Below are 72,089 nucleotides of genomic sequence, written 5' to 3'. Positions count from 1 at the left end.
CACTATTATTTATTTTTATTCCATATGCTCTACTCATCTGTTGATAAGGTAGATAAAAGGAGCATCAGACCACAAGGTTTTCACAATCACACAGTAACATTGTGAAAACTGTGTCATTATACAATCATCTCCAAGAGACATGGCTACTGGAACACAGCTCCACATTTTCAGGCAGTTCCCTCCAGCCTCTCCATTACATCTTGACTAACAAGGTGATATCTATTTAATGCGTAAGAATAGCCTATAGGATAACCTCTCAACTCTGTTTGGAATCTCTCAGCCATTGACACTTTATTTTGTCTCGTTTCTCTCTTACCCCTAATCCCTTGATGCTGAATCTCAGCTCATTCTAGGATTTCTGTCCCAAGTTGCCAGGAAGGTCCACACCCCTGGGAGTCATGTCCCATGTAGACAGAGGAAGGGTGGTGAGTTTGCTTGTTGTGTTGGCTGGAGAGAGAGGCCACATCTGAGCAACAAAAGAGGTTCTCTTGGGGGTAACTCTTAGGCCTAATTTTAAGAGGTTCTCGTGGGGTTAAGTTTCATATGAACAACCCCCAAGTTGGGGGCTCAGCCCATTGCTTTGGTTGTCCACACTGCTTGTGAGAATATCAAGAATTCAACTTGGGGAAGTTCAATTTTCCCCCTTTCTCACCATTCCCCAAAGGGGACTTTGCAAATACTTTTTAATTCACTTTTCAAATCACTCTGGGATTTATCAGCGCATCACTCTGGAGAAACCAACAAAATCTCATGCCCTACTCAATGTTCCATGTACTTATGGTGTTCAATTAAGCTATCTACATAAGTTATATTAGGAAATGCACTAGTCAAAATATAAACTTTGTACCAAATAAGCAGTTTTTGCTATAGTCTTCCACATAAGTTAAAATTTTTAAATAGAATTACCATTGATTGTCAACACCCTGCAGTAATGACATTCCTTTGTTCTTCCTTATGCAAAAACATTTTAAAAATTTGTACATTCAGTCACTATCATTATACACTTTAAGCATTCCTAGATTATACCATCTCAGTCTTTATCATCTATCTTTCTTTCTGATTTCATTTGTGCCCCCTGCCCTCCTCCCTCTATCATTCACACATTCAGTGTTTTAATATAATTGTATTACAGTTAGGTAATATTGTGGTAACCATTTCTGAGTTTTTATACAAACACAATCTATATCCCTTCAGCCCCAAGTACCCAATATCTTACCCTATTTCAATCTCCTGAGGGTCTCTTTTACCAACGAATTCTCCAAGTTTATTCACTAATGTCAGTTCATATCAGTGAGACCATACAGTATTTGTCCTTTTGTTTCTGGCTAATCTCACTCAGCATAGTGTCTTTAAGGTCCATCCATGTTGTTGCATACTTCATGGCTTTATTCTGTCTTACAGCTGCATAATATTCCATCGTATGTATATACCACAGTTTGTTTAGCCACTCGTCTGTTGATGGACATTTTGTCTGTTTCTATCTCTTCACAATTGTAAGTAATACTGCTATAAAATTTGTGTGCAAATGTCCATTTGTGTCCTTTCCCTCATGTCCTCTGAATAGATACCTAGCAATGGTATTGCCGGGTCATATGGGAATTCTATGTTTAGCTTTTTGATGAACCTCCAAACTGCCTTCCATAGCATTTGTACCATTTGACATTCCCACCAACAGCAGATAGGTGTGCCTCTTTCTCCACATCCTCTCCAGCACTTGTCATTTTCGGTTTTATTGATAATGGCCATTCTGGTGGGTGTGAAATGATATCTCATTGTGGTTTTGATTGAAAAGGCAGTAACTTTTAACTGAGATTCTTTCTTACATGGGATGGTACAGGGTGATCTCTGCTGGCCTTCTCTCCAGGTTCTGGGTTCCAGCACTTTCCCTGGGGTGATTACTTTCTGCATCTCCAAAGGCCTGGGCTGAGCTGTGAGTGCTGAGATAAGGTATGCTGAGCTGCTTGGGCTGTGCTACGTTGAGCTCTCTCATTTAAGCACCAGCCAATTAAATCAATCATCATTCATTAGAGCAGGCATGCCTCTTAGCTGAGTGTAGATGTAATGAGCAACAGATGACGTTCATATTGGCTCATGTCCACAGCAACAGAACTAGGTAACTTCACCTGGCCAAGTTAAGAACTGAATCTAACTACCACACTTCTGCTTTAATGTCATTATTTCTTTCCTTTTGCTTGCTTTGGGGTTAGTTTGCTGTTCTTTCTCTAGTTCTTCCAAGTGGACAGTTAATTCCTCGATTTTTGCTCTTTACTCATTTTTTGATATAGGCATTTAGGACAATAAAATTCCCTCTGAGCACTGCCTTTGCTGCATCCCGTAAATTTTGATATGTCATTTTCATTTTCATTTGCCTCGAGATATTTCCTGATTTCTCTTGTAATTTCTTCCTTGACCCACTGATTGTTTAAGAGTGTGTCATTGAGCCTCTAAATATTTGTGAATTTTCTGGCACTCTGCCTATTATTGATTTCCAACTTCATTCCTTTATGATCTGAGAAAGTGTTTTGCAGGATTTCAGTCTTTTTAAATTTATTAAGACTTGCTTTGTGACCACCATATGGTCTATCTTTGAGAATGATCCATGAGCACTTGAGAAAAAGCTGTATCCTGCTGTTGTCAGGTGTAAAATTCTATAAATGTCTGTTAACTCTAGCTCATTTATTGTATTATTCAAATTGTTTCTTTATTGATGTCTGTCTACATGTTCTGTCCATTGATGAGAGTGGGAAATTGAAGTCTCAAACTATTATGGTTGATTTCTCTTTTTAGTGTTTGCCTCGTATTTTGGAGCATTCTGGCTTGGTGCATAAATATTTATAATTATTTGTCTTCTTGTTGAATTGTTCCTTTTATTAATACATAGTTGTCCTTTGTTTTCTCTTTTAACTGTTTTACATTTGAAGCCTAATTTGTTGGATATTAGTATAGCTACTCCTGATCTTTTCTGATTGTTATTTGCATGAAATATTTTTTCCCAACCTTTCACTTTCAACTTACATTTATCCTTGGGTCTAAGATGCGTTTCCTGTAGACAGCATATAGGTGGGTCCTATTTCTTAATCCATTTTGCCAGTCTATGTCTTTTGATTGGGGAGTTTAATCCATTAACATTTAGTGTTATTACTGCATGAAAGTACTTTCTTCTACCCCTTTGCCTTTTGGATTTTTTTTTTTTTTTTTTTGGTTTCCAAGATGCTTTTCTCTTTTTAAATAGTTCCTCTTTTTCTTTAAGGATTTTTTTTTATTAATTAAAAAAAATTAACTAACACAACATTTAGAAATCATTCTATTGTACATATGCAATCAATAATTCTTAATATCATCACATAGATGTGTGATCATCATTCCTTAGTACATTTGCATCAATTTAGGAAAAGAACTAGCAAAACAACAGAAAAAGATATAGAATGATAATATAGAGAAAAAAATAAAAATAAAAATAAAAAATAAAAAAATATATTAAAAAAAGGAAAAAACAAAAAACACAAACAAAAAAAACTATAGCTCAGATGCAGCTTCATTCAGTGTTTTAACATAATTACATTACAATTACAGAGTATTGTGCTGTCCATTTTTGAGTTTTTGTATCTAGTTCTGTTGCACAGTCTATAATCCTTCAACTCCAGTTACCCATTGTCTTACCCTGTTTCTAACTCCTGATGGTCTCTGTTACCAATGACATATTCCAAGTTTATTCTCTAATGTCGGTTTACATCAGTGGAACTATACAGTATTTGTCCTTTAGTTTTTGGCTAGTCTCTCTCAGCATAATATTCTCTAGGTCCATCCATGTTATTACATGCTTCATAAGTTTATCTTGTCTTAAAGCTGCATAATATTCCATCGTATGTATATACCACAGTTTGTTTAGCCATTCTTCTGTTGCTGGACATTTTGGCTGTTTCCATCTCTTTGCAATTGTAAATAACGCTGCTGTAAACATTGGTGTGCAAATGTCCATTTGTGTCTTTGCCCTTAAGTCCTCTGAGTAGATATCTAGCAATGGTATTGCTGGGTCATATGGCAATTCTATATTCAGGTTTTTGAGAAACCGCCAAACTGCCTTCCACAGTGGTTGCACCATTTGACATTCCCACCAACAGTGGATAAGTGTGCCTCTTTCTCCGCATCCTCTCCGGCACTTGTCATTTTTTGTTTTGTTGATAATGGCCATTCTGGTGGGTGTGAGATGATATCTCATTGTGGTTTTGATTTGTATTTCTCTAATGGCCAGGGACATTGAGCATCTCTTCATGTGTCTTTTGGGCATTTGTATTTCCTCTTCTGAGAGATGTCTGTTCAAATCTTTTTCCCATTTTGTAATTGGGTTGGCTGCCTTTTTGTTGTTGAGTTGAACAATCTCTTTATAAATTCTGGATACTAGACCTTTATCTGATATGTCATTTCCAAATATTGTCTCCCATTGTGTAGGCTGTCTTTCTACTTTCTTGATGAAGTTCTTTGATGCACAAAAGTGTTTAATTTTGAGGAGCTCCCATTTATTTATTTCTTTCTTCAGTACTCTTGCTTTAGGTTTAAGGTCCATAAAACCGCCTGCAATTGTAAGTTTCATAAGATATCTCCCTACATTTTCCTCTAACTGTTTTATGGTCTTAGACCTAATGTTTAGATCTTTGATCCATTTTGAGTTAACTTTTGTATAGGGTGTAAGATACGGGTCCTCTTTCATTCTTTTGCATATGGATATCCAGTTCTCTAGGCACCATTTATTGAAGAGACTGTTCTGTCCCAGGTGAGTTGGCTTGACTGCCTTATCAAAGATGAAATGTCCATAGATGAGAGGGTCTATATCTGAGCACTCTATTCGATTCCATTGGTCGATATATCTATCTTTATGCCAATACCATGCTGTTTTGACCACTGTGGCTTCATAATATGCCTTAAAGTCCGGCAGTGCAAGACCTCCAGCTTCGTTTTTTTCCCTCAAGATACTTTTAGCAATTCGGGGCACCCTGCCCTTCCAGATAAATTTGCTTATTGGTTTTTCTATTTCCGAAAAATAAGTTGTTGGGATTTTGATTGGTATTGCATTGAATCTGTAAATCAATTTAGGTAGGATTGACATCTTAACCATATTTAGTCTTCCAATCCATGAACACAGTATGCCCTTCCATCTATTTAGGTCTTCTGTGATTTCTTTTAACAGTTTTTTGTAGTTTTCTTTATATAGGTTTTTTGTCTCTTTAGTTAAATTTATTCCTAGGTATCTTATTCTTTTAGTTGCAATTGTAAATGGAATTCGTTTCTTGATTTCCCCCTCAGGTTGTTCATTGCGAGTGTATAGAAATGCTACAGTTTTTTGAATGTTGATCTTGTAACCTGCTACATTGCTGTACTCATTTATTAGCTCTAGTAGTTTTGTTGTGGATTTTTTCGGGTTTTCGACGTATAGTATCGTATTGTCTGCAAACAGTGATAGTTTTACTTCTTCCTTTCCAATTTTGATGCCTTGTATTTCTTTTTCTTGTCTAATTGCTCTGGCTAGAACCTCCAACACGATGTTGAATAATAGTGGTGATAATGGACATCCTTGTCTTGTTCCTGATCTTAGGGGGAAAGTTTTCAATTTTTCCCCATTGAGGATGATATTAGCTGTGGGTTTTTCATATATTCCCTCTATCATTTTAAGGAAGTTCCCTTGTATTCCTATCCTTTGAAGTGTTTTCAACAGGAAAGGATGTTGAATCTTGTCAAATGCCTTCTCTGCATCAATTGAGATGATCATGTGATTTTTCTGCTTTGATTTGTTTATATGGTGTATTACATTAATTGATTTTCTTATGTTGAACCATCCTTGCAGACCTGGGATGAATCCTACTTGATCATGATATATAATTCTTTTAATGTATTGCTGGATTCGATTTGCTAGAATTTTGTTGAGGATTTTTGCATCTATATTCATTAGAGAGATTGGTCTTTAGTTTTCTTTTTTTATAATATCTTTGCCTGGTTTTGCTATGAGGGTGATGTTGGCTTCATAGAATGAATTATGTAGCTTTCCTTCCACTTCAATTTTTTTGAAGAGTTTGAGGAGAGTTGGTACTAATTCTTTCTGGAATGTTTGGTAGAAGTCACATGTGAAGCCGTCTGGTCCTGGACTTTTCTTTTTGGGAAGCTTTTGAATGACTGATTCATTTTCTTTACTTGTGATTGGTTTGTTGAGGTCATGTATTTCTTCTTGAGTCAAAGTTGGTTGTTCATGCCTTTCCAGGAACCCGTCCATTTCATCTAAATTGTTGTATTTATTAGCGTAAAGTTGTTCATAGTATCCTGTTATTAACTCCTTTATTTCTGTGAGGTCAGTGGTTATGTCTCCTCTTTCATTTCTGATCTTATTGATTTGCGTCCTCTCTCTTCTTCTTTTTGTCAATCTTGCTAAGGGCCCATCAATCTTGTTGATTTTCTCATAGAACCAACTTCTGGTCTTATTGATTTTCTCTATTGTTTTCACGTTCTGAATTTCATTTATTTCTGCTCTAATCTTTGTTATTTCTTTCCTTTTGCTTGCTTTGGGGTTAGTTTGCTGTTCTTTCTCCAGTTCTTCCAAGTGGACAGTTAATTCCTGAATTTTTGCCTTTTCTTCTTTTCTGATATAGGCATTTAGGGCAATAAATTTCTCTCTTAGCACTGCGTTTGCTGCGTCCCATAGGTTTTGATATGTTGTGTTTTCATTTTCATTTGCCTCGAGATATTTACTAATTTCTCTTGCAATTTCTTCCTTGACCCACTCGTTGTTTAAGAGTGTGTTGTTGAGCCTCCACGTATTTGCGAATTTTCTGGCACTCCGCCTTTTATTGATTTCCAAATCATTCCTTTATGATCCGAGAAAGTGTTGTGTATGATTTTAATCTTTTTAAATTTGTTAAGACTAGCTTTATGACCCAGCATATGGCCTATCTTTGAGAATGATCCATGAGAACTTGAGAAAAAGGTGTATCCTGCTGTTGTGGGGTGTAATGGCCTATAAATATCTGTTAAGTCTAGCTCATTTATTGTAATATTCAAATTCTGTATTTCTTTGCTGATCCTCTGTCTAGATGTTCTGTCCATTGATGAGAGTGGCAAATTGAAGTCTCCAACTATTATGGTATATGTGTCTATTTCCCTTTTCAGTGTTTGCAGTGTATTCCTCACATATTTTGGGGCATTCTGGTTCGGTGCATAAATATTTATGATTGTTATGTGTTCTTGTTTAATTGTTCCTTTTATTAGTAGATAGTATCCTTCTTTGTCTCTTTTAACTGTTTTACATTTGAAGTCTAATTTGTTGGATATTAGTATAGCTACTCCTGCTCTTTTCTGGTTGTTATTTGCATGAAATATCTTTTCCCAACCTTTCACTTTCAACCTATGTTTATCTTTGGGTCTAAGATGTGTTTCCTGTAGACAGCATATAGAAGGATCCTGTTTTTTAATCCATTCTGCCAGTCTATGTCTTTTGATTGGGGAATTCAGTTCATTAACATTTAGTGTTATTACTGTTTGGATAATATTTTCCTCTACCATTTTGCCTTTTGTATTATGTAAATCATATCTGATTTTCCTTCTTTCTACACTGTTCTCCATACCTCTCTCTTCTGTCTTTTCGTATCTGACTCTAGTGCTCCCTTTAGTATTTCTTGCAGAGCTGGTGTCTTGGTCACAAATTCTCTCAGTACACTTTTTGTCTGAAAATGTTTTAATTTCTCCCTCATTTTTGAAGGAAAATTTTGCTGGATATAGAAGTCTTGGTTGGCAGTTTTTCTCTTTTAGTAATTTAAATATATCATCCCACTGTCTTCTAGCTTCCATGGTTTCTGCTGAGAAATCTACACATTGTCTTTTGGGTTTCCCTTGTATGTGATGGATTGTTTTTCTCTTGCTGCTTTCAAGATCCTCTCTTTCTCTTTGACCTCTGACATTCTAACTAGTATGTGTCTTGGAGAACGCCTCTTTGGGTCTATTCTCTTTGGGGTGCACTGCACTTCTTGGATCTGTAATTTTAGGTCTTTCATAAGAGTTGGGAAACTTTCGGTGATAATTTCTTCCATTAGTTTTTCTCCTCCTTTTCCCTTCTCTTCTCCTTCTGGGATACCCACAACACGTATATTTGTGCACTTCATATTATCATTCAATCCCTGATCCCCTGCTCAAATTTTTCCATTCTTTTCCCTATAGTTTCTGTTTCTTTTTGGAATTCAGATGTTCCATCCTCCAGTTCACCAATTCTAGCCTCTGTCTCTTTAAATCTACCATTGTAGGTTTCCATTGTTTTTTCCATGTTTTCTACTTTGTCCTTCAATCCCATAAGTTGTGTGATTTGTTTTTTCAGACTTTCCATTTCTTCTTTTTGTTCAGCCCATGCCTTCTTCATGTCCTCACTCAATTTATTGATTTGGTTTTTGAAGAGGTTTTCCATTTCTGTTCGTATATTCAGAATTAGTTGTCTCAGCTCCTGTATCTCATTTGAGCTATTGGTTTGTTCCTTTGACTGGGCCATATCTTCAATTTTCCTGGTGTGATTTGTTATTTTTTGCTGGCATCTGGGCATTTAATCAGATTTCCCTGGGTGCGGGACCCAGCAGGTTGAAAGGCTTTCCTGTGAAGTCTCTGGGCTCTGTTTTTCTTATCCTGCCCAGTATGTGGTGCTCATCTGTCTGTGGGTCCCACCAGTAAAAGATGCTGTGGCTCCTTTAACTTTGGAAGACTCTCGCTGTGGGGGAGGGTCGCCAACCGATGCGGCTTGGCGGATTGCCGATTCAAATCTCCCAGCCGGCCCGGAAAGCCATGTGTGGCGGGGGGCGTCGGCTGCCATGGCTTGGGGGAGTGCCGATCCAAATCTCCCAGCTGGCCTGGGAAGCTGCTTGTGGCAGGAGGCGCCGGCCGCCGCGGCTTGGGGGAGTCCCGATCCAAATCTCCTAGCCGGCCCGGGAAGCTGCGTGAGGGGTGGCGCCGGCCGCCACGGCTTTGGGGGGGTGCTGATCCAAAGTTCCCAGCTGGCCCGGGAAGCCACGTGTGTGGAAGGGGCTCCGGTCGCCGGTCTCCGCGGCTTGGGGGACCTCCAATCCAAATCTCCCAGCTGGCCTGGGAAGTCGTGCGTGGATGGGGGTCGCCGGCCGCCGCAGCTTGTGGGGGTGCCAATCCAAAGCTCCCAGCTGGCCCGGGAAGCCGCGCATGACAAGGGGGGCGCCGGCCGCCGCAGCTTGAGGCACCGCCGATCCAAATCTCCCAGCCGGCCCGGCAAGGAGGGAGGGAGGGGCTCCGGCCTCCAGCCGCCATGGCCCGGGGAAGCGCGTGCCTCTCGGGGACCTCACTGCAGCAGATTCTCTTAGCCGGTTTAGCCGTTCCAGAATGGGGTACCCTGTGTTTCTGTTCTCTGTCGTGGCTCTAGGAGCTGTTCTGTACTGTTTCTGTTTCTTTAGTAGCTGTTCTGGAGAAGGAACTAAGACCCGCGCATCTTACTAAGCCGCCATCTTCCTGCCTTTTGGATTTTATATGTCATACCTAAATTTCCTTCTTTTACCTTTACTGATAGTCTTCATTTCTACACTCTTCTCCACACCTCTCTCTCCTGTCTTTTCATATGTTCCTCTAGTGCTCCCTTTAGTATTTCTTGCAGAGCTGGTCTCTTGGTCATAAATTCTCTCAGTGATTTTTTGTCTGAAAATGTTTTAATTTCTCCCTCATTTTTGAAGGAAAATTTTGCTGGGTATAGAATTCTTGGTTGGCAGTTTTTCTCTTTTAGTAATTTAGATGTATCACCCACTGTCTTCTCACCTCCATGATTTCTGCTGAGAAATCTAAGCATAGTCTTATTGGGTTTTCCTTGTATGTGATGGATTACTTTTCTCTTGCTGCTTTCAAGATCCTCTCTTTCTCTTTGACCTCTGACATTCTGATTAGTAAATGTCTTGGAGTATGTCCATTTGGATCTGTTCTCTTTGGGGTATGCTGCACTTCTTGGATCTGCAATTTTAAGTCTTTCATAAGAGTTGGGAAATTTTCAGTGATAATTTCCTCCATTAGTTTTTCTCCTCCTTTTACCTTCTTTTCTTCTTCTGGGATACCCACAACACATATTAGTGTGCTTCATGTTGTCATTCAATTCCCTGAGTCCCTGCTCATATTTTTCCATTTTTTCCCCTATATTTTCATTTTCTTGTCAGATTTCAGATGTTCCATCCTTTGGTTCACTAATCCTATCTTCTTCCTCTTGAAACCTGACAATTTTGGTTTCCATTGTTTTTTTCATCTCTTTTACCTTGCCTTTCATTTCCATAAGTTCTGTGATTTGTTTTTTCAGACTTTCCATTTCTTATTTTTGTTCATTCCTTATTCCTTGCCTTCTTTATAGCCTCCCTCAGTTCATTGATTTGTTTTTTGATGAGGTTTTCCATGTCTGTTTGAAAATTCTGAATTGTTTCAACTCCTGTATCTCATTTGAATTGCTGGTTTGTTCCTCTGACTGGGTCATATAGCTTCAGTTTTCCTAGTGTGATTTGCTATTGTTTGCTGGCATCTAGACATTTAAGTACCTTAATTAGTTTATTCTGGAGCTTGTTTTCAGTTTTTTACCTAGGATTTTCTTGCTGGATGACTTTGTTGTCTATTTGTTCTTAGACATTCAGTTCAGCTTATTCTGTACCTCTAGCTTAGGTTTTAACAGATCAGAAATGTTCAGTTCTTGTTTTCTTGTTTCTTGCCTTGCTGTATGGTACCTTTTTTCTCCTCCTTAGGTGTCTACTTAGGTATTATAGATCCTAGCTAGATTTTCCCAGACCAAACTGGCCTCCTGTTGGGAGGAAAGTCACCTGTGTTAGTTTTCCCTGAGTGTGAGACCCAGCAGATTTTCTATGAAGCCTCTGGACTCCCCGTTTTACCTGTATTGCCCAGTATGTGGCACTTGTCAGCCTGCAGGTCCCACCAGCATAAGGTGATGCGGTACCTTTAACTTCAGCAAACTCTCCCTGCTGGGGGCGTGGTGGAGAGAGGAGAGGTTGTAGTCTGGTTTTAATTGCTTCACTTTTCCAGACTGTGGGGTCTGAACTACTTGAGGGAGGGATTCCACTAGAGCTCGGCTCCACCCCTCTCCTGAGGAAGGCACAGGCTCCAGACAAACAGTCAAACAAGTTTAATTCTGCCAATGCCTGGGGCATTGGAGCCCAAGAAGCCTTGCAGCTGCATCCAAAGAGCAGTCAAGCTATAGAAACACAGCCAACAAAAGAAAAGAGAAAAATCCTTTTCAGAGCAGGACCCCTGTTCCTTGGGTTTGCCAATTAAGAGCATAAGTTGGTACATTGCTCTGTGTATCTCCAAGTCCTATGTGCTCCCTCCTTTCCTTCAGAGCCCAGACCTTTTCAAATCTAAAAAAAATCTTTTTTTCTTTTTCCGTCAGTCCTGCCTCCTTGGCGCCGGGGCAAAAACCAGTGACCTCCACTTTTACTCAGGGTCAGCTGAGCTGGGGACCTATTTTTAGTATTCAGAATTTGTTAATTCCGCAATTGGAGTTTGGTTGCACTCAGCCCCTGCTGTTGGTAAACTCTTTCCTTTCCCCTCTGGGAAGCAGCCTGTTGGGGCAAGGCGCTGGCTGCCATGGCTTGGGGAATTCACAGTTCTGGTGGGCTTGCAGCCAGTCCAGCTGGTCCAGACTGGGGTACGCTGTGTGTCCGTTCACTGATATGGTCCCAGCAGTTGTTCTGTACTGTTCCTCGTTATTTATTAGCTGCTCTGGAGGACGAACTAAATCCCACACCTCACTAGACTGCCATCTTGGCCCCTCCCTCTCATTTCCCTTTAATGGTTGAATACTATTTAAATATGTGCATTCACGTTTTGTTCATCCAACTGTCAATGGACACTTAGGTTGTCACCATCTTTGGGCTATTGTGAACAATGATGATATAAATATTGGTGTACAAATATCCGAGTCACTGTTTTCAGCTCTTTTGGGTATCCTTAGAATTGTCAGGTCATGTGGTAATTCTACATTTAGCTTTTTGATAATACTGTCATTTGAGGCACAAAAGCTAAGTTTTACCAGATGCAGCCTATCAATTTAAAAATTTTATGGACTATGCTTTTGGTGTCTAAAATTTAAGAAATCTTTGCCTAAGGTCGGAAATATTGTCTCCTGTGTTTTCTCTGAAGGTTTGTTTTAGCTCATACTTTAGTGTAGAATCCATTTCAGGTTAATTTTTGTATATGGTGTGAGATAAGTAAGCATCTTAATCTTTTTGCATGGCCTAGCAATCCACTTGTCCTAGCAATATTTGATGAATGGACAGGCCTTCTCTCAAAAACTGCTTTGTCCAGTTTTAAAAGTCTACTGACTATATATAAATACTCAGTTTTATTTCTTGACTCTCAATGCTGTTCTAATGATCTCTATGCCTATTCCTTAAACCTTTAACACAATATCTTAAACTGTATTCTCAAGACAGTTTTTAAATGGGGAAGTGAAAGTACTCCAACTTGTTCCTGTTTATCAAACTTGTTTTGGCTATTTTAGCTGTTTGGCCCACACATTTGTACAGAAATTTCTTTCATAATCATCCACTTTTCTCAAATTCCATTTTAAGAATTTTAAAGTTTTCATCATGATTTCAATTTGGCCTTTGACTTAATCAGTTTTAAAACTTCAGAATATTTTTAAAAATTATATTCCTGCTACTGACTCTGAGTTCAGTGTGCTGTGGTCAGTCAGGTCTTGTGTATCAATTCTGTGAAATTTTCTGAGACTTGCTTTTTAAAAAATGTTGTTTTCTTCTATCCCTAACCTTCACCTACCTTACTCCATATTTTCCTCTCTATTCTTTGAAATTTATGTTATATATGTACTACATATTATACACTTACTATTTCTAACATTATTAAAAGTTAGTCTCTTTTGGAGACCAATTTTAGTTTCTAGATCAAAAGATAGATAAAATAACATTTTTCTTTACAAATCACCTTTTATCAAATGATGTTTATAAGTAAGAATGGCTGTTTTTTTTAAATGGTCTGAAAGTTGTCAATTAATATTTAAATCTTTTCTTTTGAAAATAAGCCCTACAAAGCACAACACATTTTAAATTACTTTAGCATATCTGTCTATGATGGGTTGAGAGACTTTATATCAAGTTTCAATAATAGTGAAGTTTTCATTTAATGTCATCACAGTAAATCGAAGTGTTCTTGTTTAAAATGGAAAGTTTATTTGCTCAGTACACCAAATAGGATGCAAGCACTGTCATGACAAATATACAGAAATATGCAGATCAACTTAAAACAGTAATTTAGTTTAAATGAAGGGAAATCTCCTTAAATGTTATGGCAACATATTCCCAAGAAGAATCTTGTCTTTAGTTAATTATACATTTCAATAAAATAAAGGTGATGATGGAGTAGATGGAAGTTAGCTTGTATGAATTTTCCTTAAAAATAAAATTCTAACTCTATTAATCCATGCCAGTTAAACACTAGAACTAAAATTTTCACATAAGTGCAAAAGGAGAGAAAGGAGTTAGTTACCCTTTTTGTTTGAATAGTCCAGAAAAAAATGGCTACTACAAACAGAGCAGACAAACTGTTAAGACTGACTGATCTAGAACATAGTGTAGTACTGAATTTCAGTCTCCAATTGTGCTAAATGCTCATCATTAGTATGGCACATTTTGGTCCATGATGTTGTTTAATGCCAAGCTAGATCCCAATTTGTTACAGAAACACATAGATTACTGTTGCTTTTTAATTTGTTTTTAAATATATATTTTAAAAAGCCAGGTATACTTCCACATACAAAGGCAGGTTTTCTGAAGAACAAGTTATAGGAAGTAGTCTGGGGTGCGCCGGGTGACATGAGGCTCTCCACGGCGAGGTGCTGGGTCAAACTGAAGGCTGTAAATGGCAAAAAATAAAGCAAATGATTAAACAATTCAATTTAGTGGGCAGACAAATCAATGAAGAACACAGTATTCCAGTAGAAAGAGTAGCCCTGGGCTCCCACCTGGTAGCAAATTAAAAAAAATAGGAAGCTGTAAAAACAAACGAACAGAAAACTGGCACATAGCCTCAGCATCTTAGACCCTATTGTTAGGTCCCTTGGTATCCACCCCTGACAACTGCTTATGCAAGACAAACAGCTTCTCTTTCTCTGCCCCACATCCTATTCTGGGTTACTGCATTCACAAAAGTCAAATATAAACCAGCTCTCACCACCTACTTTTTTTTTTCCCCTGTAACTTAATGTTTATTGTTGAACTTTGATAAGTACATTTTCTTTGCAAAAAGGAAAAGCAGATAATATAAAAACACACAAAATGTATTTAATAAAATGGCTAGGTGGGTCACTGAATAAAGCTATTTAAGTAAAATTACTGTGTGTGCGTGATTTTAAACTCTAAGTAGTTAATAACAATATTCCAGCACTGAGACAAACACTGTCACTTGGGATAAGGACCACTCATGTGGTCCCTATGGTTGCTTGACCAACCACTCCAGTTCAACAATAACCTTTTATTTCCCACCTGCTTGGCTGAGCCTACGCCCCTGCCTTGCTTCCTTGTGTGACCTGTGAGGCTGGCTGCTCCTCTCTGTTCTAGGACCTGTGAGTACTAATAAACTTTTCTTAATACATCTTTGGTATCACTTGTCCTTGCTTCACCTGGCTATTTATATAACTATCCTTACAATGAAAATCTCTATTGTGTTGTTGACAACTGGGATGTCCCTGGGTAAGTCACTGCAGCTGAGTAAAATTTTCTCCCCTATGAAACTATTTCACAGGGGTTTAGAATTTAAGCAAACAACAAACAAAATGCATGGTTCAATACCTAAGCATAAAAGGTATACAAAACATAGCAACAGGAAACTCTATAGTAACATAAATAGTAAGTCTAGTTTTGTATTACACATTTCATTTTTATCAGAGAAAAAAGGGCAGCGTTAAAAATATTTTTTAGCGAAGTATCTTCTACCTTCTTTCCTCTCACACTGTTATGGATGGAAGTGTAACTTAGGTGTACTGGGGTGAGTGGAAAGGTTTCAGGAATCACTTCATTCAGACCATTCCAATTCAGGATGACCAAGAAAAAGAAAATATTATAACTTAAAATTCCTTTTCCTTTTTGAAGCTCTTGCCATTTTTCTTTTTTTTTGGTTGTAAAATAATTTACTAAAAGGCACTATTGTTAAACATCAAACTAATAATTTGTTACTAATAAGGTACATTCTTATAAACATGATAAAATATACATGGCTAGTAGATAAACAATACAGTTCTTAACTGACAGCTTTCCTATTTACAAGATCACAAACCCCTTCGACCCATTCCAATAGCATGGAATGATGCCACTGCTCCTAATAGTTACTTATGGAGATCATTAATGTGACATTGCCTTTTTTTTTTTTTTGCATAGGCAGGCACCAGGAATCGAACCTGGGTCTCCAGCATGGCAGGTGAGAATTCTGCCACTAAGCCAACCACTGCACCACCCAATGTGAAGTTGCTTTTAATGAACACAAGCAATGATATCAACCTAGCACAGTGGAGACAGAAGACCAAAATTCTAGTCACTTTTTACCACTTATTTTGGGGAGATTTTAAATAAGTCAAGGCTAACTTAAGCCTTCCAATTGTATCATATAAAATGAATCTGGTGTGAGGCCAAATGAGGGGCTATACGTAAAGAAAGTATTTTGTAATCTATACAGCAAAATAGAAACCTATACTCTCAACAAATTTTTTCATTATTAACATATCTGTTATAATGATGTGTGATCAGTGATCTTTGATATTATTATTGTAATTGTCCTGGAGCACCTTATGAACTATGCCCAAATAAGACGGCAAACTTAACTGATAAATGTTCTGTGTTTTGATTGTTCCGCTGACAGGCTGATCCCCGGTCTCTCTCATTCTTTTTGGCCCTCCCTATTCCCTGAGATACAACAATATTGAAATTGGACCAATTAATAACTGCACAATGGCCTCCAAGTGTACAAGTGAAAAGAAGAGTCGCCTTTCACTTTAAATAAAAAACTAGAAATGATTATGCTTAGTGAGGAAGACATGCTGAACGCTGTGATAAGGCTGAAAGCTAGGCCTCTTACACCAAACAGCCGAAGCTGTGAATGCAAAGGAAAAGTTCTTGAAGGAAGTTAACAGTGCTACTCTAGTGAATATGCGAATGTTAAGAAAGTGAAACAGCTTTACTGCTGACATGGAGAAAATTTTTGTGGTCTGAATAGAATATCAAACCAGCCACAGTATTCCCTTAAACCAAAGCATAATCCAGAGCAAGGCCCTAACTGTGTTCAATTTTATGAAGGCTGAAAAGAGGTGAGAAACTGTAGAAGAAAAGTGTCAAGCTGAGCTTGGTTTATGTTTATGGAAAAAAAATCATCTCCATAATATAAAAGTGCAAGGTGAAGTAGCAAGTGCTAATGCAGAAGATACAAGCAAGTTATCCAGAAGATCTACCTAAGATCATTGAGGAAGGTGGCTACACTAAACAACAGATTTTCAATATAGATGATGCAGCCTTATATTGGAAGAAGATGCCATTTGGGCATTTGATAGGTAGAAAGGAGAGGCCAATGCCTGACTTCAAAGGTTCAAAGGACAGGCTGACTCTCTTGTCAAGGGCAGCTGGTGACTTTAAGTTGAAGCCAATGCCTGTTGACTATTCTGAAAATCCTACGGCCCTTAACAATTATGCTGTCTACCCTGCCTGCACTCTCTAAATGGAAAACAAAGCCTGCATGGCAAAACATCTGCTTACAAAGTGGCTGAGTATTTTAATCCCATGGTCCAGAGGCAACTGCTCAGAAAAAGATCCCTTTCAGAACATTACTGCTCACTGACACAGCACCTGCTTACCCAAGAGTTCTGACAGAGATGCATGAGATTAATATTTTCATACCTGTTGACACATCCATTCTGCTACCCATGGAATAATTCTGACATTCAAGTCTTATTATTTAGAAATACATTTTGTATGGCTATAGCTCCATGGATAGTGATTTCTCTGATGGATCTGGGTAAAGTATACTGAAAGGATTCCCCATTCTAGATGTAATTAAAAACATTTGTGATTCATAGGAAGGGATAAAGGAGTTTGGAAGAAGTTGACTCCAACTCTCCATTTTGAGGGGTTCAAAACTTCAGTGAAAGAAGTAACTGCCAATGTGATGGAAACAGCAAGAGACCTAAACCTGAAGACTGAAGATAGGGCTAAATTGTTGCAATCTCATAAGACTTGAATGGACAAGGAGTTGTGTCTTAGGAATAAGCAAAGAAAAGTAGTTTTCTGTGATGCAATCTACTCCTGGTGAAGATGCTGTGAGCACTGTTGAAATGTCAACAAAAGACTGAGAATATTACATTAACTTAGTTGGTAAAAGAGCAGCAGAGTTTGACAGGATTGACTACAATTCTGAAAAGTTCTACTGTGGGTAAAATGCTATCCAACAGCCCTGAACGCTATAGAGAAAACTCTTGTGAAAGTAAGTCAACTGAGGTGGCAAACGTCATTTTCGTCTTTGTGCCAGCTTGAAGCTATTATGTACCCCAGAAAAGCCATGTCCTTTAATCCTCATTCAATATTCCTGAATGGAATCTTTTTGATGGTTTCCATGGAGAATATGACCCACCCAATTGTGGGTGATAACTTCGGATTACATGGTTTCCATGGAGATGCATCTCCACCATTCAAGTTGTGTTTGCTTACTGAAACCCTTGAAGAAGGAACTATTTTGGAAAAAGCTACAGAGCCACCAGAACCAACAGAGCCCACACAGCCAGAGGCTGTTGGACATGAAGAAAGAAAACATCCCCATGGAAGGCACTGGAGAAGCCTGGAGAGGAAGCTAGCAGACATCTCAATGTTCCTTTCCAGTTGAGAGAGAGAAAGCGTGAACATCATTAGCCTTCTTGAACCAAAGTATCTTTCCCTGGATGCTTTAATTTGGACACACTTACAGCTTTGCCTTAATTTGGATATTTTCATGGCCTTAGAACTGTACACTTGGAACTTACTAAATCCCCCCCCTTTAAAAGCCATTCCATTTCTGGTATATCACATTCCAGAAGCTAGCAAACAAAAACAGTCGTATTTTAAGGAATTGCCATAGCCACCCCAAACTTTAGCAACCATCAACATCAAGGGAAGACCCTCCACCAGCAAGAAAATTAAGACTTACTGAAGGCTCAGATGATGATTAATATTTTTTGATTAAGGAATGTGTTTTTTAGACATGATGTTATTTATTACATATTTAGAAGCCTACAATACTGCTTAAACATAGCTTTCATAAGCATTAGGAAACCTAGAAATTTGTGTGACTTGCTTTACTACAGAGGCCTGGAACTGGATCTGGAATATCTCCAAGGTATGTCTGTACTTTACTGAATAAATAATGTGTCTCTTATGAAGTTTAATACTGACTGATGGACTGAATTAATCTTAAACCAGTCTGCCAAAAAAATAAAACAACAAACTGTTCTATCCCAGGGGAATTAAGACTTTTATAGTGAAAAGGAGTATTACATGTCATCCAAAAAATACATGTATTCAAAACCAACACTTTTAACTGGGTTGCAACTATTAGATACACAGGGAGACTAAGGAATCAAAACAATGAAAGCAGTTTATATTGCCTAAAATGAAGAGGTAATAGCCACTAATCTATACATAGGATATCTGTGTTAAACTTGAGCAAAATAAAACAAACTTATACTGAAAAGAAACAGCATTTTAAAAACTAAACAGATAATTCATGAACAAAAACTTTATCAAGTAACAAATATCTTTACTTGGGTATTTACAGAAAACCCACATTAAGGTTTTTAGAATAATTTCTTATTCATGATGCATTCTAAATGCAGCCTTCAATTTCATAATTGTGGAGAAAGAATGCTAATGCTTTAGAAACATATACATGAAAGAATATCTTTTTTAACTTTTTTTATTAATTAAAAAAAATTAACAAACAAAACATTTAGATATCATTCCATTCTACATATACAATCGGTAATTCTTAATATCATCACATAGTTGCCTGGCCCTGGCACCATGGGATCGACAATGCCTTCATACCAAAAGGGGAATAAGAAATGTAACAAAATGTATCAGTGGCTGAGAAAATTTCAATGGAGTTGAGGCTATTCTGAAGGCTACTCCTCTTATGCAAGCTTCAGCTAGATATTGCTAATTACCATGGTCTGCCAACCCCCAACCAACATCATTTCTGTTAACCCTTAAGAATACTCAACGCTCTGAGACTCTACAAAAGTTTCATGTACTAAAAGTTTCACTTTCCAGAAACCCATAACCTCTACAGGGTTCCTAAGCCAGATAAGCCCTGAAAATCAGAAAGGTTAGTCTCTCCAAGAGCATCAGCTAATTCCACCCCCCCAATCCTATATTGTTGACACCCCTTCTCAAAATGAAAAGCTTAGAATGGCAATAGCCCAAAGACCCTTATAAATTGGGAGAAGGTTCAAAGGAGAAGGAGGAGCTATAGCAGAATGATAGTATTTAACAAATGAGTATGACTGCTGAATCACTATATTTATGTTCGTCTCCAGTGTTTGGACCAGCTAGAAGGGAAAACCAGAAATTGGGGAATGGTAACCCCAAACTTGAAATCTGTTTTGTAACTACATATTAAAATGTACTTTGAAAATTTTTGTGGTTTTTTTTTTTTTTGGTGGTGGTATGCATAAATATTATATTTCACAAATAAAAAAAAACCACCAAAGGATAAAATGGTTGAAGTATGGCCTTTACAGTAATAACATTAAGTATTACTAATTTTATTTAAATGGATTAACCCCCCTGTGCTTTTGAAACTGTTATGTACCCCAGAAAAGCTGTTCTTTAATCCTGATTTAATATTGTTGAGTGGAACCTTTTTGATTAGGTGGTTTCCATGGAGATGTGTTTCTACCCATTCAAACCACCAAAGGATAAAATGGTTGAAGTATGGCCTTTACAGTAATAACATTAAGTATTACTAATTTTATTTAAATGGATTAACCCCCCTGTGCTTTTGAAACTGTTATGTACCCCAGAAAAGCTGTTCTTTAATCCTGATTTAATATTGTTGAGTGGAACCTTTTTGATTAGGTGGTTTCCATGGAGATGTGTTTCTACCCATTCAAAGTGTGGTTGCTTACTGGAGTCCTTTAAGAGGGAAACATTTTGGAAGAAGCTTCAAAGCTGACACAGAAAAGGATGGAGATGCAGTAGGAAAATGCCCCCAGGAAGACATCTAAATAAAGACATTTGAAGAAGTCAGGAGAAAAAGTTAGCAAAAGACCCATGTGCCTTCACAGCTGACAGAGAAACCCCAAACATCATCAGCTCTTTCTTAGTCAAGGTTATCTTTCTCTTGATGCCTAAGTTTGGACATTTTTAAGACCTCAGAACTCTAAACTTGTAACTTAACAAAATCCCATTCTAGCAGCTTTAGCAAACCAAAGCACTCCCCTATTAAAAGATACAGATAGCAAAGTGGATAAAAACATATGACCCATCTATATGGGGTCTAGAAGAGACGCACCTTAGATCCAAGAACACAAATAGACTGTAAGTAAAAGGTTGGAAAAAGATATTCCACATAAACAGTAACCAAAAAACAGCCAAAGTAGCTGTACTAAAATCAGGAAAAGTAGACTTTAAATGCGAAACTGTTACAGGAGACAAAAAAAGGACACTATATATAAATAAAAGAAGCAATTCACCAAGAAGAAATAACAATCAAATATTTATGCACATAACTGGCATCCTTTCTTGGTAAAAACACTTTGAAAGATGGGAACAGAAGGAAGCTTCCTCAACATGATTAAGGACATATTTGAAAAACCCACAGTCAACACTGAGATCCCACAATATTCAATGCTGAAAAACTTAAAACTCTCCCATGAGATAGGGGAAAAGGATGCCCAGTGTCACCATAGTTATTCAAAACAGTATCAGAAGTTCTAGCTAGAGCAATCAAGGAAGAAAAAAAAGTAACAGCCGTCCAAATCCCAAAGAAAAATCCCAATTTAGAAAGTCCCAAGAACTCTACAATGAAGCTATTAGAGCTAATAAACATGTGGCAGCAAATCGGCAGGATAAAAGATCAACATGCAAAAATCAGTAGTGTTTGTATATACTAGTAATGGAACAATCTGAGGAAACAATCAAGAAAAAATTTCCATTGACAATAACAAGTAAAAGAATCAAATATCTAGGAAAAACTTTAAAGATGTGAAGAAGCTATACTCAGAAAATTACAAAAAATTAAGACCTAAATAAATGGAAGGACATTTCATGTTCATGGAGTGAAAGAATAAATATTAAGATGTCAATTCTACCCAAATTGAATTACAGATTAAACATAATCCCAATCAAAACTTCAACAGCCTACTTTACAGAAACAGAAAAGTCAATTACCAAATTTATTTTATTTAACTATAAAATTGCTACAAGAAAATGTAGGGAAGATCTTTAAGATCTTGTGGCAGGTGGTGGTTTCTTAGGCTTAACACTGAAAGTCTGATCAATGAAAGAAAAGACAGACAATTGGGATCTCCCCAAAATGCACTTCAAAGTTCTTTGCCAAGAAGGTGAAAAGGCAGCGCATTCAATGAGAAATTATTTAGGAACCACATATCTGTTAAAGGCTCAATATCAAGGATATTTAAAGAAATTCTACAACTCAACAATAAAAAGACAAAACACAATTGAAAAATGGGCAAAACACCTGAATATACATTTTTCCAAAGAGGAAATACAAATAGCTAATAAGCACATGAAAAGATGCTGACCACCATTACCTGTTAGGGAAATGCAAATCAAAACCAAACTGAAATATCATTTCACACCTACTACAACGGCCTACTACTAAAAGAAACAAAAAAAGACAAGTGTTGGAGAGAAGAAATATATAAACACTCATCTACTGCTGGTGGGAATGTTAAATGGTGCAGCCACAGTGGAAGACAGTTTGGCAGTTCCCCAGGAAGCTAAGTATAGAACTGCCATATGATCTGGCAACCCTGCTGCTAAGTATATACTCTGTAGAACTAAAAGCAGGGACCAAAACAGACATTAGCACACTGATGTTCAAGGTGGCTTTATTCACAACTGCCAAAAATGGAAGAAACCCAAATGACCATCAACTGATGAATGGATAAACCAAATGTGTATATACATATGAAAGAGTATTATTCAGATGTAAGGAGGAATGAAGTCCTGATGCATGCGACAAGATTGATGAACCTTGAGGACATCACGCTGAGTGACATAAATCATACACCAAAGGACAAATCTTGTATGATCTTACTATTATGGACTCACATTATTGTAAGTTCAATTAACAGTGCTACATTATGTATGTGAAAATGGTTGAAAGATGAAAGAGGAAGTTTAAGGTTGTGTATGTCACTAGAAGGAAAGCTAGAGGATACCACATGGGACTGTATGACACAGTAAACCCAGTTGTGGGAGATGACTGTAGCTAATAGTAAAAATATAAAAAGAATGTTTTTTCATGAATGAGAACAAATGCACATCACTATTACAAGGTATTAAGTATAGTGTGGTGAGTTCCAGGCCAAGATGGCGGCTTAGCAATGTGCGTGATTTAGTCTGTCCTCCAGTACAGCTACTAAATAACCAGAAACAGTACAGAACTGTTTCTGGGGCCACGTCAGTGACCGGACACATAGTGTACCCCAGTCTGGACCAGCTGGATGGCTGTGAACCTCCCCAGAACTGTGAGTTCCCCAAGCCTTGGCAGCTGGTTCCCCGCCCCCCCCCCCAACTGGCTACTTCCCAGAGGGGAAAGGAAAGAGACTTGACCAGAAGCAGGGGCTGAGCACTACCAAACACCAATTGTGGAATTAACTAAGAAATTCTGACTACTGAAAATAGGCCCCCAGCTCAGGTGAACCTGGTCAAAGCTGAGGTCGCTCATTTTTGCCACAGAGCCAAGGGGGCAGGGCTGACAGAAAAAGAAAAAAAAAAAAGGAGGTTTCTGGGGCTGTGTTTCTACAAAGATTTGACTGCCTTTGGATACAGCGGCAGGGCTTCTCAGGCTGCAATGCCCCAGGCTTAGACAGAAACAAGCTCATTTGAGGGCTTGTCTGGAACCTGTGCCAGCCCCAGGGAAGAGGTGAAGCCCAACTCAGGTGGAATCCCTCCCTTAAGGAATTCAGACACAAGGGCTTGGTTATTTGAAGCCATTAAAACCCTAGACCCTCTCCTCTGTCTCCACCACGCCCCCAGCAGGGAGAGTCTGGCAAAATTAAAGGTACTACATCATCTTATGCTGGTGGGATCCGTAGGCAGACAAGCGCCACCTACTGCAAAGGATAAGAAAAACAGTCCAGAGACTTAACACGAGTGTCTTTCAACTTGCTGGGTCTCACCCTCAGCGAAAACTGACGCAGGTGACTCTTTCCTCCTGGTAGGAGGAAAAAGGCACCATACAGAGGGGGAAGAAACAAGAAAACAAGAACTGAAAAATTCTCCTCTGTTAAACAAAACCTAAGTTAGAAGTCCAGAAAAAGCTGGATTGAATGTCAAAGAACAGACAGACAACAAATTCATCCAGCAAGAAAACCCTAGGTAAAAGAAGTGAAAGCAATCTCCAGAATAAACTAATTAAGGTAATTAAATGCCTAGACGCCAGCAAAAAAATAACAAATCACATTAGGAAAACTGAAGATATGGCCCAGTCAAAGGAATAAACCAACAATTCAAATGAGATGTAGCAGTTGAAACAATTAATTCATAATATATGAACAGACATGGAAAACCTCATCAAAACCAAATCAATGAACTGAGGGAGGATATAAAGGCAAGGAATGAACAAAAAGAAGAAATCAAAAGTCTGAAAAAACAAATCACAGAACTTATGAGAATGAAAGGCACAGTAGAAGAGATGAAAAAAAACAATGGAAACCTACAATGGTAGATTTCAAGAGGCAGAACATAGGATTAGTGAACTGGAGGGCTGAACATCTGAAATCTGACAAGAAAACGAAAATATAGGGGAAAAAATGGAAAAATATGAGCAGGGACTCAGGGAATTGAATGACGACATGAAGTACATGCATATACGTGTTGTGGGTGTCCGAGAAGGAGAAGAGAAGGGAAAAAGAGGAGAAAAACTAATGGAGGAAAGAAATTATCACTGAAAATTTCCCAACTCTTGTGAAAGACTTAAAATTACAGATCCAGGAAGTACAGCATGCCCCAAAGAGAACAGATCCAAATAGACATACTCCAAGACACCTACTAATCAGAATGTCAGATGTGAAAGAGAAACAGAGAATCTTGAAAGCAGCAAGAGAAAAGCAATCCATCACATACAAGGGAAGCCCAATAAGACTGCGTAGATTTCTCAGCAGAAACCATGGAGGCGAGAAGACAGTGGGTGATACATCTAAATTACTAAAAGAGAAAAACTGTCAACCAAGAATTCTATATCCAGCAAAATTGTCCTTCAAAAATGAGGGAAAAATTAAAACATTTTCAGACAAAAAATTACTGAGAAAATCTGTGACCAAGAGACCGGCTTTGCAAGAAATACTAAAGGGGGCACTAGAGGCAGATATGAAAAGACAAAAGGAGAAAGAGGTGTGGAGAAAAGAGTGTAGAAATGAAGACTATCAGTAAAAGTAAAAGGAAATTTAGATATGACATATAAAATACAAAACGCAAAACGGTAGAAGAAAGTACTACCTGTACAGTAATAACACCAAATGTTAATGGATTAAACTCCCCAATCAAAAGACATAGACTGGCAGAATGGATTAAGAAACAGGACCCAACTATATGCTGTCGACAGGAAACGCATCTTAGACCCAAGGATAAACAGAGGTTGAAAGTGAAAGGTTGGGAAAAGATATTTCATGCAAATAAAAATCAGAAAAGAGAAGAAGTAGCTACACTAATATCCAACAAATTAAACTTCAAATGTGAAACAGTTAAAAGAGACAACGAAGAACACGATGTATTAATAAAAGGAACAATTCAACAAGAAGACATAACAATCATTAATATTTATGCACCGAACCAGAATGCTCCAAAGTACAGGTGGCAAACACTGAAAACACTGAGAAGAGAAATAAACATATCTCCATAACAGTTGGAGACTTCAATTCCCCACTCTCATCAATGACAGAACATCTAGACAGAGGATCAATAAAGAAACAGTGAATTTGAATAATACAATAAAGGAGCTAGACTTAACAGACATTTATAGAACATTACACCCCACAACAGCAGGATACACCTTTTTCTCAAGTGCTCATGGATCATTCTCAAGGATAGACCATATGCTATGTCACAAAGCTAGCCTCAATAAATTTAAAAAGATTGAAATCATACAAAACACTTTCTCAGATCATAAAGGAATGAAGATGGAAATCAATAATAGGCAGAGCACCAGAAAATTCACAAATACGTTGAGGCTCAACAACACATTCTTAAACAACAAGTGGGTCAAGGAAGAAATCACAAGAGAAATTAGTAAATATCTCGAGGCAAATGAAAACGAAAACACAACATATCAAAACCTATGGGACGCAGCAAAGGCAGTGCTAAGAGGGAAATTTATTGCCCTAAATGCCAATATCAAAACAGAAGAAAGAGCAAAAATTCGGGAATTAACTGTCCACTTGGAAGAACTGGAGAAAGAACAGCAAACTAACCCCAAAGCAAGCAAAAGGAAAGAAATAACAAAGATAAGAGCAGAAATAAATGAAACTGAGAACATGAAAACAATAGAGAAAATTAATAAGACCAGAAGTTGGTTCTATGAGAAAATCAATAAGATTGATGGGCCCTTAGTAAGACTAACAAAAAGAAGAGGAGAGAGGACTCAAATCAATAAGATCAGAAATGGAAGAGGAGACATAACCACTGACCTCACAGAAATAAAGGAGGTAATAACAGGATACTATGAACAACTTTACGCTAATAAATACAACAATGTAGATGAAATGGACAACTTTCTAGAGAGGCATAAGCAACCAACTTTGACTTGAAAAGAAAGAGATGGCCTCAACAAACCTATCACAAGTAAAGAAACTGAACCAGTCATTAAGAAGCTCCCAAAAAGAAAAGTCCAGGACTAGATGGCTTCACATGTGACTTCTACCAAACATTCCAGAAAGAATTAGTACCAATCCTGCTCAAACTCTTCAAAAAAAATTGAAGAGGAGAGAAAGCTACCTAACTCATTCTACGAAGCCAACATCACCCTCATACCAAAGCCAGACAAAGATATTACAAAAAAGGAAAACTACAGACCAATCTCTCTAATGAATATAGATGCAAAAATCCTCAACAAAATTCTAGCAAATCGAATCCAGACACACATTAAAAGATTAAACATCATGACCAAGTAGGATTCATCCCAGGTATGCGAGGATGGTTCAACAGAAGAAAATCAATTAATGTAATACACCATATCAACAAATCAAAGCAGAAGAACTACATGATCATCTCGATTGATGCAGAAAAGGTATTAGACAAAATTCAACTTCTTTTCCTGTTGAAAACACTTCAAAGGATAGGAATACAAGGGAACTTCCTTAAAATGATAAAGGGAATATATGAAAAACCCACAGCTAATATCATCCTCAATGGGGAAAAACTGAAAATTTTCCCCTTAAGATCAGGAACAAGACATGATGTCCACTATCACCACTTTTATTCAACATTGTGTTGGAAGTTCTAGCTAGAGCAATTAGACAAGAAAAAGAAATACACGGCATCAAAAATTGGAAAGGAAGAAGTAAAACACTCACTGTTTGCAGATGATATGATACTATACGTCAAAAAACCCCCAAAATCCACAGCAAAACTACTAGAGCTAATAAATGAGTACAGCAAAGTGGCAGGTTACAGGATCAACACTCAAAAATCTGTAGTGTTTCTATACACTAGCAAGGAACAATTGGGGGAAATCATGAAAAAAAATCCATTTACAATTGCAACCAAAAGAATAAAATATTTAGGAATAAATTTAATTAAAGACACAAAAGACCTATACAAAGAACACTACAAGAAATTGTTAAAAGAAATCAAAGAAGACCTAAACAGATGGAAGAGCATACTGTGTTCATGGATTGGAAGACTAAATATAGTTAAGATGTCAATTCTACCTAAACTGATTTACAGATTCAATGCAATACCAATTAAAATCCCAACTTCCTTTTCAGAAATAGAAAAACCAATAACCAAAATTATCTGGAAGGGCAGGGTGCCCCATATAGCTAAAAATATCCCAAGGAAAAAAAAAATGAAGTCGGAGGTCTCACACTACCTGACTGTAAGGCGTATTATGAAGCTACAGTGAACTAAACAGCATGGTACTGGCATAAAGATAGATATGCTGACCAATGGAATTGAATAGAGTGTTCAGATATAGACCCTCTCATCTATGGACAATTAATCTTTGATAAGGTAGTCAAGCCAACTCACCTGGACAGAACAGTCTCTTCAATAAATGGTGCCTACAGAACTGGATATCCATATGCAAAAGAATGAAAGAGGACCCATATCTCACACCCTATACAAAAATTAACTCAAAATAGATCAAAGATCTAAATGTTAGATCTAAGACCATAAAACTGTTAGAAGAAAATGTAGGGAAATATCTTATAAATCTTATACTTGGAGGTGGTTTCCTAGGCCTTACACCCAAAGCAAGAGCATTGAAGTAAGAAAGAAAGAAATGGGAACTCCTCAAAATTAAACTCTTTTGCACATCAAAGAACTTCATCAAGAAAGTAAAAAGACAGCTTACACAATGGGAAACAATATTTGGAAACGACATATCAGATAAAGGTCCAGTATCCAGAATTTATAAAGAGACTGTTCAACTCAACAGCAAAAAAACAACCAATCGAATTACAAAACGGGCAAAAGACTTAACAAACACTTCTCAGAAGAGGAAATACAAATGGCCAAAAGGCACATGAAGAGATATTCAACCTCCCTGGCTATTAGAGAAATACAAATCAAAACCACAATGAGATAACATCTTACACCCACCAGAAAGGCCATTATCAATAAAACAGAAAATGACAAGTGCTGGAGAAAGAGGCACACTTATTCACTGCTGATGGGAATGTCAAATGGTACAACCATTGTGGAAGGTAGTTTGGCGGTTCCTCAAAAAGCTAAATAAGAATTGCCATATGACCCAGCAATACCATTACTAGGTATCTACTCAGAGGACATGAGGGCAAGGACACAAACAGAGATTTGCACACTAATGTTTATAGCAGCATTATTTACAATTGCGAAGAGATGGAAACAGCCAAAAAGTCCATCAACAGAAGAGTGGTTAAACAAACTGTGGTATATACATACAATGGAATATTATGCAGCTGTAAGACAGAATAAAGTTATAAAATATGTAATAACATGGATGGACCTTAAGGACATTGTGCTGAGTGAGATTAGCTAGAAACAAAAGGATAAATACTTCTGGTCTCACTGATATGACCTGACATTAGTGAATAAACTTGGAGAATTTCACTGGTAAAAGAGAGACCATCAGGAGACAGAAATAGGGTAAGATATTGGGTAACTGGAGCTGAAGGGATATAGCTGAATGTAAAAACTCAGAATTGGACAGCACAATACTACCTAACTGTAATACAATTATGTTAAAACACTGAATGAAGCTGAATGTGAGAAAGATAGAGTAAGGAGAGCTGGGGGCACAAATGAAATCAGAAAGAGAGATAGACAATAAAGACTGAGATGGTATAATCTAGGAATGCCTAGAGTGTATAATGATAGTGACTAAATGTACAAATTTTAAAAATGTTTTTGCATGAGGAAGAACAAAGGAATGTCATTACTGCAGGGTGCTGAAAACAGATGGTAATTAATACTTTAAAATTTCAACTTATGTGTGAGACTAAAGGAAAAAATGTTTATTAGGTATAAAATTTATATTTTGACTAGTGCATTTCCTAATATAACTTATGTAGACACCTTAATTGAACACCGTAAGTACATGGAACCTTGAATATGACATGAGATTTTTTTGGTTTGTCCAAAGTGATGCCCCAATAAATCCCAGAGTGATTTGATCAGTGAATAAAAATGTATTTGCAAAGTCCCCTTTAGGGAATGGTTAGAACGGGGGAAAATTCAACTTCCCCAAATTGAATTCTTGATATTCTCACAAGCAGTGTGGACAACCAAAGCTATAGGCCGAGCCCCCAGTATTGATGTTTGTTCATATGAAACTTAACCCCACAAAGGATAGGTCAAGCCTATTTAAAATTAGGCCTAAGAGTCACCCCCAAGAGAATCTCTTTTGTTGCTCAGATGTGGCCTCTCTTTCCAGCCAATACAACAAGGAAACTCATCACCCTCCCCCTGTATGAATGGGACCATAACTCCTAGGGGTGTGGACCTTCTTGGCAACGTGGGACAGAAATCCTAGAATGAGCTGAGACTCAGCATCAGGGGATTGAGAAAAACTTCTCGACCAAAAGGGGGAAGAGTGAAATGAGACAAAGTAAATGTCAACAGCTGAGAGATTCCAAACACAGTCGAGAGGTTATCCTGGAGGTTATTCTTACGCATTAAACAGATATCACCTTTTTAGTTAAGACATTACAGAGAGGCTGGAGGGAACTGCCTGAAAATGTAGAGCTGTGTTCCAGTAGCCATGTTTCTTGATGATGACTATATAATGATATGTTTCACAATGTGACTGTGTGATTGTGAAAACCTTGTGTCTGATGCTGCTTTTACCTACCCTGTCAACAGACAAGTAGAACATATGGAATAAAAATAAATAACAGGGGGAACAAATGTTAAAGTAAGTTAGTTTGAAATGCTAGTGATCAATGAAAGTTAGGGGGAAGAGGTATGGTATGTATAATTTTTTTTTTTGTTTTCGTTTTATTTCTTTTTCTGTTCTTTTTATTTCTTTTTCTGAATTGATGCAAATGTTCTAAGAAATGATCATGACGATGAATATGCAACTATGTGATGGTATTGTGAATTACTGATTATATATGTCGAATGCAATGATCAAAATGGGAATGTTTACATTTATTTGGTGTTTTTTTTGTATTTAAAAAAAAGAATAGGGTGGTAAATGGGAAAAAGTATACCTAATGCAAACTATGGGCAATAATTAGTAATATTTTAATATTCTGTCAGTAATTGTAACAAAGCATATGACAGCAATGGTAAGTGTCAATAACGGAGTGGAGGTATAAGGGATATGGGTTTTTTATTTTTGAAGTAATAAAAATGTTCTAAAATTGACTGGTGATGAATGCACAACTCTGTGATTATACTAACAGCCACTGACTGTACACTTTGGATGAATTGTATGGTGTGTGAATATACCTCAAATTGCTTAAAGGTAAGGTGCCATATGCATATACAGATGGAGCTCTTATATATTTACAATCTGGATGTCCTTTATTTCTTATTCTTGTCAAGAGGTTCTGAGAACCTACAGTATAATGTTGAGTCAAAGTGGCATAGTAGATATGCTTGTTCTTGATTTTAGGACAAACACATTCAGTCTTTCATTATCACACGATTAGTTAGCTGTGGGCTTTTTTTTTTTTTTTTTTTAAGATATTCTTTATTAGGTTAAGGAAGGCCCCTTTTATTCCTAGTTTATTGAGTCCTTTTATTATGAAAGGCTATTGGATTTTGTCAAATCGTTTTACTGCTTCTAAGATGATGTTTTTGTTTTTATTCTATTAATAAGGTGCATTACACATTGATTATTTTTACCAAAACAAATGCACTTCAGGGATAAATCCCACTTGATCATGATTTATAATCCTTCATTATATACTGCTAGATTTAATTTGCTAGTATTTTGTTGCAGACTTTTGTATCTATATTCAAATAGGAAACTGGTGTATTTTTTTTTTGTTGTGATGCTTTGGTTTTCATAGCAGCATAACAACACACATCACATGGAATGGCCTGAAATTTCCCTATTTCCGTTTTCTGGATTACTTTGGTGTTAATTCTTCTTTAAAGAAGTAGTAGAGACCTCACCAGTGAAGTCATCTCTGGGCCTGGGCATTTCTTTGTGGAAAATTAAAAACTATAATTCAACCACCTAGGTTTATTCTGATTTTATGATTCTTCTTGAGCCAATTTCTGTAGTTTTTGTCTTTCTAGGAAGTTGTTCATTTCTTCTAATGTATCTAATCTGTTGTCATATGTTTTTAGTATTTCCTGATAATGCTTTTTATTTCTGGAAGGTCTGGTGATAGACTTGTGAATTTTGTTGATTTTTTCAAAGATTTCTACTTTATCTTCATTGGTTCCTTCCGCCAGCGTGGTTTGGGTTTAGTTTGCTCTTCTTTCTCCAGTGTCTTATGGTTGAAGGTTAGGTTATTGATTTGAGATCTTTGTCTTTTCTTTTTGCATGGGCAGGCACCAGGAATTGAACCCGGGTCTCTGAATTCTGTCAATGAGCCACCATTGCACCACCCCTTTTTTCTTTTTAAGTATGTGTTTACAGCTCCACAGTTTTCCCCTAAGCACTATTTTTGCTGCATCCCACAAATTGTTGTGTTGTATTTTTGTTTTCTTTCACAGCAAGTATTTTCAATTTTTCTTTTTTTTTTCTCCTTTGACTCACTAGTCATCTAAGAGCGTGCTGTTTAATTTCCACAGATCTATGAATTTTTCAAATCCTCTACTCTTACCCATTTCTAATTTCATTCCAATGTAGTTGGGGGAAAAACACTTTGTGATTCCAATCCTTTTAAATTTACTGAAGCTTGTCTTACAGCCTAACTTTTTGTCTATCTTGGAGCAGACAAGAAACTGTATACTGTCATTAATGGGTGCAGTGTTAGATATAGGTATGATAGGTCTGTTTATAGTGTCTTCCCTTTCACGGCTATTTCTTCTGTGTAGTTCTATCCATTATTGAAAATAGTGATTAAGTCTCCAACTATTACCATTGAATTGTCCACTGTGCTTCAAATTTGTCTTTGTGCTTCATGTATTTTTGAACTCAACTGTTAGGTACATATATGTTCATTTGTTATGAATTTTTTATATTTATTAATTGTTAAATGTTCCTGATGTGATTGACTACTATCTTTATGAAATGTCTGTCTTTATCTCTAGTAACAATTTTTGCTTTAAAGCCTATTTTTTCCCCTGATATTAGTGTAGGTGTTCCAACTTTTCTTGGTTTTGGGTTGCATGGCATATCTTTTTTCATTGTTTTACTTTTATTCTATTTGTGTCTTTGAATCTAAAGTATGTGTCATATAGACATCATATAATTGTACAGATTAATAAAAATAATCAGTAATCTGCCTTGATTTAATCACTTATCCATTCACATTTAATATTACTGATATGTTTGAAGCTACACCTGACACTTTGCTTTGTTTTCTGAATGTTCCATGTCTTTTTTTCCTCTGTTTCTCCTTTACTACTTTCTATTACAGGTAATTTTCTTTTCTTTCTTTTTTATTTTTTACTAAAATTGTTTTATTTATCCCACCTCTTTTATTAATACACATTATGTACATTCATAGAAAAGGCAACAGGAAAATATTAATAGATATTTAATTACAGCATGTAGGCAAAACACTAAATCTATGTCTTGTAAGTCTGTTTGGTAATATCATATAAGGGAGCTTGATACAAGTCATAACGTTTTCATAATCTGTCAGGAAAAAAGGCCACATTAGCACCCCTTTATATGTTAATAAGAATGTACTTGCTTAGTCACACTAACAGGTAATTTCCTAATAAGTATTTTCATTACTGTAAAATTACTTTCTTTGAATCAATTTATTAGTGGTTGCTTTACAGCTTACAATATACATTTAATGTATGAAGATCTACTCCAGATTTATGGTAACTTAATTCCAGTGAATTAAAGAAACTTTATTCCTATATAGCTCTTTTCTATCCTCCTCTTCCTTTTTGGTCCTACATATGCTATACCTGTATATGATAGAAATTCAAAAATACATTGTTATAATTATTACTTTATATACTCTTATGTGTTTTAGAAAGCTGAGAGATCAAGAGTATGTATTTATAGGTTTTATTATTTTAACTTTCTTACTGTTTTTCAGTTTCTTTATTACTTACTTTGGATTCTAATTGTCATATGGTGTCATTTCCTTACTCCAATATAGCTTTGTTCACACACAAAGTTTGATAATAACTTTGTGCTGTTATTATCAAATATATTACATTTATATATCTATAAATGTAATATATTTATATTATGTATGTATCTATATAGATACATATTTCTTAATAAGCCCAACAATACAATGATATGTATATTGTGTTATGTAACTGGTTTTTATAAGTCAGTTAAAAGTAGAGAGCAGAAGAAATATGCAATTGTACCATCTCTTATAATTACCTACAGAACTACATTACTAATACTCTTATTTTTGTGTGTATAGATATGAATTGCTGTATGATGTGAGATGCTTTCAACCTGAAAAACTCCCTTTAATATTTCCTTTAAGACACATCTGCTAGCAACTAATTCTCTCAACTTAATTGTTTATCTAGAAATGCCTTTAATTTACCTTGATTTGGGATACAAGATTCTTGTTTGAGTTTTTTCATCAAACTTGGGCAGCTTCCACTCATTATTTCCTTGAATATTTTCTGTTCCTCTTTCTCTCTCTTCTCTTTTTGGAAGTCTTATGCTTTTGTTTGTATGCTTAATGTTGCCTCACATTTCTCAGAGACACTATCCATTTTTCTCCATTACTTTTTTCTGTTCTTCAGATTGTACAATCCCTTGATTTATCTTCAGTTTCACAGATTCCTTCTTCGGCCAGCTCAAATCTAATGTTCAGGCCTTCTAGCAATTTTTTTAGTTCATTTACTGTACTCTTCAACTCCAGAATTTCCATAGGGTTTTCAAATAAGTTCTCTTTATGGATATTCTCTGTTTGGTGATTTATGGATACCTTCATTTAATTCTTTAGACATGATTTCCCTTAGTTCTTTGAACGTATTTATGACCTTTAAGTTCTGAGTTCTGATAAGTTTAACACCTGGGCCACTTCAAAAGTGGTTTCTATGGCCTGTTTTTCTTAACTATGGATCAAAAAACTTTCTTGTTTCCTGCAATTTTTGTTGTTGTTGAAAACTGGACATTATAGATAATATACTGGAGTAACTCTGGATATTGATCCCTCTGAGGATTGATGTCGTTTGCTCGGTTATTTATTATTCATTTAATGACTTGGCTGAAATAACTCAGTAAAGTCCATTTCCATCACAGTGTGCAAACTCTGTGGCCCTGCTCACATTTTTTTCCTTTAAAGTCCCTAAGAGTGCCATGCTTTGTTGATTAATCTATTTGCAGCTTGGGGGATATTTTTTAGTGTGCCCCAAGACCTGCACTGATTGCTCCTGAATGGGTGTAGTTTGGCACATGTATACAGCCTTCTTGCTGTCTCTTTCTAGTTCTATTGAACTCCTTTTTTATTTTTTGTAGTCTTTGGCTTTTTTTTTTTTTTTTTTCCACATGGGCAGGCACCGGGAATCAAACCCGGGTCCTCTGGCATGGCAGCATTCTTGCCTGCTGAGCGACTGTAACCTGCCCCATTTTTTTTTTATTTAAAAAATATTTTTATTATAAACAATGAACCGACATACCAACATTTTTTTTTTACCATATGATCATTCCATTCTACATTTATAATCAGTAATTCACAATACCATCACACAGTTGTACAGTCATCATCATGATCATTTCTTAGAACATTTGTATCAATTCAGAAAAATAAAAAGAAAACAAAAAAAATTCATAATACCATACTCCTTACCCCTAGCAATGATGACAAGTGTTTCAGTAGTTCTATTTATTAAACTTCTGATTGTTCTGTTGTTCTGCTTGTTGCTAATAGAATCATGGGATACTAGTATTAAAAGCCCTCTTAATTACTCTCCATCATGATATCCACTGTCTTAGGCTTGGAATTCTCTATGCTTTGTTATAATTAAGGTCAATTTCCTTAGGCACAGCTGACATTTTTTTTGTCCTATCTTTCCCCCTGGGCAGAACTTCTAGGTAAATCGTGTCCCATTGTTTCCCTACAGCTCCAGAGCTGGGGGCAGGCACTGCAGTATGTTTCTCAAAGTGACACCCTTGTTTTGTGAGCAGGTGTTGTGCCAAGGGCCACTGGGGATCCAATACTCCTGACCTGCCAATAGTAGAGCTAATACCCTAGTGGCTAGGTGTGGGAAGGAGTCTCAGCCTCCTCGATCAAGTAGAGTTGCTGGAACTCAGGACCAGAGTAGCTGAGAAATGAAATGATAGCACTAGCCTTGGGGAAAAATGGTGATGGGGGAATGAGCCTTCATCTTTTTAATCCATGCCTGGCCAGATAACAGTGCCTGGAAGAGTAGTTTTTATAAATTGTTTATGGGAATGGGTGGTGGTGGTGAGCAGATGAAAGTGGTGGCTCAAATGTCACAAACTCTGGCTATTACTAGAGATTTAGTACATTTTCTTGAAAATATTTTTCCATTTGTTGTATACCCTTAGGACAAGTCTCAAAAACTTTAAGTAATTGCTTTTGATAATTTTCTCCAGTTAAATGATTGTTTTTGGAGGGAGAAGGTATACCACACTCTTCACTGCAGCATTCCAGAAGCATATCTACATTAAAATTTTTAAATTTAATATCTACATTAAAATTTTTTTCCTAAACATTGACTATATACAATTAAATTTAAAGTTACTTACAAGGAATACTTTAAAGTGTCATCTAACTCCATGATAGCAGCCTGGTTCCCACAACGGTAACAATAATTGGGTGCACTGAAGATAGTAACCACATTCCGATCATGACACCAATTGTATCCCTGCAGTATTAAAACAAACAAAAAATCAATATTTTATATTATGATGGTTCTGACATAAGTAAGTTTAGGAAACTAAAACATTATAAATATTCGCTGTGGGAATGTAGAATTTCCTTATAGGATATGGTATTCATCCTTAATAGATTGTGCACTTGCACAGAATGGAATACTATGTAACTGGTGGGCAGAGGGTTCTCTTACATGGAACCCATATTTATTATGTTGCTTCAATCTTAATCTCTACCAACTTTTTCCCGCTTGATCTATGCAGGAGATCTTAGCTAAGATGTGTATTGAACACTCTGCCACAATTTCTCTTTACATTATATATTCTGAAGCTAGTACTTGGTAAATACAAGTTTAGAATTACTTTTTCCTAGGAAATGGGGCCATGCTTTGATATGGAAATAATTCTCATCAGTAATATCTTCTATTTCCAGTGATCCTTTTGATCAAAAAGCTATTATGACTCATTATTATTAGCTATATTTTGGGTAATTATCTGCTTGATATACCAATACAACATTTTCCTTCTCTTTATCTCTTGCTTGTGGTTTCATTATGTTTTAGGTATGTCCCACATAATGAAACCACAAGCAAGAGATACTTTGATGGCTTATCCAATTTGAGTCTCAGTCCTTTAGTCAAAACAACTATTTGTATTTATGATTTCTGATACAAAAAGATTTACTTTTACTATATGAATTTGTTTTTTATATACCACATGCTCCCACCTCTTTACCTCTATTGATTTGACAGAATTTTCTTTAATATTTTGAGCAATTCCCTACGGCTCTGGAATGAATATATTCTATTTCTATTCCCTCAGCAATTACACAATAGCAACATCACAGTGGAGAAATCTGACAGACACTATCTTAACTAACATCCAAGTTACTATCTCCAAAATGGAACAAATAAGTTTCATGTCCCCCGATATGATTCAGTGAGAAGGAAAGAATATCAATTCTGTGGTATGCCTGCCAAAAATGTATAACTTGAATCTATAATTATAGAGAAGCATTAGTCAAACCCCAAACTGAGGGGTACTTCTTAAAAATAAATCAGTTGTATTCTTCCAAACTGTTAAGATCATACAAAACAAAGAAAGTGTAGAGAATTATTTCCATATCAAAGGAGAGTGAAGATATGTGATGACTAGATGCAGCATTTTGGACTGAGTAACACATAACACGATTACATTTTGCTATAAAGAATATTTACTGGGTAATTAATTAAATTTGAATAAAGTGTTTAGACAATAGCACTATATTGACAGTACTAACTTCCTGCTGAAATACACTGTGGTTATATAAAATAATGTTGTCTTTACAAAATAAACATGGAAATTTGGAAGTAAAGGAGCATTACGTCTGCAACTTAGATTCAAATGGTTCACAAGGAAGTAATGTGTGTATGGGAAGAAGAAAGTGAAAGGAGGACAGAGAGAATGAATGATGAAGCAAAACTGGTAAAATATTTACATATAGGGAACATGAAGGACAAAAAGGAATTTTTTTTGTATTTTTGCAAGTTTTCCTTAACTCTTAATTTCAAACATGAGTTAAAAATCTAACATGCAGACTGTTGAAGTCTAAAATCTCTTATAAATGATCCTTTGATTAACAACTTCATGGTAAACAGGTGAGAATAAAGTATTCTAAAAGGAAAATTTCAATGCAAATATTTTTGTTCTGTGCAATTTGTACATTTCCTACTTGCTAAAATCACCAATTTTTCCTCCTTTCATAAGCAGTGGGAGAAATGTTTCCTATATTCTAAGGCAGGAAGTCTTATTACAAATGTACATATTTATTTTGAAATAAAGATCATCCTGTAGTAATAGTACATACCTCCATTACAAGTTGGTGGGCACGAGAAACCAGTGTGAGACCATTGGCATGGTTAAACGTTTCAGAAATGTCTTGTCCAAAAGTGTAGCCAGCACCACGTGGAGAAATCCCCCATCCACCACGATCATCTGGATCTGACCACAACAAATCACACATTGGGCCCTAGACAAGAAAATGAAGTACATGTTATAAACTAATAGCAGTCACATTTAACTAACTTAGCTTTAGCATAATGTGATTACATTTATGATTCTTTTCTTTTCTTATTCTTCCTAAATTTACCTCATGTGGAACTTCTTGTAAACGATCCAGGGCTCTTATATGATCCAGTGTATCTATGGACGGAGAGAGACCACCGTGGAGGCAGAATATCTGTTTATGAATTAAAAAACAAAAAGTATTTGTTTCATTTATTGCTAAAAGTTAATGGAGAGTAAAGAATGGTTTAAGTATCACTTTTCAAAATAAAGTTTAATATTCACTGTGGAAAATCCATAAAATGCAAAGAGAAATAAGGCCAAATCTATCATCAGAGATAATTATTAATATTAAATTTACTTCCTCTGCTTTTCCTTATTATACTAAGTATTTTATATAGATTTTCCTGTTTCTTGATGAATGGGCTATCCAACCCTGTGAGCTGCCATTACATTTTCTATTAGTAACTGTTACTGTATAAAATTTTTTGTTCTTCTTACAGCAAGCATTTTATTGATTAACGTTACTGGTTCCAATAGTTTTTCAGTTTTCTTAAGGCTTTTGGAGAACTTAATCATGTCATTTCCAAAACTGATATTTTTGTTTTTTCCTTTTCAATATTTATATCCTTTTCATCTCAGTGCACTCTCAGACTTCCAAAATAAAATTTAATACAAGATTTAGAGTGCATGCTTCTTCTAGTTTTGACGGAGGTTACCAGTGTTTCACTAAGTATTTTCAGTGTAAGTTTCCTTATCTGATTATTTCTTAATTTTATTATTTTCTTCACTACCAAGTTTTAAATGATAGATACTGGCTTTTTTCCAAATGATTTTGGCCTATGACTTTATTTTTCTGCACTTCCCATGTCTACCTTGGTATTAGGCTACACTAGCTGTATAACTGAGTTGTGAAGCTCTCCATCTTTTCTGAAGCTCTAAAACAAAGAAATTAACTGCCCCTTAACAATTTTATAGAATTAACTTATAAAACTGCCTAAACCTGGGAGCTGTATCTTCAGTTACTTTTTTAATTCCTTCAAAGCTTGGTAGTCTAACCTCTTCAAAACAATTTTAATATTTTGCTATAACACATTTAATCTGGGCTTTCAAATTTATTGGAATAAAGCTGTATCTATTATGATTCATAATACCCAAAGTTACACCTTCTTTCTCACTCGTGTTTTAGTGTTCTATCTTTTTTTCTAGATACGTTTTGACCATTAAACTAACTTTTCAAAAATCTGCTTTTGGCCATACTGATCAGCTCTTTTATTTGGTGGTATCTATTTCTGCTTTTTATATTTCTATCTTTTTTAAACAATAGCATTCATTTATTTTGCTGAAGAACCTGAAATTTGGGAAGAATTCAGTGGGGATGTTTCATCCCTGCTCTATGTGGCTTCCACGGGCAGCTAAACTGGGGACTGGAGGATCCCTTTCAAGGTGGTGCACTCACATGCTGATGGTCAGCTGGGAGCTCAGCCAGGGTTAAGATTTGGAGAGAGTCTCAGCTCTTTGTCACCAGCTGCTCAGGCTTCCTTACAATCTGGTGGCTGAGCTCTAAGAGTCATGGTCCCATGAGAACCAGACAAAAGCTGTATGTGTTTTGTGGTCTGGTCTCAGAAGTCACATAGCATCACTTTAACTACAGTTAGAAGACTGCCAGATTCAGGGAAAAGAAACACAGACCCATCTCTCAAAAAGAAGAATATCAAAATCAAATGGAGATGATGACGTGGCTGTCTTCGGAAAATAAAACCTCCTACTTTTCTCTGTTCTGCTATTTACTCTCATCCTCAGGTTTCAGCTTAAACATCTTTCTTAGGAATGCCTGTGATTGCCAAAACAGAATTGGGACACTCTGTTATCTGACATTTTGACATCCTGTACTTCACCTATTATGATAACCTTCATACTCTTAGAATGACAGTTTAATGTCTGCGCTTTTATTTTTATTTATTTTTTTCTTAGATAGTTTTTAATGTTATGAAATAACATAGAATGTGACTAAAAAGTAAAATCTAAAACAATATGCGCTTTTATTTTTAATTGATACGTTGCTTAAGTTTATTTTGTTTTATTCTTTGATTTAAAAGTTTATTCACAGTATTTTCTTTCTTGTTTTCTAAAAAATGTACATAAGATTGAGTATTTCCTTGCATTTTACCCTTTGTTTACATAAAAGTTTTGGTCTGTCAATCATTTATAAATAATCTGGAGTCTTTTTCTTTTCTTAGAATTCTTAAAAAACTATAAAAGTTCTGAAACAAATATATTTTTCTCCTATTTAATTTCTAGTACAAAATATTTATGTGTATACATAACAAAATAGTATGCTATGCACACATATAAATACTTATAAACATATATATATAAATAATAACTATAAAGACTATCTAGTTTCTGTTTGCTGAGTAACAAATGCTATCACTGTCTATATTGCTAAGTAAATTTGTCATATTGTTACAACCCCAAATATATATGTTTTATATCCATTTGATTTCTGAGGTACATAAAGTCTTCCAATAAATTATCTGTTCCCAATGGTGTGTGCGTATTGGCTGTTTAGTTGCTTAAAAGTACTATGAAGGGATAACCTGACAAACCTCAATCAGAACCATTCCAGTCAAACCTAAAGAACACCTTGGGCAATATATAAGATTCCACAAGGGCTCCATGCACTAGAGTAACTTTTCAGAAACCTTCAATCTCCAGATGGGTCCCTGGACCAAATAAGTCCTGAAACCAGCCCCTTCAGAACATCAGATAGTTCCATCTCCCTACCCTATATTAGTGACAGACCCTTTCAAACACGAGAGAATGTCCACAGCCCAAACACCCTTAAAGAGAAGGATAAAAAGATCAAACGTGATTGTGGAGTTATACAGAGAAGATAGGATTTAACAAATGAACATGATTGTTGAATTATTAAATTGATATCTCTTTTAAGTCTCCAGTATCTTAGAGCAGCTACAAGTAAAAACCTAAAATTGTGGAACTGCAACCCATGCCAAATGCTGCAATATGTTCTACAACTAATGGTGGTGCTGTGCTTTGAAATTTATTGCTTTGTTGTATATATTTTATTTTTCACAAAAAAGGAAAAAAACAAGTCCATTGGGATGATAAAAAAATATTTATGCCTCTCAGCCTCCTATATTCTGGAGTAACTAGAAGGAAAAATCTGAGAGCATGGTACGGGAGCTTGTGACAAACTCTGGGATCTGCCTTGTAATTACTTGTTGAAGAGTACTTTGAAAACTTGCTTTTCTCCTTCTTTGCTTTGTATATATGGTATATTTTACAATAAAGGAGAAAAAAAGGGCTATGAAAGAAAAGCTCAATGAATCATAGAAGGTTAAGAGCTTAGGGGAGCAGAGGGAAGAGGAATAAATAATTTAAAGTTCTAATAATAAACCCACTTTAAAAACTACATTCACCATCAACACTAATAGACTACTCTTCTAAAATCATTATGTCCATTAATTATGTTAATATTTATCTATTCTTTTAAAAACTGAAAGCAACCTTAATTGAAATTGAACACCCTTTAAATTCACATTGTTTCTTTCATTTTAGCAAGTCTAGACAAAACAGTGTCCTTTTAAATAAATTACTGCAGTGTTGAAAAAGCAGGGTTGGGAAAATGTAGACTGTCAGGAACACCCAGAAAGGCCAAATTATAATCCCATCAGCAGTCCATAAGAATATTTACGACATCCTTGACAACTCAGGAGATTTTATAATTGATGTATTCTACGTTACATTTTATGTTTTATATTAAAATTTAAATCAGTTCATGTTAACAGTGATTATGTCTTGAAACTAGCATTACATTTGCACAATTCTTTCTTAAGGTTTCTGAATATTTTATACTATGACTGCAAAGCTTGTTACAGGTGGACACAAAGCATTTACTTAATTAGTGAAAATGATATAAGATACTATATAATTGCTTGCAAGTACCATGCAAATGGAATGAAAAGTTATTAATGGTAACCAGCAGACACTATGTACATAAATGGAGACAGCTGTAAAAAGCTCTGCTTTCCTAGTAGTATACACCAGAGAATTATTTGCAATATTTATCTCTAATAAAAAAATCACATTGGTATATTCTTTGGTGAAAAGATTTGTACATGTATCTCAGAAACAAGAGGGAAATATGCTGGTCTAAATATATATATATAAAATATATAAATTACCCAATTCCTTGCTCTGAAATTTCAAGTTTAAGGAAAAGTGGCAGAAAAGGCCAAGGATATGCATAAACACATGTCATATAAAGGCAGACTCAAAATTACTAACTGAAAATCTTTTCCTACTTTTAACTATCCCTCCCAAAATGTTAAGTATGCACACATACATACATACACACCTGTCCATCTACTAAAGCTGTAAGCGGAAGATAATCAAATAGATCTGTGAAATATTTCCAAACATTGGCATTTCCATACTTTCGCAGACATTCATCATAAAAGCCATATACTTGGGTAATTTGTCGGCTTTCATGGTTTCCTCTCAATATTGTAATGCGTTCTGGATAACGCACCTGGGAGAAAAGCAAAAGAAAGCCATGATACAATCCTATTTTTGCTAGCATTGTCTTAAGCACACCAATCTTTGAACCCTTTTTTAAATGGCCATTTTGTCTACTAAAAAATTAAACGTTAGTAAGTTTCTCATTCATGCTCTCAGGTCACCAGGTCGTAATTAACTAACCTTTGAGGTATTTTTATAGCTGTCCTTTACCAATGTCCACCCTCAATGGAGTCGTTATCAACTGATACCTGATTACTATAATAAACTTTTGATTCTGTTTGTATCACCTTCTTCATTCTCAAATTAGCACCAGTCTCCTATATCTTTTCAGAATGCTAATACTACTGCAGAATGGATTCTGGAAATCAGATGCTGGGACCTGAAATGTTTTCCATAGTCTGGCTTCTTCCTCCCTTTTTGATCTTTACTTCCCAAAGGAAGAATATTTGCTGAGTACCAAATGCTAAGATAAATACCAAATAGGTTTTTGCCAAATCTGGATCAGATTGCAAGTGTATTAGTGATCTCCCTTCCAGGACAAAACATAAATACCATTTAGTAAGGATATGCGTGTTAAGAAATATGAAAAAGAATCAGATTCTGTAAATCAAGTAAGATGCACAAATGCATACTTCAATTCACACAGATTTATTAAGCATCCATTATGTGCCCAACATTAAGCTAGGAGTTTGAGACTGATTCTGTAAGCGGCACAGAATTACTCGAGTTTGGGGAATAAGTGAGCAATAAGATGATTGTATCCTATAAGGGAGATTTCATGTGACAGTACATACAAGGTAGATTTGGAGGGGTCAGATCTTAGAGGCAGAAATGCTGGTTTAATCTATGTGTGAAATGATGAGAATATGGATGTTGTGATAACAGCAAAAATAGTAAGATGCAGGAGTAGAGACATTTCAAAACAAAAATTTAAAAAGACTTGCTAACTGACCAAATATGAGGGATAGCTGACAATAATCAAGTATCATTTTAAGGCTTTAACTATGGATACCAGAAAGGGACAGGAGAGGTTTAATTATCATTTTTTTTTTCTTTTTAATGTAATGCCAGCTATTTTAAGGGGCTATAAACTGAACGAACCATAATACAGAAGAAAAGAGAATGTAATACTGCTATTCTAGCCTTTTACATGATTTAACACTTAAAAGAAAGAAAATCAATTTTCATTAAACATACCTTTAATGCCACAAGAAGAGTCACAGTCTCCACAGAATAATAACCTCTGTCAACATAGTCACCCATGAATAGATAGTTTGTATCTGGTGATTTCCCACCAATTCTAAAGAGTTCCATAAGATCATGAAATTGACCATGAACATCTCCACAGACGGTAACAGGACAACGAACTTCTTGCACATTTGATTCTTTTGTTAAAATTTCCTTAGCCTGTTATAAAAGTGAAATCAACAATTAAAAATTAAGATTCTTCTACGGCAAACTATTACAAACTTAAAAAACATGACTTCTAGTCTATTAAAATAAATGAGGAAAAAACACTTGAAATATATCTTAAAAGCATAAAATCAAATCACTGTGTGACATCACTTTACACTCCTAATATGGCTATAATAAACAAACAGGTAATAGCAAGTGTTAGTGAGACTATGAGAAACCAGAAGTCTCAAACACGGCTGGTGAGAATGTAAAATGGTATAGCTGCTGTAGAAAAGTCTGGCAATTCTTCAAAAGGTTAGACAGGGTTACTATATGAACTAGCAAGTCCACTCCTAGGTATTAAACCAGGAGAAATGAAACTTATGTCCACACAAAAATTTGCACACAAATGTTCAAAGGAGCATTATTTATAGTACTAAAAAGTGAAAACAACCCACATATTCATCAACTGATGAATGAATAAATAAAATGTGGCATATATATATATAAAGGAGTACTATTCAGCAATAAAAATAAATGAAGTACTAACACATGCTACAATCCTGGAAACATTACGCTTAGTGAAAGAAGGCAGTCACAAACGACCACATATTGTATGATTTCATTTATATGAAATGCCCAGAATAGGCAAATCTATAGGGCCAGGAGACAGGGGGTGGAAAGTGAAGGCTAAGGCATGCAGGGTTTTTTTCGGGGTAACGAAATGTTCTAAAATCATGATAGACGCACAATTTTGTGAATATACAAAAAGCTACTGAATTGTACACTTTAAATGGATGAATTGTATGGTATGGGAATTATAGCTCAACAAAGCTGTTTTTAAAAAGTCAAAAATTAATATTCAAATTTTTACATAAGCACACATTCTTACACAAATTCACAAGCGAACTTTCAACTTCTTTATTCCAACTTTTGTATTTAGGTCCAAGTATATACAGGGGAGGACATAAAGTACAGAATTTATGTATGAACATGGATAAATTAAATGCACAAACTAAATTCTAGTTCATTAATATCTCATATATCAGGAACCTTGCTAATGAGAAAAAGAGCCAGAACTAGGAAAAAAAATTAAAGAGGTCTGTGAGGTAATGAGAACAGATATGATGAATGTGTATGTAGCACCCTAACAATTTGCCAGTCATGGTAGCCAACTACCCAGCATAATTTCCGAACTACTTTGTAATACCATATCTGCCAAGCTTTCATAAATACCTGAGTCTGTTTCTGGATTTATCTGTAATGGACACAGATCTTATACACCCTCAGAGATCCCTTTAATTTCCTTTTTCTGAAAGTGCTGCATATCTTATCAACTATACTGCTAATAGCTGGTGGTGCTGAGTCCCCTGAGCTGAGCCAGAGTCCAAGTTGAAGTCCTGGGCCTGCCTGGTCTTCACTCTGTGCTATGCTGAGGTGACCCTCCACGTCCAGAAAATAATGGAATGCCACATGGTGGGATTACACTCAGGCTTTACGAGCAAATGCTGAAGCCTGATGTTACCATCTGGAAATATGAGGGAGCCAGCTTTCCACAGAATGAACCTTAGTATTCATATCTTTTCTTTTTGTTCATCTCACCACCTTGGTAGCACTTTTATCCTTGCTCTTACTGCTTTATCTACCTGTGGCAAATAAGAGACTGATTTAATTACTATAACAATCATAGTAACCGGGAAGCAGAGATCCCTTGTTTACTGTTTATTCAAAACTATCCTGGCTATTTTTGACCCTTTAGTTAAGCCTTCCTGAATTTTCAGATTAATCTGGAGCGAATGGACTTCTTTATGATACCAAGTTTTTTCACTGATGAATATGGTATCAGTTATCATTTATTTAGATTTCCTTTCTTCCTTAATCAAGTATAATAATTGTCTCTTTATCAAGTCTTATTTTGGTTCTTGTTGCTTTGATTGTAATTCAAGGTAATTTATAGCTGATACTATGCTGAGATTTTAAAAGTACTTCTTTCCATCCAATGGGGAAAGAACAGTCTATTCAACAAATGGAGTTGGGACAACTGGAATTCCACGTAAGGAAGAAGTTGGAGTCCAACTTCTCTCCATACAGAAAAATTAAAAATGGACTAATGGCCTAAATATAATAGCTAAAACCATAAAATGCTTAGAAAAAAAGATAAGAGTAAATCTTCATGACCTTGTATTAAGCAATAAATTCTTAAGACATTATACTAAAAGCATGAATAACAAAAGAAAAAATATATTACTTCATCAAATTAAAAACTTTTGCGCAGAAGACATAATTAAGAAAGTGAAAAGATAACTTACAGAACAGGGAAAACATTTGGAAATCACACATTTGAAAGGGGTTTAATAAGAACACTCACTCACTGTTGGTGCTAATGTGAAATGGCGCAGCCGCTGTAGAAAACAGTTTGGCAGTTTCACAGAAAATTAAATACAGAATCACCATATGACCCACTTCTAGGTATATACCTCAAATAATTGAAAGCAGGGAACTGAACAGATATTTGCACAAAACAGCAGCATTATTCACAACTGCCAAAAAGACGAAAGTTACCCAAGTATCCATCAATACATGACTGGATAAACAAAATGTGGCATATACATACAAGGAAGGAAATGAAGTTTTGATTCATCTGACAACATGAATCAAACATAAAGACATCACGATGAATAAAATAAGCCAAACATGGTCCTGGCATTATGGGATTGAGAATGCCTTCTTGACCAAAATTTCAGTGGCTAAGAGATTTCAAATAGAGTTGAGACGTCATTCTGGAGGTTACTCTTATGCAAGCTTCAGTCAGATATTGCAAATTGCCACATTATACCAAGCCCCAACCAACAGTATTCTTGAAAACTCTAAAGAATACCCTTTAAAGCTAAGACTCTATAAAAGTTTTACTTAGTAAGTTTATTTTTTCAGAAACTTAAGGGCTTCAGATTGTTCTTATGCCAGTTAAGCCCTGAAACCAAGAGGTACCAGTCTCTCCATGAACATTTACCAGGTTCATTTTCTACCCCATAACGTTGACACCCTTTTTCAGCATGAAGAAGTTAAAACGGTCACTGCCCAGATATCCCTAAAGATTGAGAGAAAGATCAAATGAAAGGGAGGAGGTGTACTTGAGAAATTAAGATTTAGCAAATGTTTATGACTACTGAATCATTATACGGACGTTTCAATTCAGTTTTTAGTATATTAGAACAGCCAGAAGGAAATACCTGAAATTGCTGAACTGTAATCCAGTAGGCTTGATCTTTGATAATGACTGTGTAACTATATAACTTTTACTGTATGACTGTGGTTGTAAAAACCTTGTGACAGACACTCCTTTATCCAGAATATGTGCAGATAAAGAATAAAAGATGTGCATGAAAAAATAAAATAAAAATAAGCCAGACACAAAAGGACAAATATGTATGCTCACTGATAGAAAATAATTAGAATAAATAAATTCATAGTCAGAAACTTGAATATAGGTTACCAGGGGCTGGGGTCAGGGTAGGGATTGGGGGAGGTGATGGAAAAGTTTTGGTAATGGAGGATGGTGATGGTAATAGCACAACATTGTGACTCTAAAGAACACCACTGAATTATATATTTGTATGTGGGTGAATGGGAAATTATAGGAGTTTATATGTTAATAGAATAAAAATGAAAAAACAAATATAAGGCTGAACAAAAAAGGTGAACTCTAATGTAAACCATGGACTAGAGTTAATAGCATAATTATAACAATATTGTTTTATCAATTGTACAAAGGTATCACATTAATACAAAGTGTTAATAATAGGGAAACTGGGGGTGTATGGATAGTTCAGTGGTAGAATTCTCACCTGCCACATGGAAGACCCAGGCTAGATTCCTGGTCTGTACACTGCCCCCGCCCCCCGCCCCACAAAATCAACAAATGGTGCAGCGATAATGGAATACTCACATGGAAAAAATAGTAGGGATCACTGTGCATGACAGAGAGTATATTTTCTGTAAGATTTTTCTGTAAACCCACAACTTTTAAAATTAATTAATTCATTCATTTTACATGGGCAGGTAGCAGGAATAGAACCTGGGTCTTGGGCATGGAAGGTGAGAATTCTGACACTGAGCCACTGTCGTACCACCCGACCTTTGTTTATTCATTTTTTTTTTTTTTTGTATGGGCAGGCACCAGGAATTGAACCTGGGTTTCTGGCATGGCAGATGAGAACTCTACCACTGAGTCACCATGGCCCACCTCCTACATTTATTTTTTAAATTAACTTTCTATGTCTTGGTAGAGATATCCTGTAATATTGATGACTTTGTTTTAGTAGATTCAAAGATCTGTAATGTTGAGACTATGTAGTTTTGTTGAAAAAACTGTCTGCTTACTTAATGTACACATAAAGTAAGGAATTTGGCCCTGTCTAAAGAAAGGTCTTTTTGTCCTTACTCCAGGGGCGTGTACTCTCAGGAATTTCCTCAGTGATAGGAGGGTCCTTTGTTATTTATGGTGCCCTCTCTGCCACTCTGAGTTTATGTTAAGGAGACACTGGTGGTCTAAGGATGGGTGATGGCCAAGCCAGAACCTTTGGTGAAAAGTGAAAACGGCTCTGGCAACTCCAAAACTTTCACTGGCGTCTACTGCGGGTAGTCTTGTGGAGGACTGTGCCCTTAACCTGTGATGTCTGCACTAACTCTGGATGGTTAATGTCAGAACTTCAATGCAGTAGTTGTGAATTAATGTAGTATTTCTCAAAGTAGTTTGGTAAAATGACCTCAGGGGTGGGGGTGTCCACAAAGTCCTCCCTTTTCCACTTAGGTCGCTGTGAGGCCAGAAACAAAACAGCAGACTGCTTACGGAAATACTATGAGAATCCAGTTGTCTTTCATTAAGCCAGACATTAAAAAGAATTACAAAAATGTAAAACAATGTAACTACTGTCGCTAACTTTTTAAAACAGGGATTTTTTCATAAAATTAATTTTCATATACAATAGATTTACTCTTATTTTTAAGTTCCTTTTCATAACATACATTTATATAACACAATTTGCTATTTTAATCATTTTTTATATTTACAACTCAGTGGCATTATCATATTCATAATGTAGTGCTACTATCACATTCATCCATTAGTAAAACTTTTTCATCACACAAAGTAGAAACACTGTACCCACTAAGTAGTAACTCCCCATTTTCCCCAATCCCTAGCCCTTGTTAACCTCAATCTACTTTCTCTAAGACACTTCTACTATTTTGAAATGAATGAATAAATATTTTTAAAATTGTTTTAATTTCCAATACAGCAAATATCAATACATAAAACCCACACCAACAAAAGCTCTTTGCATTCCTCAATAAGTTTTAAGAGTATAATGGGTTCAAAAGAGCAAAACACTTGAGATTTCGACAGTAATGTTTCTGCTCTGCTAGCCTACATGTAAAATGAAAGAAACATGAAAGACTACGTAAAGGGTGAGTATTCATATTTCTGTAAAGACATGTCTCTCACTCACACACTTGTTTCTAATGATTACTAATTTTCCTATTACATGAATCCAAAGTACCGATTTTACAGAATATAAAGAAAAATTATGAGAATTTGTATACACACCGTAGGGATTCACAGGCAAAGTTACAGTGATGCTAAAGGATGTACCTGGTCAGGACTTTTAACCTGAAGTGACACTAAACAGTAGGACAACGACAGTTCCATTTCAGCAGAGGCTTGTCTACAAAACGTTCCTCAAGTATGATCTTTGACTGTGGCTCTAACCTTCCTTGCAAATTTTCCAAGCTTCAGTTTTCCAGCTTCCCTTTAGATTCAGAGGTACCAAATATGCGTCCAACAAATACCTTTCCTCCTTACATCAACCTGGTAGATGTCACAAGAATTATAAACATTGCCTGTATTTCTGTTCTCGTTACTGGCAAGTATGGGTGCTCCTTCCAGTTTTAAGACCTATATAACCTGAGACAACCCTCAACATTCTTTATTAGGCCAGTTATCTAGAAGTCTGTAATTCTACATTGACAGATTTTGATTATGCATGCATGATCTGGAAATACCTACTTATTATTCTCTAAACTGAAATTCTTTCTGGGTCAACTTCAAATTGTGAGGCAAAGAAACCTTACTTCATTTTATCACTGTAATGATATTTGGGGGGTGGGGGGTGGGGACAGACTTGACCTGTGAGTTTATTTTTCAGACATAACAGCAGCCTGGATGCAGGTAGCCGTGGGTGGATGCAGTTTCTCAGGTGCTATCAGGACAGCAGGCTCTTTCCACCTACCTTTTCTCTGTCATCCTTAGTAAATACAATTGTCATCTCCTGGTCACAAAATGGTGGTACACCTGTAAGCACTGCATTTGTTGTCCTAGCCAGAAGTCAACAAGGGCAAAAAAGGCCAAAGGGCATACAGGAGCCTCCTCTGCCCTTTTAACAAAGCTTCCTAGGAGTCTCCTACACCCACTCCTGTACAGCTCATTTCACAGCTTAGACACACGGCCCCTCCAAACCAATCACTGGATTGTGACTAGAATGAGGTGCAATTCTAATTAGAACTGAAAGGAATTTCAGAGATTAACTCCCAGGGGGTGGGATTGGGGGGGGGGTGAAGGAGAGGAGGTAGTCTGACAAATGAGAAAACTATGGTTCACACATATCTCAGGTCACAAATGAAAGAACAATCTTACCATAAACGAAATTTATTTCATATTTCCAATACTGTACAGACAAAAAACAAAACAAAACAAAAAATTGAAAAGCAAAATTTAGAAAATTAATTTAGAACTGGTGTCTCTTATTATCATAAAAAAAAAAATCAATTCTCAGCTGATAGACCAAACTCTAAAAAAGGAACTCTGATTCATATACCATATCATTTATTGTTTTACTTTAAATATAGAAACTTAAGAAGCACTAAAATGTAAATATCTAATTCAACTGCTCTTTTACAGATACACGGTTATCTTAACCTAACACAGATTCCACAAAACTACATAGACTGGTTAAGATACAGAATATGTGTTTATGTGTGCACAATAATGCACCCTTACCTTTTATCTATAGAGTAAGATAAAGAGAGCAGGGGGGCTTTCTCAGGCCAATGGGAATCCATGTCCCCCAATATTTTATTTCCACTGTAGAGATCAACTGATGTTTTTAATCACCTGATTTATAACTAACACCCTTTGTTCAGATTCCTGACTCAGTAAGTGATGTTATGGTAATGTGGTTTTCCTTCAGGGAAAGATGTACTAGACAGCAGAATTTAGTAACTCTCACTGTAAAAAAAAACATTGTGACTTTGGGTTAAGAGGTTCCCAAGATGATCTCAAGGTTCACTAGGACTAGTGATTCACTAGGACTCACAGGATTCAGCACAATTATACTCATATCTACGATTCATTTCAGCAAAATCCTTTCTTTTCTCCTTTACCCTTTTTTAAGGAATGTAGAATATGTAAATATACTCAACTCTCTCATAGCTCCTACCAGGTGATATTCTATTCCTGTGCTGGTGTCCACCACCAGAGCCATAGTAACAAGAAGCTACTATACTTGGTCTTTGAAAAATTCTGTTCTTTCTCCTCTACACACAAATGATCTGTGATCAGAACTTTTAGGCTATTTCTTACTCTCTATGCAAACTCATGTAAAGAAAGCCTTAGGATAGACTGACCACTGAGACAGATGAGATTAGATAAAGTTAAAAATACTACAGGCTAGGTTAATGGAAGCAGGGTGCATGCCTTCTACAGTTAAAAGACTCTTCCATAAATGACAGGTGATTTTTTTTTAATTGAAGGAAATGAACATTTCCTTTCATATTAACAACAGTAAAATACATGTATGCCTCATACTGGAAACACAGTAAGAATAAGTCATATGTCATTGGGGAAAAAAAAAGGCCAAGTAGTAGTTTCAAGTGAAAAAAGTTTTAGGATGTTTTACTTATGATCCCATTTTACTAAGAACACAGCACAATCAGGCTCTCCCCTACAACAGATGTTTTTTGCATATAGAAAGCCTAGAAGTATATACAGAGAACAGGGAAGGGAAGGGTATAAGAACGGAGAGTTTTTTGCTTTCTTTCCTACATTGGTGAGGTGCTTAAAACTTGAAAAAGATGTGTACAGCTTCTCGATCTGAAAAAACAATTTTTTTTTAACTTCAAAACAAATTACAGGTGGTAAGAATTTGATTATAAAAACAATCAGGGTACTATATCTATACAGCAGAATATTATTTAGCTATAAAAAGGAATGAAGTCCTGATACAGCTATGACATGGATGAACCTTGAAAACACTGTGCTAGGTAGAAGATGGTATGCACAAAAAGCCAAACGCTGTATGATGTTCAGAACAGGCAAATCCATTGAGACAGCAGATTAGTGGTTGCCAGGGGATGAGCTGAAAAAGGTAGAGGGAGTGACTTCCAAAGGGCACAGGGTTTCTTTGTGGGGTAACAAAAATACTCCAGAATTAGTGGTGATGGGTGCACAACTTTTTGAAAATACTAAAACACACTGAATTGAACATTTTAAAAGGCAAAAGCATGACTTTTGTTGAAGCTTGACTTTTGTTGAATGTGAATTGCATCTTAACTAAAAAAATGTATGAGGAGGAAAAAAACCCACACAAATGGGAAATATACTGTTGTGGCCTGCGGAATAAGACAAACATCTAGTGTATTTGAATTCTATCCTAACATTTCTCTTTAATACAGGCAGTTCTCTCTTTACATGGTTCTGGCATCATGAATTGCAGAAACCACAGTTTAAATAATATCAGTCTTCTAACAACATGGTTCAAATTTCAGTTACCAGAGTAACTGTGAGAACTGCATAAAGCACAAACTTTGCTATCAGTCCACAAAGCACCACCTGTGCATGATATGCTCATCACGAAGGCGTGTGCATCATGACCAATGACCAGCCACGTCACTTCTTTCAAAGTCTTGGTGACTGGTCACTGTACAGCTGTGATTCAGTTCACACAGACAGTCAAGGGTATACTTGCCTCCATGTCTGCCAATAATAAACTTGTGGCATTTTACAAAAATGGAGACTTGAAAGAGAGATTTAGTCAACAAAGATGAAATTGCAGCAAAGAAATGAAATGTGGCAATGCCAAAAATGAAAACCATACATATGTGTATGATTTAAATCAAACATATAGAAGAAAACAGCCAACTGTGGGAATGGTGACCCTGCTGACATTCAAGAGATTCTGGCCAGTGGAACTCAATAAAAGTAAACTTACAAAGATGAGGAAAGTGAATGTAACGAAAAGGATGATGATGACCCAGAGAAAGTGACATGGCAAAAAACTTCTCAGAAGAATTCTCAGAGACAGTTCATCACATTGTGAGTACAAAAGATTAAATATTGGACGCTGATCCAATTTTAAAAAGGAGTATGGTTACCTGACTAAGGCATAGAAAAAATCATACTCCATATCACATGTTTTAAGATGAGAGGAAGGCAAGCACTGTTCAAATTACTCTTAAAAGGAAAGAAAATATGGGTGAATTTATCAGAATTTTAGAGTGCCATAAAGCACCATTTCTCAAACTGCAATCTGGAATGTTTACATCAGCATACCTGGAATGCACTTCAAACATACAGATTCTTGGACCTGCCCAATACAATCAGTCAGTATCTTGGACGGAGTCAAGGGACCTGGGTTTTTTATTTGCTTATTGAGTGATTCTTATGCAACCTTAAAGTTTATGGAAAAGATGGGTAATTTTGACTACAAAAAAACATTAAAACTTGTATAGTAAAAATCACAAAAAACATAACAAGAAAGAGTATTTCAACAACTGACAGATGGCTAACATTTTCAACTTTCAAAGATGCTACAGAATCAATTAAAAAAAGAAAAAGCCACAAAGTTAAAAGAAAACAAATAAAAAAAGGATATGCTAAGGCAACTCACAGAAAAAACTCCCATCCCATTCACACTATGATTCTGATAAACCTATGTTTTCACATACTTTGGTATTATTTTTCATTTATTATTTATTAAAGTTTTTGACACCTAGAATTTGTAATGGAGTAAAAATCTTTTTTGATTACAAAACTGAATCACATTATGAAGAATTTCTCTGACCATCCTACTTAAAACTCAAGCCCATCCTTCTCCCCCTACCCTCTTCCTGGGTAGGAAGAGGTATGCAGCTCAGTCTTTGGCACCTTGAACAGTGTGTCTGGCACACAGAAAGGTATAACTGTAATTTGTTGAATACATGGTGTAAATATACAGTGGTAGCATTTATTCAGCCATTCCTTTCTTTTCTTCCCTACTTTCAACAAGAACAAAGAAAATAAATCCCATTAAACCAATTCTCAGTGTTTCTTGTCCAGGACATAAATAATACACTTGTGCTCCCCCATTCCCTGAGGAGGAAACAATCTGTTATACACAGATTTCCTTCCCAGGGTCAATATGACTACTGAATTGATTCAGACTTGGAAAGCAATGTACAAGATGTATCAGACAGCATTTGGTCATTCTGAAGTGGCGGTACATGTAAGCAACTGAACTATGTCCCTCTTCAAGACATATGCAGGTCCTAACCCCTGTCCTGTGGGTGTGGCTTCATTTGGAAACAGGATCTTGGAAGATACTATTTTGATGAGGCCAAATTGAATCCCGGTGGGCCTTAATCCTCTACAACTAAAGTCCTTATTAGCAAAGGAGATTTGGACATGGAAGAAAGAGCCAGGAGACAAAAGGAGAAAAAGCACCATGTGACAGAGGCAGACTGATTGCCAGCAAGCCACAAGCAGAACGTTATAGACCTTGGAGAAAGCACGGTCTGCTGATACCTTGATTTTGGATTTCTAGCCTGCCAAACTGAGAGACAATAAATTCCTGTTATTTAAGCTAAACAGTCCATGGTATATTATTATAGCAGCCCTGGCAAACTAAGACAGTAGGAAAGAAAAGATTTCTGTCTCAATAACACAGAAGAAGTTAAAGGACTGAGATTATGCTTACATTTCATTATATTTAGTTAAAGGAAAAATTACAAGGAAATCTGTTCAAAACAATTCAAAATTCCTATTTGCTCTAATGCAGAGTCAAATTTGTCATACATCAGTATATTTGTTCTTTAATGCAATTCATCCTAAAATAATTAAGAAAAAAGTTAGAATTAAGGAAAATAAATAGTTTGGGCATTAATTTTATCTTTAATTTCTGGCATTTTGTTTTCCTTTCACCAAAAACAAACAAACCTTCATTCACAAAGTTTTTCCTATCATTTGTCCTGAAGACAATGGAACAAACATTTCTGCAGGATCTTCAAATGAGAACAAAAGGCATACTCCATGTGAAAAGAAATTTTATAATACATCTTCCTTTTATTTACCTATATATGTGATTTTATACACCATTACAAAGTCGAGATCGATGATTTCATTTAGAAGTATGCTTCTGGTCTTTAGCAATAGTTCAGGCTAGTCTAGCTGGATTTAGTTTCTTAACTAACTACTGTGAGAGGTTGGCTTACAGAAGCATGGAAAACGATGATTCGTTCAGTCAGTAGATCTGACTTCACATTCCCCTGTAATCATGTCATTCTTTGTCGCAGAAAGAAAGAAAGGAGCTACTTTCTACAAAACTCCATTTAAAAAATGTCAATGGATGCCAAAGCCAGCACTAATCCTCCTGCTCAAGGGAAATTAAAACGAAAGTGCCAGTTAGGCTCTCTTGGTTGTTAAGACCACAATTTCTGAAGCCTACTTTTTAGCTGCAACTATCAGAGAAGAATGGTCCTAGAGATTTTTCTTGACTTACAAAAATAGTTCATTTTTACCAGGATATAATTTTCATTAAGATGGATTTTGGCTTTCAGGAATTTAAGCATGCTCGTTCACATTAAGAATGAAATAAGTAAATATCCTAAACATATTTCTGCTTACTTCTAGGCTGAAGCCAGGGCCCAGAAACATATTCATTAGTTCATACTTGTATTTCTTCACAAGCCTCAAAATTTGTAGGAACAGGCACTTTAAAATTACCACAATAAAATCACTTAGCATAGAAATAGCCTAAATTCCCCACTCCCCCCGCCCCCAACTAAAGTATTATCACCAAGGCCTTCATATCCAAGTTATGAAGTTTATCAGATCAAAGAGCCTAAAATTTTTACTCTGCTTGAGGCTTGGAGTTAAACACAGTTCCAGTCACAAAATGACCTGAATAGCACCAGACTGGCTCTCTAGGTACTATCTTTGAAAATTACTGTGCATACAGCTGCTTCAAGAATGGACTGCAGAAACAATTTTCTCTGCATACATAAGAGTGAGTCAAATTCAGATTTACCTTCAAAAGCTGACTGCTAATTTAATTAGTAGTTCAGAGGTAGTCTTCTGAGAAGATATGCCTTACTATTTGATGCAATTTCTTATTAGACAGAAATTAATCTCAGAAGCCAAACACATTGAAATTTTTTTGTAGTTATCCTCTCACTGGCACTAAGATGGATTTTATATTTGCCACCACCTCAAAATAAGACTTTTCCTGGTATCACTTTGGTCTTGATTTCAACTGACTCCTTTAGTTATTAGGCAATCTGAGCCAGACTAAGAATTTAATGGAAAGGGAAAAACCACTACCATAATGGCAAAACTCTCTTATAAGGTAGCTATCTGAGGAGTACTATTTCTAGTAGGAACAAAAAGTTATTATAAAGAAACTTAAACCTAGTTAAAAGGCATTAAACAAAAGGTTAGGTTTGACCTTTTATTTTTCTCCTACATTCTTTCTCTATCTCTACCTGAAAGAGTGGGGCATTAAACAGGCCAAGTCAGAGTCAAGTCACTGCACAGATTTGCTACTAACCCTAGTATTTGTGCTTCAGATAACAGGGACAGCTAGAAACATTCCATGAGAATGTGCATTTCTCAGCGTAATATAGCCTTATATATAAAATCTCTTTTGAAGTACATTCACCAGAGAGAAGTTAAAAACGCACAAGAGTAGAGAGAAAGGATACTATCACAATGTCATTCCATTGTCATATCTGTCAGAGGGGTAGAAGACACATAAATTGGTTGGTGATTTCCACCTAAAAACTCATGATCTGTGGATAAATCCAGACATTTAAAGAAAAAAGTGGATAAGATATAAACAAGTACAAGATATAAATTTAAATTATCTTTGAGATCCTAGGAATTGGTAGTGCAATTTTTTTTAGACTGGGTAAAAACAGTATTCCTTGATAAATACAGAAAACTTCCAGAAATTCTTAAGACAAGTATAGTAATTTCAAAGTAGCAGTACAATTTTTTTCTTGGGGAATACATTTTAAAATCATTAGAAAATCAAACGGAAAAACTGATTCAAACCACCAACTTTTTCCATAACTTCAAGACTATATTGAATGTTCACAGGTTAACTGATACAGCCAATTTCAAAACCAGACATTTCACTTGATAAGTAAGTTTGAGAGATATGTTATTTAAAATGTAAATTTTTAAGACTCAGGAAATTACAGGTTATCACAGAAGGAACTGAATGCCAACTCGATGCTACAAGTAATCAGTTTGTTTCACAAACAAGAAAATACCATTTACTTGTCAGTTCTATTTACAGAAATAAATTCTGTGTTTACAAATATTTAATTTATAAAGGCCCTGGGCAACAATATACTTCCTAAAAAGAACACTAAACCTAGCTTAAAAACACTAACTACTGGGCAGGCCACAGTGGCTCAGTGGCAAAGTTCTCACCTGACATGCTGGAGACCCGGATTCGTTTCCCAGTGCCTGCCCATGCAATAAACAAACAAACAAAAAACACTAGCTATTACTCCTTTGTTCAAAGTTGCATAATTAAAATTAAAACTAAAACTTAAAAGTGTTTCATTAATAAAACTGACAAAATCTTTTCTTTCTCTGGTGCGATTTTTGGAGGCTAGGGGACTCCCAAACATATAAAGTTTTATTTTACTAAAAAAAAATATTTTTAGGACAAATCTTCACACACATAAAATCCATACACGGTGTACTATCAATGGCTCACATATCACATAGTTGTGTATTGATCACCATGATCATTTTTAGACCATCTGCATCACTCTAGAACAAGAAATATAAAGGAAAAAAAAAAAACCCATACATTCCATATCCTTTAACCCTCCCTCTCATTAACCACTAGTATTGCAATCTACCCAATTTCTTTTACCCCTTATCTACCCTATCACTTATTTTTTTATCCATATTTTTACTCATCTGTCCATACTCTGGATAAAAGGAGCATCAGACACAAGGTTTCCACAATCACACAGTTACACTGTAAAAGTTTTATCCTTATAGGGCTATTGGAACACAGCTCAACAGTTTCAAGTACTTCCTTCCAGCCACACCAATACACCATAAACTAAAATGGATACCCACATCATGCATAAAAATAACCTCTGGACTCTGTGTGAAATCCCTCAGCCATTGAAACTTCGTCTCATTTCTCTCTTTCCCCTTTTGGTCAAGAAGGCTTTCTCAATCCCATGATGCCGGTCCTCGTGAACATTGCCAGGGATATTTATACCCTTCGGAATCATGTCCCACATGGGGGGAGTGGGGAGGGCTGTGAGTTCAGCTGCCAAACCTGGCTTAGAGAGAGGCCACATCTGAGCAACAAAAGAGGTTCTCTTGGGGTGACTCTTAAGCATAATTTTAAGGAGGCTTAGCCTAGCCTTTGCAGGAACAGGTTTCATAGGGGCAAAACCATCGAGGGCTTAGCCTATTGACTTGGTTACCCCACTGCTTGACAGGATATCAGAAATTCTCCAAATGGGGAGGTTCGGTATTTCCTCCGTTTTCTTCATTCCCCCAGGGGACTTCGCAAATATTTCTTTATTCATCGCCCAAATTACTCTGGGATATACTGCGGTATCACACTAACCTGGAAAAACAAACAAGATTTCATGCCCTATTCAAGATTCCACATGCTTATAGTGTTCAACTAAACTGACCATACAAGTTAAATTAGGTAATACGTTAATCAAAATAGAAATTTTTCACTAACTAAACATCTCTCCCTTTGGGCTCACACAGAAGGTGAAGTTTTAAAATATACATGATATCATCCTTTACCCTGTATTCTGATCTATCCCGGTCCTATACAGATCTGCTTCATATCTCTATCAAACATATAAAGTTTTATTGACTACAGCTTTCTAAAAAGTATTAAAAAAAACACGGACTTAAAATGGGCCCTTTTAACATAAAAATACATGAAAATTAAATTATTTGGTCTATATTGTAAAAGATGAACGAGAAAAATTGCAGACTTTAACGTAATTAAGGTGGAACAGTCAAATAGATGATGATAGGACGACACTGCAAACGTTAAAAAAAAAAAAGGATCTGGGTGTGTGTGTGGGGGGGTGTATGTTGACATTGTCTGCACAGGTTTAGTACTATTTTTGCAACTGTCCTGTAAGTCCTGTAAGTCTGATTTCAAAATAAAAAGTAAAAAAAAAAGTAAGATGGAGAGACCAAAATAATTTTGGTGGTTAGGAAAACAATGGATACAGAATTCAGAAAGCTGTGTTAACATCACACAGTGAAGAACAACTGTGTACGAGTTAACCACCTGCACGCTTTTTAACTCTTTGGGAAAGAAAAAAACTTTACATATTATACAAATGAAATAACTTTCTGCAATGTGCTATCCTGCACGAAAATCAATACCCTATTTATTATTTCCAGTAAGCACTGTTCCAAAATGAAGACTTGCTGTCTTGTCTCTGAAACTCAACATTTTACTTCCAAGAGCCACACAATCTGAAGGACGAGTCGCCATCTGCTTCGATTAAAACGAACCCCTATTTTAAAAATCACCTTTCTGCCATCATAGTCAGAATTCACTCATCACACAAACAAATGCTTGGCCCAGTACAAATTAGCGAGTTTTTGTAGGGCTCAATCGCCCCAGGAAAAAAAAAATTCATGTTTACTAAAAAGTTTATTAGTAATGACGACACCCAGGTTAATTTTCGGTGCATCTTCAAATAAGAGGCTGCATCAGACTCATTTTCGGGCATTCTAAAGCGCCGCTATCGGTCATCCACACATAAAATGCTGAAGTGGCGTAAACTCCTTATTAGAGGATAGGCGGGACCTTCCCCCTTCCCCACCATCACCAAACTGAGGGCGCCCACCTCCAGGGTGGCCAGGAATTCGCGCGCGGCCCGGGGCACGGGGTGGCCGGGAGGGGAGGCTCAGGAGCCGGGTGTGGGCAGAGGCCCGGAGAGGGAAGGCGAGAGGCCGCGGCTGCCCGCCCCCGCTCGCGCCGGCGCACCGCCTTTCTCCTCCCTTCCTTCTCACCTTTTCGCACAGGGTCCGCACTTGGTTCTCGTTAAGCTGTTTACATTCGTTCAGCTGCTCGACCCACTGGTCCAGCTCCTTGGTGAACGCCTTGTCTTCCATGGCGGCCCGCTCCCCTTCCCCGCCGCCTCCCTCCCCCCTTCCCGCCCCCGCCCCGGCGCCGAGCGCCGCTCCCCTCTCCCCTCTCCCACCGCCGCGGCCGCCGCCAGCTCCCGGCGGGAGAGGAAGGAGCCGGGGAGGGCGGCCCTGGCCCCCGCGCCCCGCCCAAGCCCAGCGGGCTGCTCCGTGCGCGCGGCCTCGGGACCTCGGCCCGCCCTTCCCAGCCCGGCCGCGCGCTCCGGGAGGCGGTGAAGGGTGCGGCGAGGTGGTGGGGAGCGCGGCGTGGACGTCAGCGTCGCGCCCGCCGGACTATGTCCTCTACCGCCACCTCCTCCCGCCAGCCGCTCCCCGCGTTCTCGCCCGGTCCCTCTCGCCTTTTCTCTCTCCTCCCTCCGGGTTTCCGTCATCACCCGGGCATTTCCGCCAGGAAAAGGGGAGCAGTCGGCGGCCCCGGGGGCCGGGACTCCGGGAGGAAAGCAGCGCCCTCGCGTGGCTCGGCGGAGGAACGGGCTCCCGGCCCAAGCGTGGGGCCACTTCTTCCCTTCTCTGTCCTCCTCCTCCATGCGGGCACTGCTCTTTTGCTTCTTCTCAGAACTTCCTCTTCACCTTAGCTTCCAACAGAGCTTTCCAGCGCTCTGGATATGGGATTGGAAGGCTTGGGCTTGTTTCTCCTAACATTGTCTCCCTGCACTCTTCCACTCCCCCATAGTTGGCATTCAATAAATATTTGTTGAGTTAATACATGAATTATTTCTAGCTTTGTCTCTGCCACTAATATCTCGCATCCTCCCTTTCAGCATCGGAAAGATGAGATGACTGTTTTGGACGAAAGCGATCTGCATCCCTTCCATCTCCAGCATTCGTAACTTTTTACTCCAATGTTATCTGGGGTCTAATGGTTGGTTCATTAAGTATTTATAGAGCAGTCGCTAACTGCCAGATACTGTGTAGAGCAAATGCTAAGTGACATGCTTCCTCTATTATTTTGAGGTTACCTGGAGAAGCGAAAAGCAGTTGTAGGAATTTTTTGTGCCAGAGGACAAATGTGTCAAAGACCATTGTCTGTTTGGAAAGCTGTAATATTCCCAGCAACTGAATGAGGGTCACATACAGGGAAATGAGGCTGGAAGAGGCCTTCCGTAAATAATAACAAACCGATTGAACAAAGCATGGAAAGGGGCTGCATAATGAACCGAAGGTATACTTGTACAATTGCAATAGATAGGCAGTCTCTGAGAAGGTTAGTCTGCTAAGATTTAAAGGAGCTGGATTTCAGCTAAATCTGGAAGGCTCTGAAACAGAACGAGCATGGTATTTTTAATTTTTTTAGTTCCTAGAGAAGATAGACCGAGAGCTGAAAATAAACCATGAGAAGTGGGAACTGTGGATGGTAATTTAGAGAGGAAAGTCCTTGAAGTAGAGGCAAATGTATTTGAAATTGATGTGAGAATATGTTCTTAGGGATGAAATGGGGAGGTGACTTTGTGAAAGTAATGATGATGAAAGTTTATTCAAGTAGAGCCTTAGACCAAATAATACTTGCTTTTAGTGTTTCTTTTATACTAAGTGTTTTAGAAGTATTATACTATTATTACCCTTCATTTTATAGATGAGGAGACAGAGGAGGTTTAGGAACGTGTTGGAGTCACAGAGATAGTAATTGGTGGAGTTAAGATTAAAACCCAAATCTGCCTTCCACTCCCATGCCTTAGGCTGTATGGCCTCTGCAGTCTGAAAGGGAATGGGGAATTCCCCATGAAAGGGTTGCTAGACCCATCCAAGGGGACTTGGTGGCTGCAATAACAGAAACTGTATATGGGCAGGCACTGGGAATCGAACCCAGGTCTCTGGCATGGCAGGCAAGAACTCGGACACTGTGCCACCATCGCCCGCCCCAGTTTCTAGTATTTTGATTATGAAGTCTTAATTATTTCTAGTATCTTAATTAAAAATAAGAACTATAATCTTTAAACATCTTTCATTCTTTGTTTCTGTCAAATATATGTGTGTGTGGGTATGTGTGTGTGTGGGTATGTGTGTGCGTGTGCGTGTGCACAAACATATTTCTCCTGTAGAATGTAACCAGATCTCCACTCTTTACAAATTCCTTGTCATGCAAAATTTCATTTAATTTTGGGTTTATTGACCAGTTCTAAATTTCTTTATTTACCAAAAGTGTTCTTTTATTTTTTTTTGTATGTTGTATGTGGGGGTCACATTTCATTGCTTTTCCATGTGAGTACCCTGTTATTGCAGCGCCATTGGTTGAATTTTTTTGTTTGTTTTCTTGTTATGCATGGGCCAGTAATAGAACCCGAGTCTCTCGCATAAGATGAAAATTCTTCTACAGAACTATTCTTACACCCCCAGAAGTGTTCTTATATTTATTCTGTGTACCCCTTCCTTTCAATCAAAGAATTTAAAAATCATGGACTTCAGCAGATCCTTTTCCTTAACATTGTAACAATTTTGTTAGATTTTGTTTCTATGTAGTTGACTCAGGTTTTAAAAAATGTATAAAATTCATATTTTTCTTTATTATAATATTTTGTAATTTTGAAATATGTATTATTTATTTCTTGTGCTATATACAGAGTTATAGGAACTACTTTAAAATTTTATCATATTGGTCTAAAAAGATTCTTCTATGTTTCCATAGACTTCCATTATTATCCATAATCTTATACACTCCCGTAATATTTAAAATGTTAAATATTTTTAGCTCTAGTTCAGGTCCTCTGACAATTGGAATGTGAATATGATATTGACAGTGATACAGGGTATTTTGTATCAGAAACCACATCAACAATGATGAAATTAAAAAAAAATCAGATCAGAAATGCTTTCTTTGAAATTAAACACTACAAATTGCTATAAATATAAAGATCACAGTTCTTGCCCCTCTTTCTCACCCTTCTGCCCAAAAATATGGTCCTAAAAGTCTTTTTCAAATTTATCAAACTAGAATTGGAATTATCTGCAGACAAAATAATCAGAGAAGATGCTATGTTTCATATATATCTTTTTGCTGTGAAAAAAGCATATTTTCAAAAAAGCAATAAATTTCAAAGCACACTGCAACAACTAGTCATAGAACAGATTTCAGAGTTTGGTATGGGTTACAACACAATTTTAGTTCTTTTTCCTCTAGGGACACTGAGGACTAGAAGAAATATCAATATAATGCTTCAGCAGTCATGTTCATTTGTTAAATCCTGTCTTCTTTGTTACAATGCCTTCTTCTCCTTTGATTTTTCTCCCAATCTTTAGGGATATTTGGGCTATGCCCATTCTAACTTTTTCTTGTTGGAAAGGGCTGTTGATAACATAGGATAGGGGGATGGAACTAGCTGATGTTCTGGAGAGGATGGCCTCTCTGGGTTTCAGGACTTACCTAGCCTAGGAATCCATCTGGAGGGTGTAGGTTTCTGGAAAGTAATGATAGTGCATTAAACCTTTGTAGAATCTCAGATAAAGCCCCTACGTGTTCTTTAGGGTTGGTAGGAATGGTTTTGGTTGGGGTTTGGCAAACCATGATAGTAGCAATAATTAGCTGAAGCTTGCATAAAAGAGCCTCCAGAGTAGCCTTTCGACTCTGTTTGAACTCTTTCAGCCGCTGATACCTTATTTGTTTTTCCCCCATTTTGGTCAGTAACGCATGTTGAGCCCGCAGTGCCAGGGCCAGGCTCATCCCTAGGAGTCATATCCCACGTTGCCAGGGAGACTTTCACCCCTGGATGTTGTGTTTAATATTTTGTCCTTTTTATTGACCTCGCTAGGATTCACATTCCCTAGAACTTTGAACTTCCCCCTAGTACATACATCTTCATTTCAAACCTAGTTTTTCTATGTTGTGAATCTGACAGTTCCAATATTGCTAGTTCCTAAGTAACTAAAAATGTTTTTTTTCTTGTTTCTATTGCCTCTTACTCTAGTGGCTTGCCTTTCAGTGTGTTTGGTAGTGTGTGTGGTGAGGATTGTGGGCTTGGAAAGGTTTTCTCCAGAAAGTCTGATTGTATATCTCTGCTAGCCAGGAAGTATCCCTCACCCAGTACCACTTCAGCAGAAGTTTTGGTCAGAATGAGAGTGTGGGATTGAGTTTCCCTATTACCTCACAGCGGTCTCAAGGTTCAGCGTCCCCATGGCTTGCTTTACCTTAGGAGTTTAGTCTCAGAGGAAGCGCACTCCTGGTCAGGCAGGCTCCGTGCTGATTCACCTCCAGGACACTCAGGTGGATTCAACCTCTGTGACCTCAGCTCCCAGTTTCTTCTCAAATCTTCAGATTGCTTACACCTCAGAGCCTTTCCCCTCCAGCCCAGGGTCAACCCATTCTGGGCTAACTGCGTGCTTGTTGGTTTATTTTGGAGAAATCCCTGGAGAACTATATTACCTTTATGAGACCAGTAAAGCCTCAAAGAGTGTGTCTTTTCCTGGGTCAAGTTGTTTTGGAGTAGGCAGTGCCCTCATGATCCTGGACATTCATAATACTGGAACTTAAAATTCTGACTGTTATAAATATTTAAAATATTTTCACAATTTGTACGTTCATCCTGACACTTCGTTTGCATAAAATAATTTTTTTTGTAATCTCCCTCTATTGGCTTGTTTTAAAAAAACAGGCCTGCAGTTTTCTAAAGGCTGTTGCAAAGATCTAGTACTGAATTCTCCAATCATAGCCAAGATGGTCTCCTCTGAAACCGGGTGTGCTGATTTGAAAAGGTTTATGTACCCTAGAAAAGCCATGTTTTAATCCTAATCCCATTTTATAAAGGCAGCCGTTTCTTTGAATCCCTATTCAGTATTGCATGTTGGAAACTTTAATTAGCTTATTTCCATGGAGATGTGACTCAATCAGTGTATTAAACCTGATTAGGTGGAGACGTGTCTCCACCCATTCCAGGTGGGTCTTGATTGATTTTACTGGAATCCTTTAAAAGAAGAAGCACTTTGAAAAAAGCTAGAGAACAACAAGAGAGAAAGCTGGGAGATTCAGAGAGAGCAGAGAAAGATGACAGAATGCCACAGAACCACAAAGCAGAGAGTCCACTGGCCAACGACTTTTGGAGATGAAGAAGGAAAGCACCTCCCGGGGAGCTGGAGAGGAAGCTAGCAGATGATGCCATGTATTCTAGTTTGCTAGCTGCTGGAAAGCAATATACCAGAAATGGAATGGCTTTTAAAAAAGGGAACTTAACAAGTTGCTAGTTTACAGTTCTCAGTCTGAAAAAATGTCCCAATTAAAACAAGTCTATAGAAATGTCCAATCTAAGGCATCCAGGGAAAGATACCTTGGTTCAAGAAGGCCGCTTAAGTTAAGGGTTTCTCTCTCATCTGGAAAGGCACATGGCAAACATGGCATCATCTGCTAGCTTTCTCTCCTGGCTTCTGGTTTCAGGAAGCTCCCTGGGAGGCGTTTTCCTTCTTCATCCCCAAAGGTCGCTGGCTTGTGGACTCTGCTTCATGGTGCTACAGCATTCTCTGTTCTCTCTGAATCTCTCATTCTCCAAAATGTTTCCTTTTTTAAAGGACTTCAGAAACTAATCAAGACCCACCCAAATGGGTGGAGACACACCTCTACCTAATCCAGTTTAACAACCACTCTTGATTAAATCACATCTCCAGGAAGATGGTCTAATTACAGTTTCAGACATACAATACTGAATAGGGATTAGAAGAAACGGCTGCCTTTACAAAATGGGATACATCTAGGATACATTCTAGGGTACATACATCATTTCAAATCAGCACACCATGTTTGCCATGTGCCTTTCCAGCTGAGAGAGAAACCCTGACCATGTTTGCCATGTGCCTTTCAACATGAGGGAGAAACCCTGAACTTCATCAGCTCTTTTGAATCAAGGTATCTTCCCCTGGATGCCTTAGATTGGACATGTCTATAGACTTGCTTTAATTGGGACATTTCCACAACCTAAATACTACTATCTTGCAACTTATTTAATTCCCCCTTTTAAAAGCCATTCCATTTCTGGTATATTACATTCCAGCAGCTAGCAAACTAGAACACTGGAGTTACTTTCAAAATAAACACTGGAGAAAAAGCTTTAGTTACTTCCATGCTGATAGTCACTTTATTGCTTTCATGTATTTTAACCAACTCGTTACTATTCTCTCACATGCTCTACATTTTTCCAGCTCCATGTCTTAATTAAATCCTTTGTTTCCATTTGGAATACTATTCTTCCTCCTCTATGCACATAAAAACCTTCCCCAATTTTAAGGGCAGTGTCAGGTCCATCTTCTTTCATTAAGATCTTTCTTTCATCGACACTAGAAGGAACCCATTTCTGTACACCCTAAAATTTCAGAGCTTTGGATCAGTCCCTTTTTCACACTTCATGCTTTCTATTTCAATATTAGTTTTGTCCTATTAGACTATAAAGTTCTTGACAACTGTCAGGTCTCAGAAAAAGAACTTTTATAATGGACTCTGTGAACCGGGAGTCCCTGAGCTTCTTTTGCAGAGCCTGATGTTTGAGAGATAGACCAGTGTGTCAGTTACAGACCAGTGTCTCAGAACCCCAGCAACCAACAAAATCATAAGTTAACAAGCCCCCATCCAATCAGCCCCCATCCAACACAGCCCCTAGTAGGCACCCTCCCCTTCCAATGTCACTGTAGCTTTAAAACACAACTCCCAGAACAGAGAACCAGAGCCATTTTCTCTTTCCTTTTACTGGCTCCCCAGGCGGGAGCCCTTTTTGATGCTCCCACCTTCTTTCTCCCTTCACTCTCCCACCTACCTTCTCTCTGCTTCCTCACCTCAATAAATCTGTTAATATTTGACTCTTCGTCCTGCATGGATTCCTTAATGACTCTGCACATAATATAATGGTGCCAAAACTCAGGAGTGAAGGTGAGGCTGAGGCTCGCCTTTCCAGCCCTCAGGGCAATGGGACAGCCTCTCAGTCACTCCTTTCCCAAACCAGCACAGTTGTTTAGGCTTCCATGTGATTGATGGCTTGAGTTTCCTGGCTCAGATCATCTTAACACGACACTGGCTTACATCCGTAGCACTCAAATGTCTGCAACTAATTTGGCCATAGGTAAGTGACATCTTTCTACCCAGGTGAGTTTTGTGTCCTGCAGGCAGCTGCCCCACAGCATTTGGACCCATTTTAACTCAGATACCTGGTCAGTTACCTGAATGTTTTTTATTGGCTTGAAAAATCTGAGTACTCAGTCAGAACTCTCTAGCTCCAAGAGTGTTTTTTCATGCAGAAGTCATTCAGGGCATGCCTTGAACAAAAGACTGCATACTCTTCTCTGGTCCCTGACAAACCGGGGACACCTGCTTTGCTGTTGTGAAGGACAGTGGATCTTGGTTGTTAAGTCTCACTTGAGCCCCCCTCCCTGTAATGCTTAGGGAGTGTTTTTCCCCAAGTTTGTCTGGTGTTCAGGGAACACCCTGGCCTGCTTTTCTTTTTTTCTTTTCTTTTTTTTTTTTACATGGGCAGGCACCGGGAATCAAAGCCAGGTACTCTGGCATGGCAGGCGAGCATTCTTGCCTGCTGAGCCACCGTGACCCCCTGGCCTGCTTTTATGTGGTGTCCTGGCCTCCTGGTCATGAACTCCCCATGAGCAAAGCCCCAACACATGTCTGCCTCATGTCCCCAAGAAGATCATAAGCCTCACATAAACCTCCCTAAAGCAAACCTCCATAAGCCTTCCACAATTCCCTTTAGAAAAACAAAAATGTTGGCCACAAGATGTCACTCTCAATTAGCACTTGGTCTAATGCTCCCTGCTCCCTGCTCCCAAGCTTAAAAAATTGATTACCTTCTCTGTGCTGCTCTATCCTCTATCATTTCAACTCCTTCATAAATAAACTTCTAGGCTTTCTGCCCCTCAACAAATCTCTTTAACGCTGAGGAGTCATTCATAAAAAAGCCATCTAAGCCTTCTACCCCTCCATCTACAGAGGCATCCCTCAGTCACTTCTTCAATCCCAATGGCCATCCCCCGTCAAAGCCTGATAAATTGTCAGTTAATTGTTAACTTAATGTGATAAGTGTTATCACATTAAGTGTTATTTATCACATTATTTAATTAAATAAGGCTATTTAATTGTTAATGAATGTATTCAGTGTGTTCTACATGGGATATGAGGCCCTGGTCTAAATTTGTCTGTTGACTATACTCCTAAAAGATAAGTAATCCAACAATTAACTAATATTTAATGAATTTAAGTAAGCCTGTTTTAATGCTTTTCATGTTTTAATGCTAGCTTGTATATTACCTGGCTAATAAAACAGAAATTAATGCCTGTTTTAAGCAGTTAATGCCTGCTTATAATATAGTGTGTTCAGTCTAATTATTTATTGGTATGTTCTTGCATTTGTATTAGTCAAATGTTCATAACTGGTTACTAATTACAGAAGTTCTTTTAAAAAGAAACCTTTGGGTTTGTCCCCCTGAACTTTACCAAAACTCAGTGAGAAATGGCCAAAGAAAGAACATAATGCCCCTGTGCTCCTTTTAAAAAATTACTTTGAGCTAAGCTAAGGCAGTAACTCAAAACCAACCCCAGCTCCATTCAAGTCTATTTAAAAACGGCAAGAGGGTGAGCAATGGTGGCTCAGTGGTAGAGTTCTCGCCTGCTACACCTGAGACCCAGGTTCAATTCCCAGTGCCTGCCCATGCAAAAAAAAAAAAATACAGGAATGCCAGGTCTTAGAAAAAGAGCTTTTAAAATGGACTCCATGAACTGGGGGTCCCTCAGCTTTTGCTCAGCTTCTTTTACAGAGCCTGATGTTCAAGAGACAGAGCAGTGTGTCAGTAACAGAGCAGTGTGTCACAACCCCAGCAATCAATAAAATCATAAGTTAACAAGCCCCTATCCAATTAAGGGAAAGCACACCACCTAGTATGCACCCTCCCCTCCTGACATCACTGTACCTTTAAATCACATCTCCCAGAACAGAGAACTGGAGCCCTTTCCTCTTTCCGTTCACTGACTTTCCCAGGTGGGAGCCATTTTCTAGCTCCCACCTTCTTTCTCCCTTTCACTCTCCTACCTACCTTCTCCCTGCTCCCTCACCTCAATAAATCTGTTAATATTCGACTCACTGTCCTGCATGGATTCCTTAATGACTCCATGCCTAACACCACAAGATGCATGTGTGTGTGTTACATTTGTTATGCCTCAAACACACAGCACAAGCCCTTTAGAGAGTAGATGCTCGGCAAATAATGAATTTGAGGAAAGTAATGAGTCACAAGAATGAAGGTGAAATAGCATGACTAAAATGAAAGTATCACTATTTTGCACTAACCCACCATAGGGGAGGTCTCACTGTCTGCTGCTGCTTCTCTCTCTCTCTCTATCTTTTTAAACTTTTTTTATTGAGAAATATAATATATATGCAAAAAAGTTATACATTTTGGAGTACATTTTAAGAAGTAGTTTTAGAACAAACTTCAAAGTATGGTATGGATTACAGTTCCACAATTTCAGGTGTTTCCTTCTAGCTACTCTAAGGTACTGGAGACTGAAAAGAAATATCAGTATAACGATTCAGTAGTCATGCTCATTTGTTAAATCTTATCTTCTCTGATGCAGCTCCTCCCTCTCCTTTGATCCTTCTCCCAATCTTTAGGAATATTTGTGCAATGGCCATTCTAACTTCCTCATGTTGATAAGAGCTGTCAACATTATGGGGTAGAGGTATGGGGTTGATGCTCTTGAAAAGACTGGTAACTCTGTTTTTCAAAGCTGAGCTGGCCTAGGAACCATCTGGAGGTTATAAATTTCTGAAAAATAAATTTAGTGAGTGAAACTTTTATAAAGTCTCAGATAGAGCCCTGAGTTAGGGTTTACAGGAATGCTGTTTGTTGAGGCTTGGCATACCATGGCAATTAGCAACATGTGTCTGAAACTTGCATAAGAGTAGCCTCCAGAATAGCCTCTCAACTCTATTTGAAATTTCTTAGCCACTGATACCTTATTTTGTTCATTTCTTCTCCTCCTTTTGTTCAGGTAGGCACTGTTGATACCACGGTGCCAGGACCAGGCTCAAACCAATTCAAGTCCCAAGTTGCCAGAGAGACTTACATCCTTGGCTATCATGTCCCATGTAGTAGGGAGGGGGAAGGTAATGATCTTACCTGCAGAGTTGGGCTGAGACAGCTTCTCTCATTTTAAAAAAGTATATTTATGCTATTATTATGACTTTGATACCTTATTTTACATGCCACCCACTGATATGGCAGAAATTGCTAATACTTTAGCCAATATCCACTGTTCATTTTTAACATATTACCAACTCTGTTCAGAGTGAAAAGTTCCCATCATAAAAAGTACCTGGGAGTGGCCCCAGGACATGGTTCTGGAAAAAGAGATGTAAGGAGATGTAGCCAAGTGGGGCTCTATAGGAAAGTTTGATAAAGAGTGTAAACTCATAACGCCCCTGCGTGGAACTCATTGCTAGAGATGTAACACCACTTTGAAGCTACTTAGAAAAAAACTTGAGGCTAAAGGCCACATGTTAAGTATGGCTTAGAAGACAGATAAAGAACCTGGCTTCTTGATGGCAACGTAAAGCCATAACACCACCTCTTATTTTTTAAATTAATAAATTAATTAATTAAACAAACAAACAAAAACATTAACATATCATTCCATTCTACATATATAATCAGTAATTCTCAATATCATCACATAGTTGCATATTCATCATTTCTTAGAACATTTGCATCAATTCAGAAAAAGAAATAAAAAGACAACTGGAAAAGAAATAGAACGATAACAGAAAAAAAAGAATATACATACCATACCCCTTACCCCTCCCTTTCATTGATCGCTAGCATTTCAAACTAAATTTATTTTAACATTTGTTCCCCCTATTACTTATTTTTATTCCATATGTTCTACTGGTCTGTTTACATGGTAGATAAAAGGAGCATCAGACACAAGGTTTTCACAATCACGCAGTCACATTGTGAAAGCTTTATCATTACTCAATCATCATCAAGAAACATGGCTACTGGAACACAGCGCTACATTTTCAGGCAGTTCCCTCCAGCCTCTCCGCTACATCTTGAACAACAAGGTGATATCTACTTAATGCATATGAATAACCTCCAGGATAACCTCTTGACTCTATTTGGGATCTCTCAGCCATTGACACTTTGTCTCATTTCACTCTTCCCCCTTTATAACACCACCTCTTGATTGCTTGCCTCCAGATTTCTTATTATGAGTGAAAAATAAAACTAGCATTTAAACTACATTTGGGGGCTTTTGTTGTTTACATCTAAGAAAAAGCCTGGCTTTTAGATATTATCATTGAATATCATTGCTGGATATGTATTAAGCATAGACCAAATGATAGCTAAAAAGTTATATAATTATACTTCTTTGATGATTAGTGAAGTTAAGCATTTTCTCATTTTTTTGATATTTAGATATTATGCATGAATTGAGTGTTCATTTTTATTTAATTATCATCTCTTCTTATTAATTTAAAGAATGCTTGATACATATGTTGTGTATTTTACCCAGTATGTTACTTGGATTTTTTATTTACTTATACAGTCTTGCCATACATAAGTTTTAATTTTTATGTCATGATAAAAGTACTCATTTTGTGTCAGGCATTATTCTAAGTGCTTAGATTTATTACTACATTTATTCTCTACATAAACTGTATGAAGTAGATATTATTATTATTGTTTCTATTATGTAGGTGAGAATACTGAGGTACAGAGAAGATAAAAGACTGGCCTAAGATCACTCAGTTGGAGCTGGAAA

The 72,089-nt window shown here is 37.1% G+C and overlaps 1 protein-coding gene across 1 annotated transcript; it reads right to left on the bottom strand.

Moving 5' to 3' along the window:
- Positions 1-13,159: 13,159 nt before the first annotated feature.
- PPP2CB (protein phosphatase 2 catalytic subunit beta) lies at positions 13,160-60,374 on the bottom strand. The gene is made up of 7 exons (XM_077144343.1): positions 60,221-60,374; positions 43,681-43,890; positions 42,320-42,493; positions 38,024-38,113; positions 37,742-37,903; positions 35,770-35,888; positions 13,160-13,896 (listed from the first exon to the last, which is right to left on the bottom strand). Exons 1-7 carry the CDS (start codon positions 60,320-60,322, stop codon positions 13,824-13,826), a joined length of 930 nt encoding a protein of 309 aa, XP_077000458.1. The 5' UTR covers positions 60,323-60,374; the 3' UTR covers positions 13,160-13,823.
- Between the last annotated feature and the right edge of the window lie 11,715 nt (positions 60,375-72,089).

Source organism: Tamandua tetradactyla, chromosome 26 (assembly GCF_023851605.1).
Source record: "Tamandua tetradactyla isolate mTamTet1 chromosome 26, mTamTet1.pri, whole genome shotgun sequence".
Lineage (NCBI taxonomy): Eukaryota > Metazoa > Chordata > Mammalia > Pilosa > Myrmecophagidae > Tamandua > Tamandua tetradactyla.
The sequence above is the reverse complement of the archived record's forward strand: the minus strand, read 5'-3'. Positions and strand labels throughout refer to the sequence as shown.

Excerpts from the sequence above, each read along its gene's own strand:
- PPP2CB (XM_077144343.1), bottom strand. The coding sequence starts at position 60,322 with ATGGAAGACAAGGCGTTCACCAAGGAGCTGGACCAGTGGGTCGAGCAG. Across the intron at positions 43,891-60,220 it reads TGCGGACCCTGTGCGAAAAG|GCTAAGGAAATTTTAACAAA; the intron begins GTGAGAAGGAAG and ends CTTTTATAACAG. Across the intron at positions 35,889-37,741 it reads CCCACCAACTTGTAATGGAG|GGATACAATTGGTGTCATGA; the intron begins GTATGTACTATT and ends TTAATACTGCAG.